This window comes from Centroberyx gerrardi, chromosome 20 (genome assembly GCF_048128805.1).
Source record: "Centroberyx gerrardi isolate f3 chromosome 20, fCenGer3.hap1.cur.20231027, whole genome shotgun sequence".
Lineage (NCBI taxonomy): Eukaryota > Metazoa > Chordata > Actinopteri > Beryciformes > Berycidae > Centroberyx > Centroberyx gerrardi.
In genome coordinates this window covers 22,419,999-22,492,087 of record NC_136016.1, presented here as the reverse complement: position 1 = coordinate 22,492,087, position 72,089 = coordinate 22,419,999, and the positions used below count along the sequence as shown (strand labels likewise).

The following is a 72,089-nucleotide window of genomic DNA, read 5'->3' as shown; positions in this document are numbered from 1 at the left end:
AGGACGGTTTAGCGCAGCGGTTTTCAATTACGTGCCGGCGTTCCCCACGAGTCCGCAGGTTTTCATTCCAACCCAACACTACAGCAGCTGATTAGCACGACTTCAACCAGAGACGAGGAATTAATCAGTGAAATCAGCTGCTGTGGTGTTCGGTTGGAATGAAAACCTGCAGACTCTGGGCTCACAGTGGCACATGATTATAAACCACTGGCCTCGTCATTAGAAAGACCATCAGACAGTCTCTGTAATGCAAAAGTCACAGGTTCCATCTCTGCAATAGCCAGCATGTGTCCGTCTGCGTTCGTGTGTCCGAGAGCAAGACAGTTTAGTTTAGTTCAGTTAAATGCCTAAGATGTAAAACATTTTGGGGGGTGACAGGATGCCTGGTGGTTACAGACTACAGGGTCATAAGTTCAATCCCCATAACGGCCCGTGTGTGTGTGTCCATCAACAGCCACCCGTCCTGTCGAAGTGTCCTTGAGCAAGACATTTTACTTCCGGCTCGCTTGTAAGGCGGCGGCCACACTGATCACTGAGTCCGTCCGTCTCTTTCAATTTCAATTCATTTTCAATGACAGCTGTCGGTTTTGACGGACAGAAACTTCAGCCTAGTTCAACCCCCGAATCCGTCCATCCAACTTTATCTGGACGGATGGATTTGTCACCATCTGTTTAGCCAATCCGAACAATTTGTTTTGGATAAATAGCGGCGAACACAGAGAGACGACGGTCCGACCGAAACAAAGATAAAACAGAGAAAACCCGGTGGAGCGTTGGGATGACTGGAGTGTTTTCCAGCTCAGTTTTCTTATTGAATTTATACAGTAGAAGCTCCGTTATGAGCAAAGCTTCCTGTTCTTCTGCCTCGCCGCCATGTTGACGCTCAGAACAAACCAACTGACACAAATCTATCCGTCAGTAAGTCTGTCTGTTTTCTGATGGATCAGTGTGGCCGCTGCTTATGTTGGATAAGAGCTCTGGATAGGTATGTCAGCTATTTGCCTTAAAATGTAATTGTGAAATAAAACCCTAATGAATAATAAGGTCTACAGTTGGTATTGGAATATTTTGTGATGTTTTCTGTGCTGTTTCAGTCCAAAAATCTTTTACTTTTGGGCTTTACCTTGCTGTGACAGTATGGATTTAAGGTCGTGTTGCTCAATGTTTAGATTGACCATCTGGTAAGAAGACTGAAATATAAAAACCTTCTTTTTCTGTCGTTTTCCAGCCGCCGCCCCTGATCACAGACAAGCAGCTGGATGAGAGAGAGCACACAGTGGAGGAGTGGAAAGGTAGGAGGGAAACTCTCCTCTTCTCTCTGTTTTCTCTTTTCTTCTTGTCTTTATTTCTCTTCTTGTATTCTTTTTCTTCTCTTCTGCTCTCTTTTCTCTTCTCTAGTTTCATTCTCCTCTTCTCTTCTCTCTTTTCTTCTCTTCATTTCTCTTCTCTTTTTCTCTTTTTTCTCTTCTTCTCTTCTCTCCTCTTCTCCTCCCACAGATATTGTTGCACTGTGATGAGCTGTCATAAGTACTTAGCTTTTTGCAGCGCGTTGCGTAACATCGGCGTATCTTCGTGCTCCACAGCCTGTGGGACATTTAATCTTCATTCTGAAAATGAAGCGCATGTTTTTCCTGTGCATAACCTGTCTGAATTCATAAATTCACAAAGGAATGATGCACAATCCTAACTTGACTCTAAAGCTGGAAAAAAAAAAAAACCTGACACGCTCCTTGCATACAGCTTCCTCCTGGTTTCCTCTTTCCACAGACTGAAAAGGGTAAATCAGGAAAACTTTGTTCTTCTTATATAAAAACAGTTTAAAGTAATACTCTGCGGCATTTTCATATAAATAAATGTCTGTTTTGCTCCTCTCTATCACCAATTGATTTAACACAGCAGTGATCCAACCTATATCCAGTTCATAAATCTTCTCCACTGTCTGTCCTGAACAGCCGGTGTCTGGTCACTCTTTCCTGGGAAAAATCTTCAGTCTCACAGGAAGTGATGCGTTTTACATTTCCGGTTTGTTTGGAATAAACAGAAGAAGAAGAACTGGGTAGTTAGCATGAGCAGTGATAGCCACCATGGCTGAACAGACAGAGAAAAGAGAAACTCAAACTGCAGCAACAGAAAATCCAAGCTCCGCCCACACTGTTTGATTGACAGGTGATCTGTGGGAAGTGCAGTGCAGAAACACCACAGTGAGGCTGAGGGACAAAGATGGAGACTGAATAAAACAAAACAAAAAAACAGGGATTACAACTTAAACAATTAGGTTTAAAGCTGTGCTAGTATCTTCTGACATTAGTAGCTCCAAATGACAGCGAGAGGTAACTTTTTGAAAACCCGGAAATCCTGTGCAGTGAGGTCAGTGAACGTCACACAGCTCACTCATGTTTACCATCCGGCCGGTCTGTGATGCTTTATATCAAAGGAAACCGAAGAGACGAGAGAGGAGAAGATCTAACGCTGGTGAGTCCAGCTTTCTCTGCTGCTGGTTAGTAGACAGATTGAATTTCACTCTTAAATTTGGATTTGTCACTTTCTCTGGGGGCAGATTTCCCATAAGACTGACACCAGGATTTCCTTTTGCGCAAATGAGGGAATCTATCGCCTCAATTAGTAATGACGGGACACTAAGGCTGAACGATTTTGAAAAAATATCTAATTGCGATTATTTTGACTGATATTGCAATTGCGATATAATTTGCGATATTAGAGGGAATGATCATTTTTACATCATTATTCTCATTTTCATCGAAAAACATATTAAAATGATTATGGTGTGATTTTTGCGGGGATCTGTACCAAACAAAGATGTTTTCTTAAGTCTGTAGAATATGATGTGTAGGCCAGGACATCTCTGCAGCACGACAATATTTAATTTAAAATGGTATTTTGACACACATTTCACCTTTTAACAAATATTGTGCCTCCTGCGATTTGAAAATTGCAGTAGGCCATATTGCGATTTTGATAAAATTTCGATTAATTGTTCAGCCCTATGGGACACTCTCCTCTGTTGCAGCCCCACTTTGTGATTTAGGTTGATAAGACATTAAAATCTTGCCTGTGCAGCTTTAACAGCCAAGCTCACAGGAAGGTCGTCTCTCAGCCTTCACCCTGGATGTGACCAAACGGCGTTGCAGCCTAATCGCTCCCGTTTGTCGCAGCCCAGCCAGCTTCTCTGCGATGCTGGCTCCATAAAACCTCCATCTAAATCTCTTCCTCTTCCTCAGTGCTGACAGAGTGATAATGACAACAGGGAATTCACACCTGGGCTGTGACCTGTTGCCATTTCCTGGTTCCACCCCATGTTGTTGTACAGAGACTGCTGAGGAACATCTCATCTCATCTCTTCTCATCTCGTCTCTTTAGAAATAAAATACACTGCAATAAAAAAAAGTGTGGACACATACTTCTCACTCTTTCACTCTCTCCCTCTCTCTTTTTTCTCACCTCTAATTGAACCAAACATGTGTTTCTTGTTCATTGCAGAGTTGATATACAAAGAGGTGTTGGACTGGGAGGAAAGGACGAAGAATGGGGTGATCAGGGGACAGCCAGCTTCTTTAGGTTAGTGGAGTTTCCTGTGTGTGTGTGTGTGTGTGTGTGTGTGTGTGTGTGTCTTGTACCTCTCAGAGTTGGGAAAATGACCATGATTGCACTATACAGCATGCTTGTGTGAACTGTTTCCCCTACGGCTGCACTGTTGAAACTGCAACACTGTGGTATCGTAGTTTCCACATTGTAAGAGATTGTACTTTAGTTTTAGACTCATTATCTCCACAGCTTCCACATCTGTTATGCAAAACTGTTTAAATGACTTTTTAAATGGCCACCACTAGCTTGGGGGGTCCAAGGACCATAAACATAAAAAATGAAGATGAGAGTTAAAAATGAACAATAGTGCAATATAGTTTGTTTTTAGTCAATTGTGTGTACTCAAGATTCACCAAATAAGTTTGAAAACGTTGAATATGCTCAGAAACAATTAATAAACAAATTACTACCTGCAGGACAAATTTTCTATTACTGCAAGGACTCATTTGACTTGTATTGTCCAATGATTATTTCAGCACTCCTTTCTGTCAAAAAGGGCACCAACACAATTCAATCTATGACATACAAGAAAATTTGGCGTGGCAACAAGGGTGGCCAATCAGATTTCAAGGGTAGCCAGTGCCACCCAGGCCGCCCCTTTGGCTCCGCCCCCTGCTGACTGACTGGAACTTGGCTCCTGATGCCCACGTCTTGTGCCATGAATGAATGAATGAATAGATACGAATGGAAACGTTTCAATTGGGCCACGCCTACAAAGTGCAGTACAAGTGTGAAGCCCTATTCAATTTCTATGAGCAAAACAATAAATTACAATTTTTTGTGGTTGATTTTTGTGTGTTTTAATAATTGATGTGAAATATATGTAAGTATATGGTGTTGTTAATTGCCCATAACCTTTTCACATCTGTCAAAAAACTGCATGATCATTATAATTTAATTATCTGGAAGTCACAAAATGTCATGTTAGCATTTTGACACTTCAAGAAAAAAACATTGTAATGATCTTGCTGTTGTTTGAGAACCGTGAAAAAGTATTTACATTTCACATCAATTATTAGAACATGAAAACATCTATTTATTGTTTTGTTCATAGAAATTGAACAGGGTTTCACACTTGTACCGCACTTGGGCGTGGCCTTTTCGCCGCCTCGTCGCCTTTCTTCTGTCTTGCAGCAGGTTCGCGTTCGATTTCTGACCACAGGCAGTCGCCTCTGTTTCTCATAGCGCAGGTGCAGCAGTGAGCAGCAGCCCCCCGCAGCAGCACCGCCACCACCACCCCTCCACCTCCTCCTCCGCCTCCGCCAACGACGTCTCCTCCATGTCGACCGACCCCACCCTGACCGACACCGACAGCAGCCTGGAGACCGCCAGCGCCGCCGCCGCCAACACCGCCGCCACGGCTACCGGCCCCCTGGGCTGCTGCAGATGACTATCATCGACGCCACTTCCTGGTCCGGGGCTAGGCCGCGCCCCCCCCCCCTGGTTGGATCCAAGACCACAAGCCCGACACTGGCTCCTGGCCCCGCCCCTGTCTTTGACTCCTCCCACTTCCCTTCTATGCTTGTCTTCAGTAGTGTAGCGTTTAAGCCAGTTTTAGCTAGCTGTTCGAAAAATGTTTTTGTTTTCTGAAAGGACGGAGATTTGATTTTTTTTAATTTAATTTAATTTTTTTCATAATTATATAGTCCTTCTTTTTTTTTTTTTTTTAGATTATCTTTTGACTTTGAGTCCTGGCTGTAATTTATTGTGGCATTTCTTAATTTTTTTGAAACCTAAGATGAGAACTTTTATGATTTCACTATGTTCCGGTTTGTATTAACCGACGGTGAGAATTTAAAGAAATATCTGTAAAATGTTTTAATGTGATCTATTTTTCTGTTTAAAAATCATTTGATTCACTTGTAAGCTACTGCTTTTACAACTTGCCATATAAATGTAGATTGAGTTTGTACAGATTTTATTGTAGATGTACTTTTTTCTTCAATACAAGTTTGCAGTGAGCCATTGAAACATAATTTAATTGACAAATGTATGGTCTTAGTACTCCCCTAGTAATACTTCCTTATCTACTTTATCTCACACAAAATGGATATTGTTTTAAACGCATATGACATATCCATTTGTTTGAACTGAGATCATCTAGATTTATTTGTATAAAAAGAACTGTTTTCTTGTGAGTCACTACTACTTCCTTTATTGTAAAATTTCAATTTAATGAAAGCTTTATAATTTGCTCTTTTTTCAATTCTTGTATAGTCATGACTTGATCTCAAACTGCTGAGATTTCCACTCACCACCATTTTCCTTGTTGATATGAGAATCTGACTTTTGTTTTGTCTGATTTTTTACCTTCTGCGTTTTTTGTTTTTTTTGAAATCGGTAAGCTATGGGATTGAAACGGCACAGTTAGGTCCAGAGAGATAACTTGGAGCTTTTTGATGACTTTCTTCATTTATTTTTAAGTGCTTAAAGTACCTCTTCCTCTTGTCTGCTATGGGCTGTGTGACATTATGGAAGTGTACTGGTGGAATTGCTTTGATAAAGGCCTGGAGACCGACCGCAGAAAAAACAGCTTTGCCGGACGCGTGTCGCTCCTCTGCTTCCTCTGTCGGTCTGAATCGCTGGGCTTGCTTTGACAGTGAGGTATTGTTAACGGAAAAAGACTGGGGAATGTGTTTTTGTTATGCGTTGAGAGCTTTTTGAAGAAGCGAAATGTAGAGTCGCGTGAGGTTGTGAAATCAGTCGAGGTGTAAGTAGAACGTGCTTCGGTCAAGTAGGGAGTCGTGATGTTGAGAACGCTCGTGAACGTGTCGATGTTTGGTGTCTTGGGACGGAAAGCGAGTCTGCAGCCCGATGGAACGGTGTGAAAGATTTCTGCTTCCTACTATGAGATCCTACTATTAGTAATGTAACTAATGTATTTTTGTGAATTTTATGCCAGTTTTCAGTATGTGAGAACGTCTGTCAGAGGAAATTTGAAAGCGATTTTTCCCCGAGAATTGGCCAAACCCTTTCGCGTACCAGACTTGCCTGCGTTTGTGAATAAAATGAAACGAAAATAGGTTAGCATGTTGAAAACGGCATCAGAACCACCCAACCCCCCCCCCCCCCCCAACTCAAAAGTCAAATTATCCTTACTGTATGCAATAATAGTGCCCTTCTTGTTTTCGATTTTTGTTTTGAAAGGAAAAGTGCCTGTTGTTAGTCAAGCATTCATTCCTGAATATGTGGGAAGAATTGTATTCATTCTGTGTAGAAGGTTTTTATGATGTCTGGGTAAAAACAACAGTAGTTTCCATATCAAAAATCAATCACATATAATGCGGTTGTAGTTCTCACAAATGTATTGTATATTTTTCTACTGTTTTTGATTTTGACCCTAAAGTTGGAGACTGTAGTGTTTTGCAGGGTATGAAGGTGATGATGTATACTTTGAGATGCTTCAGCATGTGTTTGAGTCATTTCAAAAGAAAGGGCAGTTTTATCAAGGTCTTTCATCAAAGTAAAAAAAAAAAAAAGTGTTTCTTTGCAGTGACAGCAACCGAAATATAGGTTAATAACGGTTTTGCGGCTTTACTTTGCATACTGATTAAATGTGATGATTGTAAGAGAGAAGAATGAACAGAATATCCCTCTTTAAAGTTGAACTACTCGATGAATATCAAACCAAACCGTGTAGAATGAAATCTGTGGCTGCGTTATTGTCAATATTATGCGGTGGTATTGGAAAGTTTGCCCTGTGGAAGTTGGCAGATCGGGGTTTTAGTTGTACAAATATTTCTTGGAGACAGGGCTGCTCTGGAGGTAGAAATAATCTCATTGGTTGAGTTAAACAGCAATGGGCGGAGCCAAAGAACCACAGTTTTTCTTCCTAAATAATGTTCGGTTAGCTAGTTAGCCTAGCTTCCACGTTCAAGCTAGCCGTACTAGTCTATAGCTATCTAGGTAAGCTAGTTAGCTAGCTGCTGACCTTCCAAGATCAAGAATGCCATGGTCATGAATGAATGAAAAAAATTAAGTCATTGCCATTTATATATTTTTTTATGTCAATTTAGAGTTCCTTCTTTGCCATTCAAGTTTTGACAGTTAGCTAGCTTAGCTCCGAAACACTGCTGGTTCCTTGGCTCTGTTCAGGTTTAATTCAACCAATCAGATTATTTCTGCCTCTGAGAAATGTTTGTATAACTAAAAAATCCAATCATTGCGAAGCAGAGTTAGAATGTACAACGTCATGTGGATCATTAACAGATGTGTTGTGGACAATGACAGCAGAAGCGTAACCAACACTGTGCTTGGATTGTCTAAAAAATGTGTAACACGGTGCTGTCTTTGTCCAGAACCTTTCTCGGTCTTCGTCGTGGACTTTTGCTAGAAAGCGCAAAGCAAAGTTACAAGGAAAGGTTTGCTCAGTCGCTGTTGTTCTGTTCTGTATTCTGCTTAGGCAACTTGTCTTTGTCTGCCAAACGTAAGACTAAATGTGGGTGTAACCATTGCAGGAGTCCCACTTTTTATGGCATGATTTCTGAACTGCTGCTGCACTTTGGCTCCATTGCAAAGAGGAATTCTTTGGGAAAAAATCAAGTTCTGCTTTCTTTAAGTAACTAGTTACCGATCCTTGTCAATTCCGTATTTTTTAAAATTATTTTTCCCAAAGAATTTCCCTAGAAGTAAAAGTGCAGTAATAGTTAAGCGAGCATGCAGTGAAAGTTGGGACTTCAGCAACGCCTACATCTGTAAGAAGAAGGGAAAAGCAGGGAGAAATACAATGATTTGTATCCGTTTGTCATTATTGCTAAACATAACAAAAAAATCAATTAATCAGAAAAAAACTCATTTTGTTGTTTAAAGTGCTCTTAATTTTCTTCGCCCAACATTTTAGGGCTTTAATTGGACTCATATGGTTTCTGTTGTTTTTTTCTGTTTAGGTTGTTGTTGCTTTTTTTATTATTACTGCATCTCTCAAAACAATGTAATTCTGATTTAAGTCGGCTTTGATGAACTACCTCACGCTGAATTTCTGCCAGTTCTTGCATATACTTAGTCGCCCGCAGAATTAGCTATCGAAGACGTGTGAATAACAGATTCCATTATTTATTTATTTGAAAGTGTACTATTTGTCAATTTCAGCAGACTTCTAGTTTTGTACATTATGTATACTTCACCTAGAAGTAAGAGAATTGTTATATGTATTTTTGTTCCTTTTTTTTTTGTTTTGTTTCTCTTTTTTTTACAGTTCATGTGCAATACCTTCGGCAAACTGTGCTAGTAGTAAGTGATGGGCCTAGCCTTTGTTAGCTGTCTCCTGAAGGTAGAGAAAATGTTTGGTACTGTCAATCCATGTTTTCCTTTTTTATGAATAAGATCAATTTTTATTTCTGTGACTTGTTTATAGTCATAATGTTACGTAATCAGTCTTACCCACCGATCAGATCTCTTGGCCAGAGATCGACGCAGAGACCGGGGAGTTCTTTGAGTCGAGCGTGGCCATCGGGTTTTGATTTGGGACGAGGTTAAGGCCAAATAATGTTAATAAACACAAAAAAGATAAGTAAATGCCTAAAAAAAAAAAAAAAAGTAAACTCGTTATATGTATGGTGCTGGTTTGTAATGTTTGCTAGTGAATCCAGCCATGCAAGTAGTTTTAAGAATTCCTGGCTCTGCGCGTCCCAAAAAACCGCAACCAACGAAGAAGTGCACTACTAGAATACATGCACTGGGATCTGATGATGCCAACTCTTAAAAAAAAAAAAAAAACATGTACTGCAAATAAAAGAAATACACTTTGATTCATGCTTCTATGTCTTTTTCTTTTCCTGAATAGTAATAAATTGCCAAACACTTAAATACACTGAAGTTGCGTTAGGCATCTTTGCACTTTGGCGGCCCCTAGTGGCAGCAGGAGGTAACTGAGAATTTTTTAAAGTTTGAAGGACTTCATTACCCAGAAATCATGTAATGTGACGTTGGTAGACTGCACTCCTCAGAGCTAAATTTCTTCTTCAATTCTGATGGAGATGAAAGACTCTTGATGAGAGGTGGATTTTTACATAGAAATCTTGCTTAGTGCAGCTTTAAAAGTCCCATATTATTCAGTTATCATGATTTTGTTTTCAAACATACTCTGGCTCAGGATAAGAATACTGTTCTTCGTGATGTTTTACAAATAAATGTAGTTTAGTTACTGGGAAAAATACTGCAAACTGGCCTGACTGGACGGATTTCAGTAATTCTTCAGTGAGTGGAGCCAAACTGGAGTTAAGTCTTTAGGATTTTTGAAACTTTAACAATTCAAACAAAATGAGTGTAGTACTGTCATTAAACATCTTTGATCATACATAATATATATAGAGAGAAATTTGAATTCATATAATAGGGGCCCTTTAAATAAACAACATGACAGTAAAGACATTTCTTGTTGAAACGTTTTTTAAATGTACAGAAGTGTGTGTGGGGCAACTTCTTGTTATTTGAGTTGTGTTTTTCTGTGGCCAGCACCACAGCAATCCAGCAGTGTGGTCTCTCTCCCTTTTATTTTCTTACCATCACCTCGTATTACACTGGAGCATCTGAATTAGATTATTGAAAACACAAAAAAACATTTGTCTCGAAAGGAAAGAGCAGTGACACATTTGTTTTTGAAATCACGGCAGATTTTCCGAGAACTGAAGATGACTAATGTCTCACTGATGATCTTGTCACCTTTATTCCCATAGATGTCCATTCATTACAATAGTGTAAATCCATAATAAATAAGCACCATAGATGTTCAGCAGAGACATAGGAAACATTTAGCCTTGGTTATGAGACATACTGAAGAGGAAAATAAACGTCTTGGCTGGAATCATTGATAGAGTCTAGATTTAGACCGTCACATTGTAGACGGTCTAAAAACCTTTAAAGGACAATTCCCCTCAAATGCATTACCTTGTAAACATTTGCATTCAAAAAGGGCAATCAAATAACATTTGCTATATGTTTCTGTATAAAATGTAAAAAAAAGAAAAATACAGTCACATTGTCTTATCTAACCGAAAGCACATTTTCACTTTTAACTATACTGCTTGTACGGCCCCTCGAGAGATAAGTGTTGCTCGGAGAATCTCTGCACATTCTTTTGATTTGGCGATAAGATGCTGAAAAAGGACAATTTCAACAATTTAGCCACATGCATCGCTTACAATACATATATCAGCCAGAGTGTTCATCTTGGTAACGTAAGAATCTGAGTGTTAATTGGGATCAATCAGTAAACCGGGTCTATAAAGTACATCAGCTACCTGGTCTGATGTTATTCAGTCAGTGTGACGCATCCCATGGTGCAACACGCACCCAGCATTACCCAGCATTCAAGTCGGAATAACACAGCTGAGTCAGAGATGAACTGGGAAGAACTGAATAATGTCAGTAATTATGAGGCTGACTTGCTTTAGGCAAATTGTGAAAGTTTGTTTTGTTTTTTGTTTTTTTCCTCTCTGGTAATTGGTTACATTTCTTTTTTTTTATAGGGCTGGTTTCATCAACAACACATTACATTCACTACAAGGATACATTCTTAATTCAAAACTTCCATTCAATTCACAATTCACTTTCACAAGAATTGGCACCGTCTAGGGAGATCGAGTTATTCATCTTCAGCAGTTTGTTGCAATATTAAAATCAAAAATAACATTAATGCAGCCACAGTGTGAACTATGGGGCGAATATATGCACTACACCTCCGGACAAGCAAGCAACACTACATTTTTCCTATTTAAAAACACTTCCCTGAAGGCACAACCAGGAAATTCCATTGTTTCTTTGAGGGCAGTGTTCAGCTTCATGTGCCAAAATCAACATGGCTTCCAGGCGGGCCATTCTCATCTGTAGTGAGCCAACGGCAGAGGCGGTCCGGCTTTGGTATTCACTGTGTACTGTACATGGCCTTCACCTGCTGCCACATGTCCCGTATCTTAGGCAGCGTACGCTAAATTGAAAATGCTTGTAGTACTTAATCACCGTTGACACTTTCCCTGTTGTATTATCTGTACATTAAAGGTATATTGACATCTGTGTGGATCGGAGTAAACCGAAGACTGAGGCTTTGCCATCAAACGGACATGGAATACCATCTAGACGGTGGCTAGCGAGGCACAAGAAGAGCCTGAGGACACAAACAGGAATACAGACGCAGCTACTGTAGAAGTCCCACCTTTTACCTTTTAAGCTCGCCGAATTGATGCTACACTTTCGCACCATTCCCCAAGAGGAACTATTTGGAAAGCCGAGGGTTTTGCTTTCTTTTCAGCTGTTGGAAGTTACAAGGAATGGTCTGGCAACGAGTTGATTGAGACACACTGAAGTTTTGTGTTGTAAATACACAAATTTGATTCTACTACACAACATTCAAGATATAATTCTCTGCGGTGCTAATGCAGGATAGATGAAGACCGAAGATGAAGACTTCTACAATAGCTACCACTGTACAGCTGCACATAGGTTTAGATAAATATCGGTCAGCTGTCTGCATTCAACAATTACATCTCTTTCACGGAGTCTTACAGTTTCTGCACAAAATCCATTCACTTAAGTGTCCTTTTAAAAGTAGTGGTTGAAGAAGTCAGTGCTCTCCAGTACAGAGAATATCTATCAGCGTCTCATCACGTTCCACCGATTGCATACAGGCACCCGGCCCGTTAAAATACTGGCTCCGCACGTACTTTGCGTCCCTGGAAACGTCGCAAAGAGCGGCGACTTCTCGGGGAATCGCAAGAGTGCCGAGTCTCCTTCTACTCGCGTTCCACTTCAAGCATGCTTGGGAGTATCGCTGCACTTCAAGGAAAGTCAAAATCACTCAGCGGCCAGTGGAGATTATTCTGACAAGTACCAGGTAGTCAGTCCCACTTTGATATTCATGTCCTGTCTCATCTCGATATTTCAGTTCCTCTGAAATTGACCTGAATGTACACAAATATGGCCGGTTCCGTTTTATTTTTTATTTTTTTTGAAGGAACGCCCTGATTCTCTGAGGATTCATGGAGGAGGAGCCCTTGCAAGACCCCTCCCCGGAAATATAAACCCTGACATCAGCCACCGTTTTGGCCACAGACAGACGAGTGGCCGCGTTGTCTCATATGTCGCTAGTCCTCGCTCCCAGGGCCAGATCTCCCAACGTGGAAAAGAAATCCTCCATCTCTTTCTCCAGAAGCCGGTTACGGTTCTCTGCGTCCTGCCGCGCCCGCTCGGAGTTACGCAGCTTGATCTCCAGCATGCGTTGCTTCTTCCTCTCCTGCTCCATCTCTTGTTCCAAACGCTCCATGTGGGTGCACAGAGCTGCACTGGACTCCTCCAGCCTGAGGGGGGCAGCAAAACACAGATGGAGTTAGCAAAGGTCAGTGACAAACACCTTCACTGGATGGATACAATACGAAAAGCTTTAGTGTCTCATTTTCAATTTGAGGGACGAAACTTAAAGCTCGCTATAGGCAAGATTTTTACGTAAAAATACACCTAAATCATGAAGTGGAGCTGCAGAGAAGAGCGCTCCATCCCCACTAATCGAGCCATTTTTGGCAAAATTAAATTCTAGTGTTGGCTAAGGTCACTGATGGGAAATCCTGGGGGAAAGCAAAATACAAAACTGTCCTCAAATCAGTAGCAAGTGAGAGCTCTGTCCAGAGAAAGCTGGACTCACTCAACGGTTGAACCTGCTGACAAAATATTTTTCACCCCTACCAGCCACTAAGAAGAAGAAATCTAGGTTACGTTACATTATTTCTGGGTAATGAAGTCCTTCAAACTTTCCAAAATTCAAACAGTTACCTCTCACTGCCACTTGGGGCCGCCAACGTGCCAAGTTACCTAGTGCAGCTAATGCAGGAAATAATTATGTTGTAGTAACTGAAGTAAACTCATTCAACTTTTGTTTTAAAAGACTATCAGACACTATCAGACAAGACAAACTTTGCCTGTATAACTATATTTCCTCTAATATTGGCCCAGGCCTTTATTTACCTCAACTGCAGAGGGTGCCAGGCCTTTATTGGAAGCAGGCTTATATTAGAGACAGGCCTTTATTTCTAATTCCCTCTGTTTGATAAGTATATTTGCTCATATTTTAGTACGAAGCCTCCTTGTTTTCTGATCTGCTTCTGTTGGGGTTCGTTAGGTAGACGTTTTTTTGTTACTGCAATGCATTACGATAATTACGGTAATCGACGACGGCACGCTCCAGAGACTTCCGCCGGCCGAGCCGTCTTGTGGCACTTGTACGTTACTACAAACTACAGTTACATTATATAACAGGCACCAGGAGTTTACCGGTATCCACCGTTGTTTGCATGTAAGCTGAAGCTAACTGAAGCTAACTGAACCTGGGTGCCGATGTGTTCCCGGTGATCCGGCCGAGATTTCGGCGGGGGTCCGGGGCTCGGATCGGGAGGATCAATGCGGGCTGTGGGCGCGGTGGAGAGGCAGCGGCGGAGAGAGGAGACGGACACGGTGCAGCTATATACTAGGTTTTGACCTAGTCTTGTTTCCTTTGTTTTTCCCCCGGCCTGTATTTGAGGCCGGCCTTTATTTGTTCGTGTCGACGACGGCCCTGGCCATTATCAGAGACCCGGCTTTTAATTGACTACAGGCCACTATTAGAGGAAATACGGTATAATAATAATAATCCCTCTACATACAGTAGGAATATTAATATTTGTTTGACTTCACATATCAGTCTTATGGTTACAGCTAAAGTTGTCACAGGTGGTATGCAGCAGTGGCTCCCAAACTGGGGTCCGGGGGCACCTCCAGGGATCCTTGATGGGTTTCCAGGGGGTCCCCAGCAAAATGAGGAATAGTTTAATTTCACTATTGTTTCATTCACTAGACAATGAGCACCCTGAGAATGTACAACAAGAATGTATGACTACTTTAACCAGATTCCCCCCACTGTGGTTCACCCCACCTCCTCAGATAGGGTTCCTTAGGACAAAATCTGATCAAAGGGGAGTCTGTAGTCTAAAGCATATCTATATGGAGGTCCTTCACATGAAAAACATTTGGGAACCTCTGGTATATAGACTTACTTTTTGATCCTGGTCTCGTAGGTACTCTTCTGGTTCCTCAACTCATCCTTCAGCCCCTCCACCAGACTGCCCAGCGTTGCAGTTCCTCCGTCTCCATCCTCGGACATGATGATGGACGGCACCCCGGCTGCCATCGCCACGTTCCCGTTCTCGCTGCAGGCGGCGCTGCTGCCGCACAGCTCCATGGCCTCGCAGCTGTCCTCCTGCTCAGAGCCCCGGTCCGTCGCCACCCCTCCATCCCTTCCCCTCTCGATCTCCCTCTGGCCCTCCATCCACTCCCCCTTTTCTCCACCTCCACCTCCACCTGCACCACAGTTCTGGTTCGCCGCAGGCTCGCTGCTTCCTGAGTCAGGGACGGAGATCTCGCAAGAGGAGGTGGACCAAGGCGTGCTGGCTACACTGGGCACGCTCCCCATGCTGGAGGAGGAGGTGACGTTGTCGTAGGTGGACAGTCTCTGGGAGGAGCCGGTGGAGTCCCGGTCGCGGGCGGATCGCTCGCCTGAGGACGTGCGCCGGTGGCCCCTCAACGAGGACAAACCGTTCATCAGCCAGTTACCGCCGCCTCCACCTCCACCTCCTCCACCTCCCCCGCCAGAAGATACGCTCGCAACATCTGTCGTGGAGCCGCCGCTGCCTTGCTTGGCCTGCGGCTGAGAGCGAGGTGCCGAGGAGCTTTTGAAAGAGTATTTCCAGGAAGGTATGGTCTTGGATTGTTTGCTCGGGCTGATCACCGTCTCCGTCTTCCCCGATGAAGACCCTATTCTCGGTGCAGTGTTTGGGTTAGGGGTCTGGGTGGGTGTGACGGCCGCACACAGTTTAGCATCCAGGGATGAGGCGCTGCTCTGCAGCTCGTGGTCGGGGTTGGAGACCGGGCAGCTCTGCAGGTCCTCCTCAGAGATCCAGGCTCCCAGGCTGCGATGCTGGAGCTGCTGCCCCTGGACAGGGAGCTCGGTTTGGGGTACGGTGAGTCCCTCCTGGTCCCTCCCTGAGTACAAGCGGTTGTGTTCTCTAATGAGGATTGTCATCAGGTGCTGGACCAGAGTCGTGCCTAGAGAAGACGGGACACAATCAGAGAGGACATCATTAATATACAGTCTACTGTCTGTCTATCTGTTCACCAAATTTCAGCCAAATCTGTCTTATCATCAGTGTTATCCATAAGAGTAGACTTTCATAAATGTCATAAAGAGGAGATACAACATTAACTGGTAAGTGTTCTGTACAGTGTGGGCTTTTTAACAGTGAGTATGTACAACATGATTATTCAGCTAATCTGCAGTGACCATTACCATGAATGGAGTAAATGAACATCGCTCATACCCTCCATGATAGCTACTGGGTCCTCCATCTTGGGTCGGAGGATATTTGGTCCAAATACTGTGGCAAGGTTCTGGACACTCATCTTGTTCTCATGACAGTGGGACTGGACCTCATCAAGGAACCTGAGGAAAGATAAAGCACATCAGAGCACTGGAATAAAAACAGAGTTACAAACTAGAATAAAAACAGACCATTAAAAGGACCATAAAACTGATGCCATTTGTTTCTGAACAAGAGTTTGTCATTCTTGAAAATGCCAAACAGGTTACATAAATCTCTTTCTGGAGATGTCAGTGTCATGGATAGGAAATGTGCCTGTATCCATGGAAACCAGTGTTTTTGGACCTACAGGAAACGCACTTACAGTATGTAATTGAGTTGGAGCACAACGCTGAAGCTTGATGCTCTGGTTGCAATGGAACAATCCATCAATCTGATCAAGAACCTGATTATGTTTAATTGTGAATGTTTTAATTGATAATTGGTAAATCTATTAATCTGGTATTGTACATTTCTATAAATTGGTTGATTGTTTATGCCTTTCTCATATTTATGTCTCTCTCCATGCCCCTGTCCCTTGATGTGTTCTCCAAGTATTAAATATAGTTTAAATGAATTGAATTATGAGGGGAAGAAAAAAAAAAACAATGGTGGACTTACTTGCATATGTACTTGAGGAGATTGTAATTGGGTAGAGGTAGAGTGCTCACTTGCCTTCCAAGCTCCTGGACCCCCTGAAAAAGACAGATTTTACCATTGTTAGACATACACACAGTTTCTACAAACACACACACACACACACACATACACACACACCATATACACACCTCCTCCTCATCTTTGGCCAAAAGCTGTGCACAGGTTAGGAAGTCCTCATATTTGGAGAAGGGAATGACCGGCTCAGGCAGCTCCCGCAGGTACAGCTTCAGCAAGGACGCCACCGTGTGGACGTCTGTATTACTGCAAGGGAGCACAGAGGCAGGTTTTAACTTCTAGACATACAGTATAGCTGATGCTCTTATGCAAAGCAACGTAGAATGAATGAAACAGTAGAATAAGATTAATATCAGGAGTGCAAAGGTCAGAGCCATGATGCCATGACAACAGATGGAACAAAATATTCCTGTGACCTGAGAATAATCATGGAAAACAGAAAAGGGCTGGGAGAGGAAACAAGAAATAACAGCTGAGAAGAGAGGCAGACATTTTTTTTAGTTTAATGCCAAGGATTCTCATAATATTTTCTCTCTCAAATGAATGTAAAACATGTACTGTCTCTTTCTCCATCCTGCTGGTAGCGCTGTAAAAACTATAAACAAATGTTGGCATTAAATTGAGCACCAGATCCACCGATCTACCAGGAACACATGTATGATTTTGGTGTCTATGTTCTATCATTTAACAGCTAAGTGGACTAACAAGTCTTCCTTTAACCGCTCCAGTCCGGTCTACCTGTCAAACAGAGGCTTGTCCCCGCAGTCGAAGGCCTCCTGCAGCTCTTTGACCAGGTTCGCCTGTCCCGGCATCCTGAAGAGCCCCTCCTCGTCCAAGCCCCGCTCCCTGATGAAGTCCACACACTGCTCCACCAGCAGGGGCGCCAGCCGGGGGCCGAACTTCTTCTCATACTGCACCGTGTCCTCCAGACGCTGCCCGAATATCCCTGGGGACAGACGGAGGAAGGTGTTATGAAATGTAAGTTCATTTGTTGGTTTATTCATTCATTCACTGATCCATTCATGTGTATTTGAGGTTATATAATCATATATAGGCCTAGTAAATATGGGGATGTAGATTACATTTTAGGACTTTTAGTTGAGTCTCTTTTCTAGAACAACTTACAATGAGTGCAACAGTAGAATTAGCTTTAAAGCTGCACTAGCGAAGATTTTTATGCAACAAGCAAACATGTCGTACCCCATGAATAATGTAGGGATCATTTGGGCTTGATGAAGACCATGATTAAGCAGCTATGGCCTTTCAAAGTTTGATGTTTGACCTTTAATTACAGCATCTTCATCAGGCCAATCAGTGCAGAATGACATAATATTGACTGGGTGGATTTTTGTTTGTGCATATGTCAGAGGTATGATTGAGTTTCAACACTTAAACGTCAGTGGTGGTGACTACAGGTGCCCAAAGTGGTCAATACTGGCAGGTGATTGCTCATGAACTCCTGTAAAAGTTCTGCAGGTGTGTTGAAAAGTAAAATTATAAACAATCAGAGTGAAACTTCACTTCGACCAACATTGTGGTCGAAGTGTTTGGACAGTGAAGAAGAGCGGCAACAAAATGAACGATTGTTGCGTTATCATCTCTTCCTCCTTGATTTTTTCCACCTTTTATAGTTTAATGTGAACACCCACCACTATACAGAAATCAGGTAAGCCGTTTTTTTTTTCATAGTGCTGGGATTCCCATTGTTTTTTTATGTCAAGGACCCCCAAACAGATATGTATTAGACCAAAGATCCCCATTTTGATAAGATTTTGTCCTAAAAAAAAACCATCTGAGCAGATTTTTGTAGTTTGATGTGGCACAGAATTACATAACTGTCTACAGCCTGCTGTGGGTGGGGAGATAACCAGAGTGGGAAGTGAAACCTCTGATTAAATCATAAGTCATCCTTATATATTCTCTCATAGTGCTAATTTCTTGGGATTTAAAAAAATTAATCCTAATTTTGCCTGGAAACCCCTCAAGGACCCCTGGTGGTCCCCAAACCGCACTTTGGGATCCATTGATCTGGTTAAGTGTGTGTGTGTGTGTGTGTGTGTGTGTGTGTGTGTTTCTGGGTTGCTACTTCTGCAGAGGCTACCCATGTGTAGAAAAGGGATTACATCAAAAGAAAACAGTTCCCCTCATCAATAAGTCATAAAACAGGAGTTTGAATAATTAACTCAATTGGGAGGCAACAGGAAATTAAGCGCAGCCAGATGGCAGCATCTCGCAGGAGTTGATTGATTAATTGAGTTAATTAATTAATAGGAGTTTTACCTGCTGATTGGCTGCAGCAGTCGCAGCTGGCGGTCAGCTCGCAGTAGTCGTAGTAATTCACCGAGAAAGGGTTGCAGAGCAGCAGAGCGCGTTTCTCATACACCCCAAAACCACATTTCCCCAAGTTCATCCATCCCGGTTCGGGCATTTGACACGACTGGTGGATAAATCTAACATTTACCGATTCACGTGCCACAAAACCGAGCAGCGGAGCCGCTTCGGACCCTGCAGACAGTCCGGGGGAGAAGTGGCACCGCGCTGCGCCAAAGGCCGGCTGACGGCGCCTGGAAGTGTAAATAGCAGACTTGGGTCGCCGGGTTGTGACCGCAGTGCTGCTGTTAACGACGAGGTCTATAAGTTGGCGACAGATCTATTCTGGACCCGGGAACCGAGAAGCAGACAGCCGCGACTCCAGCCCGTGAGAATCCGAGAAGGCGGATGAAAATAAAGATCGAGGCCGAGGTGTCTGTTTTGGAGCCATGAGGTAACCACGCGCGCACTGGGTCACCACTAACGGTTTATTAATGAATGATGCAGATTTTGATAGCCCCCCCCCCCCCCCCCCAAAAAAAAAAAAATCAGTATGAAATCAAATATGATCTATTACTTGCTTCCAGGGGCGTAGCTAGGATCTTTGGGCCCCCTCCACTACTCTGTCATCCCCACACCGCCATTATTCCATCTATGACAAATATCAGTGTCTACTCAACTACAGTTCAAACACCTCCACACCTTCATTTTCTGATCAATTATCAGACACATCCCTAATTGAAATAATAGGTTTTGGGCGCTACCTTTAGCTAATTGGATGTCATAACCAAACTTTCACCTGTAGTCCCTTGTTCAAAATCTGTCATTGTTTTTTAGTCTGCACTGGAAAAACAGAGCCAACATTTATTCCTGCTTCCTACTTTTTAACACAATACAATATGAGCTGTTTTTATTGTTTGGAACACACTCAAAATGTGGCTTTTGGCCCCTTTGGATGTGATTGCACAGAATTTAGTGGGACCATTCCAAATAAAGGTTGAGATGTGATAGTTTTTTAGATTTCAACCAAACCCTGTTTTAAAACCAGAGCAGTGTGAAATGAAAGTATACAGTATTTATTAATACACACTTTAGGACCACAAAGGGCACTTTAGAGGCCCTCTGTCAGCTTGGAGCCCTGGGTATTCGGTACCCCTATTCCCCCAACTACTGCACCCCAGTCTGTATCATTAAATATCATTAAATTAAAAGGATCTGCAAGGTAAAAGATCTGCGACCCCAAACCACCAATTAAGGGCCCCTAAAGCACTGGAGTCCCATGTAGATAAATCTGTAATTGTGAATTTGCACTCGCATACTGTAGCATATACTTTCTCTGCTATCTTTTAATAGATGTATATTTCAATTTTATGTATATAGCTCTTTAATTAGAGTCCAAAGTGCTTTACAGAACAGAAAAAGACATACAGCGCGATCAGAAAATGTGACAAGACAGGATTCAGCTCGGTTAAAATCCAGGCTGAACAGATGTGTCTTATAATTGTGTCGCTACTGATTTAGCTGACCTGATATGTGATATATTGAGTAATCTTTAGCATCGTTTGCCTAACCGATCGGATTGGGAGAGCATCTGATCCTGCCAACAGGGCCTGAACTTGGCCGATAAAAACCTAAATAGAAATGGGACCACTGATGTCATACACTTTATTATTGGTGTGTTGTTCTATGTCACCCCCCCCCCCCCCCCCCCCTATTAATATATGGCTCCTTTGTAACATAACACCTGGCTGTCCAGCTGCTCCTCATATCCCAGTTCACACCCAGACTGGCCTGGTTGTATTTCTGGACTCCTGTCAAGTACACTAGTTAGACACCGAGACCAGAGAGGACAGGGTGAGAATTAACCGCAGGCAGACCGCTCCCAAGAAAAAACATAAAAGAGAGACCCTGGAAGGTTCTGCTTAACCGGGTCAAAGTTCATGGGCTAATCTGCATCCAGAAAAGCAGCATGAGCAATTATCACAACCCAAAAACCTGCTGTGATGATGTGATGTCCCTGTACTCAGACAAGTCTTGGTCGTGCTTTTTACCATATCTCTCTTTTCTCAAGGCGAAAACGTGTTGGAGTTGTTTTCAATATGTCCTTTTGAACTGAAATATAAAGCCTTCTTCAAAATGTTGCTTGAAAAAGTACTTGGAAACTTGGAAGGAACTTAAAACTTGAAAGTTGGAAGGAGGCTTTGTTTTCACTCGTCTTGTGTCTGTTAGTCAAAAAGTCCTGAACAGATTTGGTTGATATTTGGATCAGTTGATGAGATTTTGGTGATGATCCAGATCTCGGGATTTCCCACCATTGGATGATTTTCACTTTTTAGCCATAATTATTATTATTATGCTGTGTTCATCTGCTGGTGGGAAAGTCCGACATCCAGGACTTTCCAAGTTGCATTCATGTGCTATTTTGTCAGAAAATCAAAACCCAAAAGACATAAACCGTTATGGAGGCTGCAGCTTCGCACTCAACAAAATGCCTCCACAGACAGAAAACAAACACAAGCACTCTCTATCCTCTCTTTTTTTGAATTTCTCTTTCCATCAGCTTTAAAAGAACAGTGTTAATGTATATAGCACATCGACAGCGAACTCTGATCGTATTTCTGGACTCCTGTCAAGTACAGTAGTTAGACCCCAAGAATAGAGAGAGCAGGGTGAGAATTAACTGCTGGAGAAATGAGACTCGGTGTAGGAGTAGACGATACGGCATGACCAGGTTCAAGTTCGTGATTCTGGTCGCATAATCTGAACTGGCCAGAGAGGTACGGTCTCTCTTTTCCTATTTCAGCAGCGATATCTTGTTTCAAGTTTCAGTTGCTGGATCTGTGGGGCCTGCGGGGCCGAGAGGAGCTCTGCCAAGAGGAAATGAAGACTTCCTGCGTTAGGTTAGAGTCCCTGGAAGGAGCCGCCTCGGTCCAAGTCCGGGTCCAACCCTCCTCTTTTGTTTTTAAATGATAATTGGCAGTGAAAATCGAATGAAATGGCACCGTCAGCACTCCTGATAGTGCTTTTGAGCCACACTGATAAGCAGAAAGCACACAATCTTCTACTCTTTCCATAGTTCGCCTTAATGTGTCTTGTATGTTTCTGTGTATTGTTAATTATGTATTGTACGCCTTGCTGCAAGCCAAATTTCCAATTTGAAACAAGCAGACAAGAAGTTTATTTGCTATAAATAGTGCTAACACATATAAGTACTTCAAATCAATAAATGAACACAAATATTGGCTTGTTTTAGCAGCTACTCAGATTTGTGCATCATATGGTTTGCCACCTTTTCTATTTGAGGTTCTCTGACCCTTTGGGAACCGATTTCTCTACTGTCTTTTCATGTGGTTTCTGTTTGAGGAATCCCTCGAGGAAACTTGAATAGTTTGGATCGAAATTGACCATTTCTATGAGGTGCTGGCTGCGTGCTCTTTGCGTGTTTAGACGTGACCTTTAGACCTTTTTTGTGCTTTTGAAATTGAACTTCTGTATATTTCGGGCTAGTGGTTTTTAAAGTTCGGGTTTACCTCCTCCGAACGGCGCCCAGATGACGCGGCGTATGGCCTTGACCCAGTCGTCCATGTCGGTCTGGGAGTTCGCCATGAGCAGGAAGGCTTCATGGCTGATCGCTGCCCGGTCCTTCTCTCCTGTCCCACCTGAGGGGAGAGGAGGGGTGGAGGGGGTGGGGTAGGGGGGGAGACAGAATATGGCGGGAAAAAATGAGTGATGGAGGACAGTTGGAAGAGCGGCGGGTTGTAAATTAAAAGTTGATGAAACCAATCAGCCGCTTTAATGTCCCGTCATTTCTCTCTGCAGGACGGATCGGTGGCGTTTACCAGCTTTACCGTTGTGTCCTGGCAAGGTAGGCAGACTGGGCTCCACAACAACAAATACTATTTTTTTCACTTTGTATATGAACTGTGTCACTGGAAATTATTTTAACACCCCAAAAAATTCAGCTATGATGGGACTATACCCCCGTCTCTCTCTCTCACACACACACACACACACACACACACACACACACACACCTTCTGCCTTGTGTATGTGGCGTTCTACACTACATCATTTTTTGGTCTGTGTCCCTCAGATTGAGCTGTATTTGCGCCCCACTGCTGCAGACATAAACATGCAAATTAGTGAACTTTTGACTTCAAATGATGTTTTTTTATTTTCCCTTTCCAAGCTATTATAGTAGACTAATCATTGAGAGCAAACCAGAGGCTGCAAATGTTCATTATATCACAAAAACACAGGCATTTATAACAGATTGAAAACCTAATAATGTTGTTTGATAGAAATATAGTTTTTCACATGCCTTAAATCATCTCTCAACCCCCAAAACCATTTCCCAAATGCCTTCAGAGTCGCCACTAGATGGCAGTATTGTTCTCTTCACTCCACTTTATTTCCACTTTACATTTCAGGCATTTAGCTCTTATATCATGCAGTGAAAACATGGACTTAAGACATCAGTGACTTTTGTTCACGTTTACATCGTTAGCTGAGACTCTGAAACAAAACAACTTATAATGAGTGCAGAGGTAGAATAAGCCTAATTTTCTAGGTTTATTCTACCTCACCAACATCACATCTGACCACTAGTAAGGAGTGCAAAGGAAACAAAATATTCCTGTGACCCTAGAATGATCACGCATAATGAGACATGGTAGGTCGAGATACTATAACATTTTTTAATTTTTTTTCCCAAGACAAGAGCAAGATAAGGTGCAAAATATTCCTGTAACCTTGAACAATCTTCTAGATAAAGAGCATTAACATCATGGATGGAGTACAGCGCAGAAAATATGACAGCTTTTGCATTTTTATTGTCGTTTTTATGACCGCAAGCCTTTGTGTATCTATTGTTTTGCTCAACCAAGACACAACCTGTAAGTTAAACCATCTGCTGCAGGTTTAGATGATATAGAGAATATATCAAGTGTTTTTCCTTCGGCCGAGCCGTCTAGTGTCGGATGGTGTTGCTCACAGTCATTTAGCTGCGAGAAGGGAATCCAAATATAAACAGTGGTGCCATAAAGCTAAGTGCCATTGTCACCCAGCTCTGCAAACTCACACTGCAATGATGAACAACACACACACACACACACACACACACACACACACACACACACACACACACACACACGCTGCTCTGTCTTCTTAGATGTGGTCCTCTCAGTCTTGAAATGGTAAACTGGGTATTTACCATTACTGTGACTAACACATAATGTTTTTTTGGTCTTTGCTACTGTATGTAAGTTAAACTGTTCTGTAGTATTCTCATGCTTTGTGACCATTTGATTCACTATCATTCAGCCATAAAACCATAAAAAAAGAAACAAGAGAAAACCAGCGTGGGGAATTACCAGAAACCATAATCCAATCTGATTACCATGATCTAGTTTTGCCGTCACTCTGAAAGTCGGCTTTCTCAACAAAGTGTCTGTCAGTCCTACTTTCTTTCCTTTAAATCTCACTTTTCTCAAACCCAGTTTGATCTTGAGCGGCTTTTTTGTGTACTTTTGAGTATTTTTGAAGTCAGTAATTTTCCTTTTACTTTTACGCTATATTATGCTATCACTACATTTTAAATTGCATTCTTTACAAAGTGTAAATGTTGAAGGCTCTCCCTAAGAGTTGCATCAGTAATAGGCTAATACTACATTAAATAGCATAACATTATATGCTGAAATGTATCTATGACAGTAGCTTAGCTAACATCTAACCAGCTGCAGTAGGCCTATTATTGGTATGTTTTTGCCTGGTTGTTGGCTAGCTAGTTTGCTAGCCTTCTATAGCTAGTTTGCTATATACAGAGTAGCAAAAGAAACAACCCTAGTACCTTTTGAATGACATGTTTGATATTTCGTAATTTAAATGAGGATGTTAGTAACATCTATAGGTAACATCTGTAAAATAATAAATGTTAGCAATCTCTTTCCCTACTTTTAACAGTCTTCTTAACGAGTTGAAATTGTTGACTACTGTTTATACAACCACACAATTCTATTTTATTGCTTTATTTTATTGCTTATATTATTTTCTTTTTGCTTATTTTTATATTCGACTTGTGTGTCTATATTGTATTTTTTTTCCTTGCTGAGTCCTATACTTTTGCCGCTGCAACAACCTATTTTCAAATAAGTTTCATCTTATTTTACTTGAATGCATTTTTATGTTAGTACTTTTAACTTATCTTCAATAAATTTTCCGCATCACTAGTATATGTTGAGTAGGATATTTTACTACTCTTTCCACGCCTGGATCTTTAATAGATTGACAGACTGATGAGGCCACAGATGCCGCAGCAAGGCGTCATTAGATTAAAGGTCCAGACTGTGTGGCAGGTAGACGGAGACATGTTGCATCATTAGATACACAAGACACCGCCCATCCATGGAGGAGAGGTGGGAACCTTCCAGATTGACTGTAGACGCTCATTATCTCCTGCACAGGATGACGAATTTCTATTATTGATGTGTTCACCGGATCGTTCTTCATAGTAACCGGTTTTCTAAAATTGTGAATTTCAAAGCATTTTCAAGGACAAAAGCATAAGAAGTCCCTCCAAAAACTGTTCTTTTCTGTATATTCTGGCTATATATTAGTGCATATACAGTAAACTCGATATATTGCGGAAACTAAGTGGAGCTTTCAATTCGTCCTCAGGAAGAGAAGCAAATTAAAAGGCTGATAAAGAGTGGAGAGGAGACTCAGACATAAAGGAGCCGAGCCACAACCAATACTTCCTCTTCAAGGCATCGTGGCCTGATAAGACACACACACACACACACACACTTTTAAAATCAATCCCAACGTAGCCGACAGACACCAAAATAATCAAAACACCAAAGCCTGGATTGGACGGAGTACAAAGATCCCATTTGGAGACAATTAAGATAACACTGACTGGAGTTTAAAGAGACACACTTTAAAGTCAACTTTCCTCTCAGTGCAAAGTCTGAAGAACTCAGACATGATGGATTTGATTTTACTCCTGCTGAGTCCAGAGGGAGGGAGACATTTAGCCTGTGAGGAGGCTGGATGTTTCCTTTTATGGAGGATATTTCATTTTTCAGTGGTAAAATACAGCATGTGTGTGTTTATTGAAGATATATATTCTTTTTATGATAATAGCTTCTGTTCTCAAAATGTCAGACTGCCCACGGACAGCGTTAATCATCTGAATGAGAGAGGAGGAGGGATAGATGGATGGTTGGATGGAGGGAGGACGAGGATAGTTTTCACTCTGCAGAATAAGAGTCACACTGTGAACTTATTAAACTGTCAAACTGGTGTGGAGACACCTGCGGTCAGTATACAGGGCTGGTGATTTAATGCATTTCCGGTGATTTAACGCACAGCCTCTGGCAGCCATATTGGAGGTCTTCGGCAACTATAGCTGTGAACAGGTTTGGCCACCTGAACAGAATTCAATAGACATGGTACATTTTCGTGCTGTTGTAGTGATCATTTCACCACTGATACATCTATGAAACTATATTCTTGTGTTACCGTATGCAGGTAATACTCCTCTAGCTTCCTACTCGCTCTTTTCTGTTGTGCAGCTGGACAGAAAACCATGGGAGAAAGGAATAAGCTTTTAGGGAACTCTTATCAACTTATTTATTCATACAGGTACAGTAACGTAATCTCTTATTTTTCCTTCACCAAGTGGTCATTGTTTTAACTAGCTAGCTATATAGTATCTGGTCAGCTAACATCTGATTTGCGCGCTAGCTAACGTATCTTGTAGAAACTACAGTAGTGTTAGTGGCTAGTAGAACATGTTAACATATTGGTTCTCTGCCCAATTAGCATGCTGGCTAGCTAGCTAGCTAACAGTTTGTTCAGGTTAACTGAGCTGATTCTTCTCAAGCAACTCAGAGTGTTTTGGAGTAGAGACTAGGGCTAAAGACAAGACAGTTTACTGTGTCACAGGAATATAAAACAAACCTACCTGTCTCTTTACGTTTCTCTTTTTCTAGCCTGGTTGTTACAGTATGTATTTAGCCATTATTTGAGCACAGCCAATTTTCCAATAGACCTCCATGGCACCAGCCATAGTTGCTAGGATGAAACTGAAAAGTCGCCATTGGCCATCCCTTTATGAAGTCCAGTCACCGGCTAATGCTACCAGAACCACTGACCCGTTATCACAATCTGACCCAAAAACCTAACCCAATTTAGAAGTTATCAGTGTTGCAACAAGGAAATGTCTTCAGGCTGGTGCCACATGATGCATAAAGCCTGGATCTGCTCTCCAGGCATGTAGCTGAGTGCAGGCAGGTTCAGGTAACTCTGACAGGACACATGGCTGTTGTGGAGATCGACCCTGTGACCTTTCAGGTACCAGACGGTCTCTCTAACAACTCAGCCACCCTGCCTGCCCATAGACGTATATTCAACCTACCCCCTGTTTCTGTAGTGTGACAGATTCATGCAAATGTACTGCGGTACACTTTGTGGCACAACAAGCACCGTAAACTCACTCCTGTCTGCACCGATACAGTTTGTACTGTACACCTTTAAACCTGCTGGCATGCCTCGTCCCCCAGGCCAAGTTCTCTATTAATAATGTGGCTGATGATTGGGGTCTGTGGATCGGTTGGGGATTAACTTTATACGACCTCTGTGCTGCTCGTTATTAGTGTTATATGAGAGAGAGAGAGAGACAGACAGGAAGAACCAGAGCACATTTATATAGCTAGGTAACCAAATAAGCATCAGTCTTTGCAGACAATAGTGTTATAAATACAACAGAAGTATAATCTGCTTTTTATCAACATGTTCTACTGTTCTACTACGAGTTTGTCCACTTATAACTGTGATAATAAATCTATTTGAAGGGCAACTTTAAGCTGAGCCAGGTTTCTTTCCTTTTGTCAGAGAGCATTTTAATATCGACAACTTTGTGTTAGCAATTAATAGATTATCAGAAGTTACAAGTTGCTCAAGTTAGGTTGCTTAAGTTGCAGAAGCTGCTTAGTACGTTGCATGTCGGTGATTTTAATGAGCAATCTGGATGGCATATATGTGTTACTTTATTATTTTGGGGTCCAAGAGAAGGCAACAAGCCGTGAACTCAAGGGAATAAATATATATAAGTAAAACTACTATTGCCTTTCATAACTAATAATATAACAAGCCTGGTTCGTACAGAAAGTGGACAACCTAAATAAAAACATGATGGATGTGACAGTTAAGTGTTTTTGAGGGATAATTTCCTAGAAGAGAGTTTGGCTTCATGTTTCCTGTGATGGATTCTCTCGCTCTGTGGAAGTTTGTTTTTCATAACGGACGAGAATGAACGGCAGCAAATGGATTAATCTGGAGGAAAAACGAGCGCTGATATCTCCAACTATGCTGACTGTGTGCAGAAACGGAGAGGAACCTGGACAATTGGCACAAACTTCAATAAACATTGATATTTTCCTTTTTAAGGGGGAACTTCCACAGCGTCTCCTGCTGCAGGACGCCAATACGCAGCAATATATTGATCCGCTCACAGATAAACCGACTAGAAGTGGTCTTGTCAATACACCGGCTCTGCAAAAGAACTGCTGTCTGCCATATGTGTGTGTTGTGCTTCATAACACATCGGTGCAGGAATACCGAACCACAACCAAAGAAGCATTAACACTTCAGCTCTTCTAGCCCTGCAGCCACCCTCGGGATCCAGGCTCATGTTTTTGGACCAGCATGCACCGCTGTAGACACAACAAGCTCCCACTGCAATATTACTACTGCAAGTCACAACACACAGTGAACAACTGTGATACTGTGTGACCGCATGTAATCCACCCGTCAGTGATTTTTCTGCACATACTTTTCAATCATGCTCTTTTTGCGAATTTCGAAATGCTTCCTTGATTACAGAATGCGTTCAGAGCAACAGCGTAGCCTTAGCAACTTAAACCAAAAGTAAACACATGAAGAGTACTGTGTCCAATGTTGCCAACTGTCCAAGGAAAATAGCTGTTGGCTGATCAAAAAGTCGCAAGAGGTCGCCAGATGATGTCATACGATAATTTGCATATCAATATATGTGCTACATCCCGCCTCTCTCAGCGGAGGGAGGGGCTCCGCTGTGTATGGGAAGCGCTGTGACCATCAGGCATCTTCGGGTTAGACAAGCAAGTAGCACAAATATTACACAACAGCCGTACTGATCGTCAGATCCTTTGGGTGTCAACACATTATCATTGTTCCCCACGGTTCGAAAAGTAGCCGGATTTGTTGCTAGTTGCTTTGGAGAAATAAAGTTGCCAGGGAGTCTGAAAAGTCGCTACATTTTGCGACAAAGTTGCCAAGTTGCAACAGTGATTATACATCAGTTTTGTGAAACCTAATCATCTAATGTAAACTAACTATCCTTTACAAAGTGCCACAGTTTATTCGCTCATTCATTCAAACATTTTGTAAAATTAAGTGACGCTTTTTTAAAATGCTGGATAACTCATTTTTGAGTGAAACTGTACGTACATGTATTGTACTGTGTAGCTCAGTCTATTGTAGTTCCATAGAGAATTTGAAAGTAAATTCAGTTCAAATCTTGACTCATAACAACTGGCTACATCATGTACCAACAACAGGCCAGCTAGTAGCTTGATACAGTGCAAAAAAGTCACTAATTCATGCAAAAAACAAAGATTTTACACAATAGCTGGCATCACTGCATATGAAAATTGAGTAGAAACATGAGACACTGCTCTTTTGCATGAGCTGCCTCACTGTATCTGAGCCCATCAGAGCCACAGTGACAGCAGCAGCTCTACTCAAAGCTCTGCTCAAAATGAAACAAGGAAGCTCTGCAACATCCCATTACGTTTCCCGTTACCTTGAAGGTGTTGCTTCCTCAGTCTGTCCGGCTTGCAGCAGGCCAGCCCCATGTCTGGCTGAGCGGAGCGGGCTGGGACCGGGACTGGGACTGGATCTGGGCTAAAGCTGGATCATGAACCGGCTTCCCTGCCTCCGGAAAGTCCGTTCTGCAGTAGATCCGTATGCAGGTAGCACTGATGGGCAGAACCTGCCAGTGAGGCATGCTCGATGCCAGCGGACACAAAACCCGTCAAACGAGTCCCACTTCTTGTTCTTCACTCGTTTATTCTGTCCATTCATTCACTCTTTTTTTTTTTCTCTCTCCCTCTCATTCAGCAGTATGGGCAGCAGGTCCTTTCCCTCAACCCCCTGGGGAGCAGCAAATCCCTGAGGAGGAGTGAGAGCGCTCTCTCTCTCTCTCTCTCTCTCTCTCTCTCTCTCTCTCTCTCTCTCTCTCTCTCTCTCTCTCTCTCTCTCTCTCTCTCTCTCAGTGTGTGTGCAGTAACTGGGAGATGGGCAGTCTTCCCATCTTTGTCAAACAAACTTGTATACACACACAGAGGGAAAACAGACAGACAATGCTAATCAATCTGTGCGATTCAGGCCAACCAGACTTTGGATTCTTCCTCAAGTCAGATCTGTTCCAGCCTTATAATAAGTAATAATCTGTGACATTTTCATATGAATAAATGTAAATTATGCTACTTTCTACCGCCAATTGCTCTAGCACAACAATGATCCAGCCTATATCCAGTTCATAAATCTTCTCCACTGTCTGTTCTAACCAGCCGGTGTCTGGTGGCTCTTTCCCGGGAAAAATCCTCTGCCGCACAGGAAGTGATGCGTTTTACGTTTCCGGTTTGTTTGGAATCAATAGAAGAAGAAGAACTGGGTAGTTAGCATGAGCAGCGATAGCCACCATGGCTGAACAGACAAAGAAAAGAGAAACTCAAACTGCAGCAACAAGAAAATCCAAGCTCCGCCCACACAAGATAAACAAAAACTAAGGATTTTGCAAATTACCACTTAAAATATGACCATTGAACATACATTTTGTGACATATTTAGCCTCTTGTATACAACATTGTTCTTTGTAAATCTCAAATATTGCTCATTTATACTGTGTCTACATTACAGCATTGTTTTTAGGGCGGGTCAGACGTGATTTTCTCGTTCATATTCGGGTTCATAATGTTTTAATCGGTCCAAAAGAAGTTTGAAGAGGGAGGATTTAACTTTAACCTTTTGGCTTTAACACCTTCACCAGGGTCTTTACAGCAGTGTCTATACATGAGACTGTGTTCATAACATGTGCTTGGAATATGCCGTGCTTAGTGGATGTTTATTATCCCACTAACCCACATTTAGCGTGTAATGTTGTTACGCACGGGTGGTTAAAGGGTGACTGTGTGTGTGTGTATGTGTGTGTGTGTGTGTGTGCAAGCAGTTCAAATTTACATTGTTTTCCTCCCTGAAGGCGGAACTGTTTTCTAGTATGTTGCCACAAAACAGATTCTGTAGTTGTATCTTAAAAACAATTTCAGTCAATTCCTAGTTTTCTTCTTCATGGATAACTGGCCAATCGTAGACGAGGTGACGTCACCTCCAGATGTTTCCAGCAGCTGCAGTGGAGTTTGATATGAGAAAATGTTTCAGGATGTAAAACATCAGCGGTAAACGTCAGGTTTTGGTGTCAGTCCCTCAGAATCAAAGAGCGAGGGCTTCTTTCTAGAGCCGCCATTTTGCACCAAGAGACGTTCAACAATCATACAGGGAGAAATCCATCGTAGAAGAGGAGAGAGACCAATTTCTCCACCCACAGGAGCAGGAGAGAGACCAGAATGCAATGCAGCAGAGAGACAGGGTGGGCTTTGAGTTAGGGGGCGAATCTCACTTTTTCTCAACTGGGGGTTGTCAAAAGGCATTGTGGGAAACGTAGGAAAACACTAACCGAAGTAGCCGTAGACGAGTCAGGTTGAGGGAAAGTGGGTTCACCAAAAAACAGTAAATTCCAACGCTTCATCACAAAATAACTCCTGGAATGCATCGAACATCACAGACTGATGAGGTCCAACAGTGTAAGAGGATCTGAGGAGGGATTTTCCTGTAAATAAAGCTCCCCGCTTGTTTTCCCGTCTCTGACAGCGCCGTCTGAAGGCCATGAATCAAGCTATTGTTGTATGCTACTGATGTTTTATGCATGTCAAAGTAAGCGGAGAGCCTTGTATCGCTCCAATTGGTAGAGCAAGGCAGTGACACAGCCGGAGGTTTGGGGTAAACATTCTCTTTCTTCGTACCTGTGACTTTTCCGTTACGTTACGTTAACACACTGCCAGTCAACAGTTTGGACCCACCTGACTGAATGATCTCTGTTTTTCATTCTCTTAAAGCCATTTTGATCTAAAGGCTTCTGCTTAAATGCTTGAAATTAGTTTCTTATTCAAATAGTGAAGTTGATCCTATGTATGAATTTCTTTCCAAAGCCTTTGCCTTTCCATCAAGGCAAAGAATCTAAAATATAAGATAGTTTTGATTTAACACTTTTTTTTGGTCGCTGCATAATTCCATTTGTGTTATTTCATAGTTTTGATGTCTTTACTGTTATTCTAAAATGTGGAAAATAGTAAAAATAGAGAAAAATGTGTGTTTTGATGCTGATTTTGGGGCAGAAAACGCAGCTCTAAACTCTGACGTGTGTGTTGATGCTTCTGGAGAAAGAGAAGTACTGAGACACAGAAGAAGTCTGTGTGTGTGTTTTAAGGATGGGGTGCAAGTGTGTGGGCTGCCTAAACAACTAGTCCACAATAATGAATTAGCTGAAGTGGCTGCGTTTGCACAGGCGTGTGTGTGTGTGTGTGTGTGTGTTGTTTCCCAGATGGCTTAATGGCTTCACGCTGCCACAAAAGCGGGCTTAGCCTCCAGTCAGCCCTTAAATACAAAGAATATTTAAAAATAACTGATTATTTCCCCATTTTCTTCATGCCAAGAGGCTTTTTTTTTATTTATTTATTTTTTTAAGCTTTGGCTCAGTTGAAACTCAAGCACATGACTGTTGAATCAGCTTTGTTTGGGTGCATTGCTCATTTTGTATTAAATATGGTTGTAGCCTTAGTAGAAGTTCCACTTTTAACTACATGCTTGCTGAATTAATTAATAAAGTTTTGCTCTCTTTTAAGGCCTCGGAAATTGGGTGTTACTTAGTTGAGAGATACACATTTTGTGTTACAATACACTAATTTGGTTCCATTGTTTAATTATTAATTCAGAATAAATGGAGGATACTTTTTACAGTGGTTCTGTCTGTAGGCCCATTAGAGAGGCTGATTATGAGAATGTGCTCCCATAAGCTATTTGTATTTACTGTTGATTTCAACAAAGCCTTAAAATTTGGATTAATTTGCTTACTTTTTGACAGAATGGATGAGATGTGTTTTTTTTCCCACTATTTAGAAGATATCAGATATGAGAGTCGATGAGGAAATGTCTTCAGGCTGCTTTTCTAAACCTGGATAAAGTCTAGACCTTCGTTTTACATTTTAGACATTTAACACTTTCATTCAGAGCGTCTGACAGTGAGTGAGCAGGCAGGGACTCAGAGAACTGCAGTTATTAAGTAAGTGCCTTGCAAGAGAGCTGGGAACTCCATATGTCCACAATAAACATGACCAGTAGATTTACCCTGGAGCTGGACACACACACACACACACACACTTACACAAGCCAAGTCTGTCAGTCAATGACATGACCCAGATGAGCAGGCGAGGTCCCAGTCCTCCTTTGAAGGACAAGGCTACTATTACAGAGAACAAAGCGCTGCTGAAAGAGAGAGAAAGGGAGAGCAAGCAGCTGATTTATCATCACAGACCCAGCACCCCCCCCGCCCCCCGACCTGGCCTCATTCATGTTGAAGGTTTATGTTGAAGTCTGGGAGTGCTGATCCACAATCAGTCTTGTGGTTTTCAACCTTTTAGTCTCGTTATCGCCCACGAACACAAAGCTGCTCCCGCTCACGACCCTCTGCTGCAGTCGTACACACAGAATGATGAGCTTGCTGAACGATTTTTTTTTTTATTTCCAGGCTATTTGACTCGGTAAATTACTTTAAGAAGCCTAGAGGCTGCAAATATTTATATCACAAGATTTAAAACGTAAGGACTGGAGAACGAATGTCTCGAACGAATCTAATATCTTATAAACATTAGATAGTAGGAGGCATCAGCTTTTTCAGAGAGGGAGGAATGTAAATCATACAGATTGAAATCCAGTCAGACTCCTGTTGTTCATCTCAACCAACCCAGTTCAACCCAGTTCAGAAGAGGTGATGGTTCCTGTATGTGCCTGAATCCTGTCTCTCTGTCCTGTTGTCATGCCTGTCTGTCCATCTGTCCCGCCTGTCTCTCTGCATCTTTCCCCACCTGTACGGTGGCCGTTTTAGGACATTCTCAGCCGCCTTTGTCATTCGTAGATGTACTTTGTCAGATTTAGCTGGACTTGCGTCAGGTTTAGCTGTACTTTGTCAAACCTGGATAGAGTTTGTCATCTAAGAACCTGATGCAACAAAAAACAGCTAAACCTGATACAAGTCCAGCAGCTGAGGATGTCCTAAAGTGGCCACCGTACACCTGACTGCTTCCCTCCCTGTCCGTCTGCCCTCTTTTCCTCCCTCATTCCTCCTTTCTTCCCACCTCCACTCCCAGTTTTCTGGCCTGCAGGCTTGTCCACACGTTAGAGGCTGACTGGGGGTTCACACCCCTCTGCGATGTTGACCCGCCATAAATAAAACACACAGAGGCTCACAAGCCTGCTGGCCACTCTAAACACCAGCAGAGACCGCCGAGCAAACACTCGAATGACAGACTGATATAGAGAGTCAGCAGGATGAACGTATGCTAAAGCTCAGCTGCGATCCTGTGGCTCAGTGTGTAATTTATAGTATTCAGGTTAGAGACTTGTAGTCATGTAGATGTTGTAGGCTTGGATGATTTTTTGGGATGTGTCCCTTCATTAGATATTTAAAAAGTAGAGAGAAACGGGAAGGATTGGGAGAGAGAGGGAGATGACATGCGAGATTCAAAGGTCCTGGGCCGGATTTGGACCCAGGTTGTTGTGGTTACATGGTACGCTCCTTAGGCCTTTGAGCCACCGGGACGCCCCCTCATGTTGGATTTACTACAGAAGTAACCATGGTAGAAGTCCCTCTCATGCATGGATGGAGCATCCTGGACAGTTTGTTGTCTAAGGCACATACCATGCACCCAGGACGTCCTGGGTTTGAATCTAGTCTGGGAGCTTTGTCACATGTCATCCCTCATCACTCTTTCTCAATCTTTTCTGTCTCTCTCCACTGTGTCCAGTAAAATGCCAAATAAAAGAGAAACCCTACATCCACGCAGCATTTCTTGCTTTCTTCTGACAGCTGTGTAGGAAGCCGCCGCTCACTCAGATGCTGACGGCGACGGACTGAGCGTGAATTCTGAAAACTGTTGTATTGATTGAGTGAAACCTTGCTTGCTGTGTCAGGTTGATGTAAGCAGCCTGTTCAGCCCCAGGCCAGGCTTCTGCATGTCGGGCGGGACGGCTCCTAACAGCCAGGAGAGCTACAGGGACAAGGCAGCGCTGGATAATGAGAGGCCATTTGTCTTTTTTTTTCTTCTTCTAGGAATTGACTTTCACACTCCACAAGCTAGAAACACGATGTAGGTGCAGTTAGGACTCTACATGTCACCAGTTCTGAGGTCAGGAGATGTCTGATTAGGAGATTTCCATCAGCTGATCCTTGGCTAACAGCGCCCCCTGCTGGCTAAATACAGAATGGCACCCAGAGAACAAATGAAAGTATCCCAATTCTGATTTTTTTCTTCCTGTGTAATACAGATTTTATGTTTTTTAGAGCAGTGTGTGAACAGAAAAAACCTCATGGAATCTGGTCTTTTAATTTTTGATTTGTACCACATTCATATCTGATCCTAAATTTAGTTCATATCTGATCGATGGCCATGCGACTGCAGTCTGAACTGTCAGATCAGATTCATGAGGTTTTTACGTCTCTCTCGTATCCACTTGACTGGCAAAACCTGGAGCACGACGACTCAAACAGCCAGCAGAGAGGCAGCGAGGTCACAAATTAATTTCGTATTTTGGGGCGATTCCTCCATTCAAACAAAACTAGACGGGACAGATCGTAGTCGACCAGTGTTGGAAACAACAGCAAGAGAAATGGCCGAGTTTGCTGTAGCGTCAATGAAAAATCAAGAGCCTTAAAGCCAACCCACTCAGCACTAGATGTGATTTCAACGTCTCATCTCTGATTTACATTATTACATATTTAAACAATGTATAAACAGCTGTAACTATCAAAATATATGCACCAGAGAAGTCAGTCCATATGTGTGAGATAATGCTTTAATTTTGTCATTTACTCCAGAGGACACAAGTCTAAGATGCAGATGTTACTAATCTTTCAATTTTAAACCCTGTGGAGCTTCATTTTAGCCTCGACGTTTAGCCATTTAGATTTCTATTAAATGGCTAATCAATGTAAAAGTGCTCAGTGTGAAGTTCAAGGAGGAGAAAGACAAAGTGGCCATGGCTGCATAATGTTTTTTACAATGAATGTGACTGTATTTTTGGCTGATAAATGTCTTTTGTTATTTCAGGATGGAGGTCCGTTCAAACTGATATCAGATACGGATCACTTTCAAAAATAAATGAGAACAGTCAGACAAAAAAAAAGAAATAAAAGCAAAAACTCTGATTTGAGCACAAAGGCCTGCAGTGTGAACAGAGCCAAAGATATGAACTGAACCGGAGGAGGAGGAGGAGGAGGAGGAGGAGGAGGAGGAGGAAGGGGCGGGGCTAAGATCTCACCTGGTACGATTTCAAACAGGTGTCTTCCTGGTTCGTCTGGATTGGCTGTGAGCTCGTTGACCTGGCAACCCTGCAGAGGGATACAGCCCTGAAACACACAGAGGGAGGGGCTTAAAGACTGAGCTGCAGATGTCCTTCCTTCCTTGCTTCCTCTCTTCCTTCCAACCTTCTTTCCTATGTTCCTTCTGACTTTCTTTCCTTCCTTCTCTCCTTCCTCCTTCCCTTTTTCCCTTCTCTCCTTCCTTGCCTTTCCTTGCTTCCATTTATCCTTTATTTCATCCCTCCTTCCTCATTCTATTCCTTCTGACCTTCTTTCCTACCTTCCTTCTGTCCTTCTCTCCTTTTTCTGCCTTCTTTCCTGCCTGCCTTTCATCCTTGCTTTCTCCTTTCCTTCCCTCCTTCTGTCCTTTTGTTTCTCTCTTCCTGCCTTCCTTTCATCCCTCCTTTCTCCCATTCTTCTTTACTCCCTCCTATCCTTCCTTCCTGCTTTCCTTCCTTTGCTTGCTCTCTAACAATTGAAGCAGCTAAACTGAATAGGAACCCACACAGATTTTCAGACTAAACCTTTACCTTCCTTCTTTCCTTTCTTCCCACCTTCTTTTCACCCTTCCTGTCATGTTTCCTGTCTTCTTTTCATCTTTTCTTCCTTGCTCCTTTTTCATTCCTGAGTCCAGACAGATTATACAAATACATTTATTTCCTCTTTGCCTTTCATCCCTCATCCCTCCTTTCTCCCTTTCTTCCTTGTTCCTTCCCATCCTTCCTTCCTGCCTTCCTTCCTTTGCTTCACCCCTCTTTAACAATTTAAACAGCTCCTCCTCTGATTGAGCAGGAACCCACACAGATTTTCAGACTAAATCTTTACCTCCCTGCCTTCCATCCTTCCTTGCTCCCTCCCTTCCTTCCTTCCTATCATCCTTTGGCTTCTCTCTTAACCCCCCTGTAACAATTTAAGCAGCTCCTCCTGTGATTGAACAGGAACCCACACAGATTATCAGAATACATTATCCAGATCAATACCCATTTAGCCCTGAGAACCGGAGCGCGCCGCCTGTGAAGCGCCGCCAGCGCCGCCAGCGCCGGCCGGCCCGCTAAGCTGCCACTGGCATCCTCCATCACACAGGGGGGAAGGAGTCTGCCAAACCGCCCCGACCGGAGGGCCGGGCCGTCGCCAACATTAGTCTCCATGGCAACAAATGGATGCGGGGCGCGGAGGGGGGGGGGGGGGGTTGCGGATAGATGGAGCGCGGGGTGCGGGGCGGGGAGAAAAGCATCCCAAGGGTGCTATGTGCTCGGAATAACACGGGTAGCCGGCCGGGGGTGAGTGAGGGAGAACAGGCGACACGTGACCCCAGAAGACAAATCACACCGTCGAGGCACTTAGGAAATGTAGGAGAGGAAGGAGAGATCGTGCTTTAGGCTTTAGCTTGGTGATGCAGTGACTTTAAAGTAATAATGTGTGAAGTTTTTAAATAAATGTCTGTTTTGCTGCTCTCTATCATTGATTAATAAAAAAAACCAACCTGTACTCAGTTCATGAGCGCTTTTACCTTTGCTGTTCTACACTGCAAAAAAACAAAAAAACATCTTAACAAGTCATCTAGTCTCATATTCAGCTTCTTATTTTTCTTAAACCAAGAGAAACATTCTGCAGTGAGGAGAGATAACTCCACTTGTTTCCAATGCAGCTTCACTTGTTTCAGGAGTTTTCTAGAAATGAGTGTCAGTGTGTTGAAACCAGTCAGAATAAGGCAGATCACTGCACTGCTGTCAAGAAAATGACTCTTGATTCTACTAAATTCTTCAAACAAGTTGATTTGCATTGGAAACAAGTGAAATTATCGAGCCTCATTGGCAGATTTTTTCATTTACTTTAAGAAAATTACGATTTTAAGACTCAATAATAGACTAAATGACTTGTTAAGATGGAGATTTTTTTGCAGTGTGAACACCAGGGTCAAGATGCATAAAAAATCTGAATATGCACAAAATTAGAAACATGCATACACAGGCTTTTTGTCAGATGTATAAAACCTTGCTGACGTACTGTTCTGCTTTATAAATCTCACGAGCCTGATGTTCCCACAAGGAGACAGTAATGGATGTGGACTCCTCCCCTCTGTTTAACCTGGTTTGCACATAAACGCCAGTCACCATCCTGGGCCGGAAAATCAGACTTATTCTCTCCTTCATCTTTGGCAGCTTTTTTTTTTGGCAGCCGTTACACAGCGCTATATATTACAAGCCATAAGAGCCTGTTGATTGATAACACGTGTAGGTCTATTTTCACATTACTGTACGATTTGGTGACAATATGTAACCCTATTTAGTCTTGCTAGAATAACAATTTGGGTTATAGAAAAAAGGATTTTAATCACACGCTTATTTCAAGCAGAGAAGTGATGCATTTTACGTTTCCGGTTTGTTTAGAAGAAACAGAAGAAGAAGAACTGGGTAGTTAGCATGAGCAGTGATAGCCACCATGGCTGAACAGACAAAGAAAAGAGAAACTCCAAGAAAAATCAGAAAATCCAAGCTCCGCCCACACTGTTTGATTGACAGGTGATCTGTGGGAAGTGCAGTGCAGAAACACCACAGTGATGAGGCTGAGGGACAAAGATGGAGACAAAAACCCCCCCCCAAAAAAACACGAATCCTGCAGATTACTGCTTGTTATTGTCTTATGTTTTTTTTGTTTTATTGTGTAATAGAGGTTCATTATGTATTCTGAGCACTAAGCCCCCCCCCCATTCCCCCCCATGTGTTTGTCAAAATAAATCCATTGTCCCAAATCTAAGTCCACCCGCTCCTTAATGGATTTATCCACACGATGAAAAGAAAACCTGTATGGATTGCCCTCCTTTCAATATCGCCTTTCCTTCCACCAATTATCACATCCTTTCATCTTGGGGGTGGTGGGTGTGTGTGTGTGTGTGGGGGGGTTGGCTTGTCCTATTGCGTTGATTTGCCTTCGCAGCCCCCCTCCCCTCCCCTCCACCCCCCTCCCCTCCACCCCCGAATTTCCTATCGATTAGAAGATGAGAAGGAGGAAAAAAGAAAAAAAGGCCAGATTGACACTTTCTCACACATCCTGGCCACAGAGGGGGGAGGGTGGGCGGAGGGTGTGTGTGTGTGTGTGTGTGTGTGTGTGTGTGCGTGCATTCATGTGTGTGTGCGTGCTTGTGTGTGTGAATAGGCTCCATGGTGGGCTGAAAATCAATACAGGCTGGATGGGTATTGGCAAGCTCTGATTAAGGACAGTCTGTCAAAACCCTCAGTCATTTGTTCCCCTTTCAACGGAGACTGTGCTGGAGGCGAACACGTCATTGTGTGTGTATATAATGTGTGTGTGTGTGTGTGTGTGTATGTGTGTGTGTGTGTGCTGACAGGGACTAGAAGGCACTGATGGCAGAAGGCTGCTGCCTGCATTAAATAGACAGCAGTCACGCAGAGTGGAGACTGAGGAAATCAATAAGAGTGTCGAGATTTCAGCCAGGAATGTAAGGAGATGATTATTACACTCTGGAGGCCGTGTGTGTGTGTTTGTTTGTGTGTGTGTGTGTGTGTGTGTGTTTAATGGAGCCGCCCCTGCTGTCTTTTGTTGTTGGATGACATCATCGCCTCTTGTCACGGCTGTGTAACCTGTGAATGACGCTGAATGACCCAAAATCATAGCTGCTTTTATGGAAGAGGTACAACCGCAGTGTGTGTGTGTGTGTGTGTGTGTGTGTGTGTGTGTGTGTGTGTGTGTGTGTATAAGGTCAGGCAAGGCCACCTACTTGTATTGCTTATGAACTCTTCAATGGGGGAATCAATGGGGAAATGTGAGTCAGCATCCAAGCCAAATGAAGGCCTTAATTAGAGCAGAAGCAGAGGATTCACGGGGGATTTGACCTATAAATATTGTTATAAAGCAGAGTGAGGAGTGTCAGAGGAAACCAGGCGTCACTCTGCTGTTTCCTCCGATGCACTCAAACCGAATCTGTCCTGCGAGTGCGCTAAATCATCATTATCACCGTGAGATATTCTCATGTTGTCATTTTAGAAATTAGAAATGATTTATTTGCACGCTGAGGCAGAAAAGAAGAAACAGTACAGCAAATGAAAGCCAGTTGTGCAGGTGAGATAAAAAAGAACCTAAGGGTCTTATAGTGTGTCCCACCTAAATAAAGAATATACAACATTAGTAACAAAACAAAGAAATTATAAAAATAAATGCCAATGAATAAAAAATAATGGATAAAATAAAAATACAAATTAAAAAGAGCAAACAAAAGATTTTAGTGTGTTGTAGTGTGTGTAATCAGTTGTAAATGAGATGAGTATATGTGTGTGTGTGTGTGTGTGTGTGAATATGAGTGTGTGCATTATTGTGACTGGTGGCCATTCAGCAAAAGGATCATAAGTAAATATTGACCTGTGGCTTCTTTTATAGGAAGGATCATATTTGATCTTGAGTGATGGCAAATAATTTAGAATTGTTTTTTTGGTTTTTTTGTGTGGAAATGGTCGTAGCTCTTCTTCAGGTTTACATCTGATGTACACACATCTAGGGCTGCAACTAACGATTATTTTCATTGTCGATTAATCTGTCGATTATTTTCTCAATTAATCGATTAGTTGTTTGTCTATAAAATGTCAGAAAATGGTGAAAAATGTCGATCAGTGTTTCCCAAAGCCCAAGATGACGTCCTCAAATGTCTTGTTTTGTCCACAACCCAAAGATATTCAGTTTACTGTCATAGAGGAGTAAAGAAACCAGAAAATATTCACATTTAAGAAGCTGGAATCAGAGAATTTTGACTTATTTTTCTTAAAAAATTACTCAAACCGATTAATCGATTATCAAAATAGTTGGCGATTAATTTAATAGTTGGCAACTAATCGATTAATCGTTGCAGCTCTACACACATCACCTGCTGGTTATGCCGAGGTAAGGTAGTGCGAATCCTCATACGAAGTGGCCTAAAAGTGTTAATGGTGTTTGTCAATTAGTTTAATATTAAAACAAAATTGATAGACTTATCATTGGGTTTTCAGGCCACATGCTGGTTGTGTGCAGAACCTTGTACACTGAGGCATTAGGGATGCAAGACTCATGATCAAACCCAAGGTGTTTTGCATAAAGACAGTATTAGATATCCTGTAGACAGTCTGCTGCAGGAGGTAAACAGCTGTCATGTAGCAAAGAGTGACTGGGCTGCGTTCACAAGGCCAACTAATTGAAAAGCACATGAATGCGTGTTCAGATTCAAGCTCATTTGCGATTATACAGTATATCACAGGTGCACTACTTTAAATGAGCAAGCAGTTTAATTCAGTCTCATATTTTTTTTATAAATCAGGTGTAAATGCAACTTGAAAAATGATCAGATCACATTAAAGATTAAATCCAAGCACATTTTGATAAATGAGTCTGAGCTTGACAAACCACACAGGCTCCCATGGTTCAGTTTGATTTGTTTAATGAAGCAGGGTTGTTTTCCCCTGCAGTGTATTGAATGTATAAATCATCAGTTCGACGGCTTGGCCACTCAACATGAAAAATGTTTGCCTGCTGGCCACAAAATGAGACTGTTGTGAGCAAAGCAGCTTGGTTTGTGTTTCTTCAGCCTGTTTTCTACTGTACGACATCAAAGTACCTGCGGTTTAGTCTCCTCCTCGTCTTTGTAGAAGTAGAGCTGATCTGAGCGCAGCACAAACCAGCGCAGCTGCCAGTTCTTCATGATGCTGCGCTGCTTCTTCAGCCAGCCGGCCTTCAGCGCCCCCTCCTGCAGGCTGGGGGAGGCCGGCCGGCACGGGCCCCGCGACACCTCGCCCATCACCATGCTCTTGGACCGGGCTGCACACACACACACACACACACACAGAGGAGGGAGAGGGAGAGAATAAGCAGGCTGTAATGTGAATCACAATCAGCTGGTGAGTGGAGTCGTTCTTTATGTTTTTTGATGATTGCAAAGGGAACAAACTTAGGATTTTCCCAAACAATCCCCTTTAAAGAGTAATTCTGCACCCAGTCTGAGCTTCTCTGTCTGCTGCGCGATTTTGAGAAATGCAAGACACTGGGGCGACGAGCGGGGGGAAGGAGGGGGTTTGGGGTTTGGCTGGGTTGGTGAGAAGAGGAACGGGGTGCAGTGTCTCAAATCTGCCTTTACACTGGGGGTGTGAATATTTTTTTTATCAGATGATGTATCAGCTGCATCTCTTACTGAACACCGACTGCTCAGTTTAACCACTGGAGGGCGAACTGAGCCAGGTTTACTGAGATGAATACAGCATCGGCACATTAGAGCTCAGATGTTGACAGTATGACGGCATTGTTGTATTTCATAACTAAATGGTACAAAATACCAGTTTACAACTCCAAAAAAGCAGTAATTGACGACCTTTTGAAGGACAAGCCCGCAAAAAGTGGTACTTGGTGCTACAGTGGCTACATCAGTACAGGGTTTTCACTGTTTTCTGCTTGAGACTGATTTACAAAAAAGGAGAAATTATGTCTATATACACACAGAAAGTAAGGGGTGGGGTGGGGGTCAAGGGTGATTAAATATTGGTCGCTCTGCTTGACTTCCTTTGTTTCCTCTCTTGTCCCTCATTTCTTTTACCACGTCTTCCCATTTCTGCCTCTAATAGACACATTTGACTTGCATCGTCACTCATTATGCATGCCGTATGCGCACACACACACTCCACCAGCCTCTGCTCCTCCACACACACACACACACACACACACACACACACACACACACGGTTCTGCCCCCAGGCTACACCCTTCCTCTTCCCCAGATAAAGAGAGAAGGGGATTACAGAGAGGCAGCAGGCACAAATAATAACGTGAAGCAGAGAAAATAAGTGAAAGGGAAAGAGAGAGACTGTGAAGGGGAGAGTCACACACACACACACACACACACACACACACACACACACACACACACACACACACACACACACACACACACAGGGCCTCAGGTGATAGGACTCCCCCTCCTTTATTGCGGGCCTTGGAAGAGACTTATTGTCAGTTGCCACAAACAGAAGAGCAGAGGCCTTTGAGCTGAGATAATGGGACCACATGGGACTGACTGACTGGCTAAATGACTGAATGACTGGCTGGCTGACTGAAAGACTCGCAAAAAAACCAGTGTAACCTGAGCTCAGTCAAGGACAGGTTAAAAGGGAGAGGTGGCAGCTTTATAGCCGTGTCTGGATGTGTCTGTTCAGAGCAGCAGCAGGTTTTCAGATCGTCCCTGTGCAGCAACGGCTTTAGAAACGATAGATTTAAAGGTGCCACATGTATCACTTTAACATCAATAAATCACTACCACATTAAGAGATGCTGAGATGTTAGTATGATTACTGTAAACAAACCAGACCGCCTCTACTCTGCATCCTCCATAGTTTCTCCACCTGGTGGATCTGGAGGGAAATCTGCTGGATCGCTTTACGGCACAAAACAGGAAGAGGTTCTGTTCTTCCAGAGCAAACGGAGCTAAAGCTGAAAGAGTTTCTGGCAGCAGATGGTGGAAGGAGGGAAAGGAAGATGGAGAAATCACTTCCAACATGTTTGATCCTCTTCAGGGAAAGACCAAAGACACGTAGAAACATCCTTTTTATGGCAGGGCGCAACAGGGTTTATGGGAAATGTAGTCTTTAATTTAGAGAAACACTAGTACTAACAATTGGTCTGGACCATGGTCTCATTTGTTTACAGTAATTATACGAAGGTATCACAATTAATTTGACATGGATATGTTGATGTTTAAAATGAAACAGGTAGCACCTTTTAAATATGGCTTCAAAAACGTAGTTGTAGGTTTACGCTTGGTTTCTTTTGTCAAACATCTGTACAAATGAAAAAAGTTGACATGTCTCAAATCTTCCTCAAGTTACAAAAAATTCTACTATTGCTTGCCCAGGTCATTTGATGCTGTTGGAAAACCCGGCCTTATTTCATTCCATTACATTTTCCATTTTTAGCCATTTTAAGAGGCTGACACTCCTCCTGTTCAATTCAAGGTGAGTAGAAGAGTAGAAGAAGCTTCAGTTCCTAGATCACCAACATTACAAGAAACCAACAGTACACAGGTCAGAGTCACAGCACCCTAACACAATAGTGCTGTTAACCAAAAGTGATGTGATGTGAGCGATAATTTAATTTAAACAGGAGGAGGGGGGAAATATGGGAGAGGGGAATGTGATTCAGGTTGGAGAGGGGGAATATCTTACATGTTTTTTTTTAAATGTTTTTAAAATGCTAAATAATAAATGGTATCCCAGATGAATTAACAATACATTTTGTCACACTGATATGCTGCTGATTTCAAGCACAAAACAACAAAGATTTCTTGTTTCTACAGATGGAGAAAAAAGGCCACAGCTAAATCTTTCTGAGCGCTGTGTTCAGGGCAGGCAAACAAGACAAAGCTATTTGATGATCATGTATAATTTATAGAAATCAATTGCGCAGACATCCTCTCTGCTGGTGTGCATTGTGCGCCACACACACACACACACACACACACACACAGAATCAATGCTCAGATGGCTCAGAGGGAGGCACAGCACGGATGAATGTGGAGGGGGATGAAAATCAATGTTTATCCTTTTTTTATTCCCTCATCTCTCTCTTTCCTGGATACATAGAAGGGAAAGGTTATGGCCCACATCTTTTTCCTAACCAGCTGGAATGTGTCCACAGCCTTTTCTTATTGGTCTGAAAAGCCTGTTGGTCTTCAAAGAGGTGTTGAATGAAGGCTGGATTGGTCATAGAATAGGGACAGAATAAGGCGTAGACCTTTCTCGCCTATTGACCTTGTTTCTGAGGCGGCCATTTTGAAATTGCATCACACTCAGGGTGGGAAACCCGACCCAGAAGATTGATGGAGAACATTCTCTGACCCTTGGGCTAATCAAACCCTTTCAAAACCCATAGAATAAACCCAAAAAATTTCATGGTGGTCACAAAAGTCACATGTGCAAACCCACATGCAAAGCTTGTGTTTTTTGAACACATTGGTTTTCATCTGTGAATGTGAAATTTCCCATTTCCCATGTGGACATGACAGTCTCTTTGCATGTGAAATTAGGTTTTTCACCTGTGAAACAAATATATTCATATGTAATGACAGATGAAAACATAAAAAATTTCACATATGAAAACCAACATAGGCTTGTGTCCAAAAAACACATGAGCTTTGAATGCAAATGTTTTACCTGACAGTGACAATATATATAAAACTACAAAATGTGCTCAGTACAGCACAGACCTCCATGTCTGACAACACCCTGCAAGGAATATGCACCTTTTGGTGATATGGCACGCCCAAGACCACGCCCCCTTTTGGCCAATTTTTTGAGATATCCTGCTAACAGACAGACGGACGGACGAACACACAGACGCAGGTGCAAACATTACCTCCTTGGCGGAGGTAACTAGTGTTAATTCAACACGTACGTGAGGACTTGAGACAGACTTCAGATAGACCCAACAGCTATCAAGTCAGCTAGCAATTTTGGGACAACTACAACTGCTTGAATTTAGCAGGGAGGTTAACTAGCTTACTATAGTAGTTAGTTAGCTAGTAGCTAGCTACTAGGGATGGGATGATCTGCTTCTCTAACGATATGATTCCATGCGCAATATGGGGTTCACGATTCGATACAACCACAATATGATGTAATAAATAAAAGTTCAATGACAACAAAGTCTGACTGCAGAATTATGTTTATTTTTGAGACAAATCTTTCTAGCAATGGCTCACTAGAATGTAAACAACAATTTAAAAATGTCATTGCAAAGTGACAATAATAGCCTATAATTTGGATGGAGAGCTTGTGAAATTGTGATGGGCAAGCTAATTCATTTGTGATTACTACAGCAGAATAAAATGGAGCTAATATCGCGATTCATTTTTCGGCCCTGCAATACATACTACAACGTACATATTTTTGTATAGCGATATATTGAATTTCGATATATTGTCCCATCCCTACTAGCTACCTAGGCTAGATTCATGTAGCTAGCTATAGTTGGCCAAATATATTACCTTAAAATGTGAACCTATATTGTCCTGGATTCTTGAGATCCATTAGTTTCTAATACATTTTTCATTTGGGAATCTGTGAAGTGATAAATGTTTGTCCGATTCCCAGTTGTGTGATTTCCATCTTGGTGACTTCAGCAGGGCTGTAGTCTACTTGCTCTTCTGGGTAGTTTTCACTGCGGTTGGGTTGGAAGCTTTTTTTGCTTTTTCCATTTCACATTTCTCTACAAATCAAATGTCTTGTGGAAGTGTTTGGCCGGCAGGTAGAAGATTCATTTCAAGTTCCCTGGTTTCCTGATAAATTAGACTACTAAATTGTGTCATTTTATAACATTTGATTGTTTGAATGTCGTAAAATGACACAGAGCTAAGCTAGTTTTCACTTGTTGATGGTCTCTCCTCTCCTCTCCTGCATTCCTTCCTACCTATCCATAATGGCTCCTGCCCTAATGGCCCAGTCTCAACAGAGGACCAAGAGCTGTATGTCATATAAATCATATTAAATGTGTATGTCACATTAACCATCCCTCTGTTTCCACCATCTCTCTCTCTCTCTCTCTCTCTCTCTCTCTCTCTCTCTCCTTCTCTCTCTGCTCTACTTTGGTGTTCCTCATTCCTCATCATGTTATTTCTAGTCTTTTCCAGCTCTGTATTTTCATCTCCCTGCCTTGTTTCCCTCCATTTCTCTTGCTCTCCCTCGCTCTAATTCTTCTTCTTCCCCTCCTTATGTTCAGCACCGCTGGCCCTCCTGAATCACAGCTCTTTTATTAGCGTGAGTGCACGTTAGGCACATGCACGCACGTGCACACACACACACACTCATACACACACACATACACACACACTCTCAGCAAGATCTTAATTATGACCACTGGAGCCTCATTTAAGCTCTTGTTGTTCATAATAAATTGGTTCTTGGATTAGGAGCAAATTTTTCTTGGCTAATAAATTAGTTTTAAATCCAAATTATTTTCATTGTTTTTGAGGACAATGTTAATTTTCAGCACTGCTAAGCAATCCGCAAGCAAGACGATATTTATTTTGGTGTATTTCTTCAGTAGTACTTTACTATGGCCTTATTCCTGTCTATTCACCTGTTTATTAACCTATGGAAAAGCATTGAAAGTTCACAATAAAACCGTATATAAAATACTTAATAGGGGCGTAACAACACACTCTTGCTGGTGGGTGTTGCCAACTGGTGATTGACAGCTTTGTGGTCACAACATCCGCCTGCTGAAGTCATCTGGTCCCTCCAAAGTTAAAGCTATATTCACTAAAATTGGACTGTGGACCATGTAGAGTCAACCATGATGCAATTATGTCGAATGCGGACGTAATTTCCCAGTCAGGCAGACTTGTGAAGTGAGAACCATGTAGACTCAACTCTAAATCACATCCATATTCAACATAATTGTGTCGTGGTTGATTCTACATGGTCCACATTCCAATCTTAGTGAATGCAGCTTTAACTTTACCAGGGGCGAATTTCCGAGATCTGCATCGCTGAGTCCCGTCATCCTACTACTACTACTACTACTACTACTACTACTACTACTACTACTACTACTACTACTACAAGATGGACACTATCATCATACACCAATGACATCACAGCACAGCAGGCAGAGGTTTTGAAGAGAGGTTTTCAGTGATGCCGGGGACACACCAGAGGATTATCGGGTATTATCAGGCCAAGTTACACCAGGTTTTTCCATCTCGACATGTCGGAGGAGAAACCCGACCGGAGGCTGCCGGTCTGCAGTATCTATAGCAGTGTGACAGTTTTATAGAATCAATCATAACAAGACTGATCTGAGCCTCCCCAATAATACTGAACATGTTTGACGTTTACGAGCCACGATCCGCAGGGTCCCGAACAAGTCCCGCAGTGTGTGAGGATCACAGACCGCCAACGGCAAATGAGAGACGAGTTTACGGCGGAGTGAGGCAGAGCGAGCCGAGTCTGGCTGTTTTGATTGGAGTCACATCGGATCACCAGTTCCTGTGAGACTGAGTCCTGGCATCAGTGAAGTTTAAGGAGTCTGCTATTTAGTGTACAAGTATTTTATCTTATTGCACCTTTAAGGTTTTAGCTGCCCCATAGCACAAGATGACCATGATATATCTGCAGGGGGGTTGAAAGGGTTGGTGATCAATACCAGTGACTCACCGATCACTTGGCTGAGATTTCTGGCTTTCAAATCTCACTTTACAGCCCTTGTTTAAAGACACATAACGTTTGATGCTTGTCCAATGTTCCTCTGACTGATTTTTATGAGTTTTATTGAATCTTTTAATCTTTAATCGGACACAAGGGACAACAAGTCACCCGTGCAGCTCTCTGTTTTCCTGCTTCACTTAAACGTCTCTCTTCTTTAACTTGTACAAAATGCAGAAGCTAGGGTTCTTACTGGAGCAAAAAGAGATCAAACCACCCCAAACCTCAGCGTCTTTAAATTGGTTTCAGAATGAATTTTAAGATTTTACTGGATGAGTTTGGCACCAAGCTCTTGTATCCCTAAATGTCGGACTCTTTGCTGCCCTTTCTAATCCTCCTCAATGTGAGCAAACTAGCCAGTCAGAGGACCAGAGGGATTATGTGAAAGTGTAAACACAACGCATCCGAAGCGTCTTGTTTGCTCAGCAGTGCCGTCTCCGACTGGGAATCGAACCTTTAACCCTGACAGGTACGCGATTAAAACTCCACACGGGACTGAAAATGCCACTCACCTCCCCTCTCCTCCTTCCCTCCGCCGTTTTTCCTCGCCACATCACATCCTTCACGTCTTTCCATCCTTCTTCCTAGCCCTCCTGGTGTTCGTATAAAAGAGTGCCACTGTTTAACACATGAGCCGTCTGGATCGGGGACGGAGTGGAACATAAGCGGGCCAATGATCCACGCCTGAGTCACACCGGCCTATTCTCGTGTGTGTGTGTGTGTGTGTGTGTGCCAAGCGCTACTACCCACTGCGCCAATTTGGACATTTGTGCTGCGGGTGATTCAGACCTTCCTTGGCTCGTCCTTGGGCGTAGCTGCGCTGTGGTCACTTCTTCTTCTTCTGCAGCCGGCTTTCAACTGCAGCGCTGAAAGGAGGCTGTTTTTTACTGTAAAAGCTCTCCTTTTTTTTTTTTTTGCATAATGCCTGCAATTCACTTAAATAGAGAGCGCATTTGTGGCTCATTCATTTACAGTAGATAGTAGTTAGGGAAGGGCTGAGTCAATCAGTGACTCATCTAATGGCTCACGGGACTCAAGATAATGCCTGCATATCATGTGCTGTGTGTGTGTGTATGTGGTCATGTAGTGTATTTCTGTGCTTATCATGGTTGTTTATGTAAATTGGCGTCGGTCTGTGTGTCATGTTATTTCAGTGAATAATTCTGAGCATAGAGCTGGATATCCAGGAATACCACATGATCTGGCAACGCATTCAATATGAGCTCATTTAACATGATATCATGAACATTTTGGGGCGGGGGGGGCAGGCTGGACATATAGACCACCCCATTACACTATGAGCTCAACCTGTGATCAAAAACAGGCTTTAGGCATTACAGTGACAGAGAAAAAAATCACAATTCTCTTATTAAAGCTGCAATAAGGAAGATTTTTGATGTAAAAATCCACCCGTCTTATCAGCCGAAATCATAAGAGATTCACAACTGTCTCCTAACCAGCAGCAGAGAAAGCTGGACTCACCAGCGTTAGATCTCTTCCTCTCTCGTCTCTTTGGTTTCCTTTGATATAAAACATCACAGACCGGCCGCTTGGTTAACATGAGCGAGCTGTGAGACGTTCACTGACCTCATGTTAAGGGATTTTTGGGGTTTTGATGTCCAAACAGTTGCCTCTCGCTGCCATTTGGAGCCTAGTGCAGCTTTAATCTTCCCTGACTTTATAGGAATGTGTTTTAGATGTATGAATTGTTATCTTATTGTATCGTCTCTTGACAGCTTGTGTCCCGGGTGTTTCACTGGTCAAGGTTGGTTTCTCGTGTGATCATATCTTCTGTAGCTTAAAACAACAATAATATGCTTCATATCTGCTGTAAAATCCATACCTCACCTTTTATTCCTCTTATTTCCTTTCCTGACACTTTTCTATCCTGCATGATTAAGGGTCTATTGCCCTACTTGCTAATTTTTGCTTGTGATGTTGGTGATCTAGGAATTTAATGAATTTCATTTTAAGTCGCCCAGGATGAGAGCGTCAGCTGAAAGCCTAAAATGTAAAAAATGTCAAACTTATGTTACAAAGTGAACAAATGGGAGTCTGCAGACCGAAATGAAAACACAAGTGGTATGACAGAAGGGGGACACTTGATATTACACTCACATCCACACACACACACACACACACACACACACACACACACACACACACACACACACACACACACACACAACATACTCTAGGCCCCTATATTATCACTTAATGCAGTTAGGAGCCATATATTTATCATGAGCAGGGAATGTTTCCCATGCACATCATATAGAGCGGCCCTTCCATTAAGATGCCGTATTCACAATGGCTAGCTACCCCGATGGATAAATCACACACACACACACACACACACACACACACACACACACACACACACACACAGAGGCAGGCAAGCATGCACACACAAGCACGTTTGAGGAATTCAATTTCATTAATCTGGTTGTTTAGTGATTTATGGCGCAGGGGAAACGGCAGAGGAGAGTTACAGGTGCATCAGTGCGTTATTTCCAGTTAGCCTATCACTGCTGATGAATGTGTTAACCATTTCACTGTGTGTGTGTGTGTGTGTGTGTGTGTGTGTGTGTGTGGCAGCCGTAACTGCCGGGCTGGAGGTGTGGCTGATAAACGTGCAGTCTGTATGTGAAAGCTGCAGTGGAGTGGAACTGCTCTGCAATAGTGTGTGTGTGTGTGTGTGTAGGTGTGTATGCAAGAGTGTGTGTGTGTATATCTGTGTATTTTTTGTGTCCGATGAATATTCTTGTGAGCAGTGTGTTCAAGCCTGTGTGTGTGTGTGTGTGTGTGCATGCATCATCTCCACATAGTGTGCATGTACATTATTTATGTGTGTGTGTTTGTGCACTAATCCATCGTACATTCTTGCCCGCAGTATCTACACGCGTGTGCTTGCGTGCGTGTGCAGTATGTTTGTGCATATGCGCTCGGTGATGGCGATGTCATCAGAAAACCATGGTAACGCAGATCAAAAAGACAGCAGAAAAAGCGAGGGAACAGAGCAGCTGATATGTGGGCAATTAACGCTGCCACAAGGTTTCTGATGCCAGCCGAGGAAACGCAGCGAGCGTCACATGACGGCGGCGGCGGGTTTAATCTTGGTGGCGGCGGCGGCGAGGCGTTCCTGCAGCAGCGCGGTAACGAAGCACAGCAGGCAGATTGTGTGTGGAGGGTATTTCTTCAGCGGGGCAGGTGTCACTGATGAACTGATTCCTAGTCAGGGTGGTGTGTGCTGTTTCAGTATATTTAAAAAAAAAAAAAAACGGTGGTTCTTTGGCTCCGCCCATTGAGGTTTAACTCAACCAATGAGATTATTTCTTCCTAAGAGAAATGTTTGTAGAACGAAAACTTGAATCTCCACAGTAGTAGCTGTTGTAGAAGTCTCCCTTTCTTGAATTTATCCTGCATTAACGCTACAGGCAATTCTTTCTTGAATGCTATACAGAATTAAATTTTGTTACGCAAACTGTTTCTAAACTAACTCATTACCGGAGTATTCCTTGTACCTTCCAATGACTGAAAATAGAGCTAAATTTGCTTTTCATCAGCTAAAGTGCAGCAACGCATGTGCTACATCTGTCACATACCCGCTTCATTATGGGCTTCATGCAGCGAATGCGACGTCCTCAGCAGCGAGGCACCGATTTACAGAAGGTATGCAGAGAATGCAGAATGAGAGTTTCATCTGTTCAGTTTTCACTGTCTGAACAGAAATAATTTGCATTCCCGCTTCGTTAAATTCACGGGATGAAAGCGATATTGTAAACCGGCGAAGAACCAAATTACCAAAGCTACACAGAGAATGCTGAGAATGCTTTTATATTTCATGTATTTAGGCCGTTAGATTTCTGTAAATCTCTATGCAATAAACCTGTTTGTTAATACTCGCTTTATAAATAATCTCGTCCGGACTTCACATGAATGCTTCAAATCGTAAAACCAACAAATGAGTTGAATCTGTTTGAGATGGGCTGACGGTGATCAATCAATTAATTGCCAATTTACAAAAGGTGCTTAGAGAATGAGACTTTTAATCACCAAACCAGTTGAATCCACTTGATTTTCACAGCCTTAAAATATGCAAATATGCATATTTAATCCGTTTTTCTACCGATTTCATCCAGTTTCAGAGGAGGATTTACAAATCACTCTCCAATCACTTCATCCTAATCAGAACCAGCTGTATAATTGTAGTCATGGAGATTAGTGCCAAGGAAGGAAGTGACACACACACTCATGGGCATATTAATACACACACACGCACCCTAGAGACACACTAATACACACGCACAGATACATTAAAACATAGATGTGCGAGCCTGAACACACACACACACACACACTCAAGCAGCACCAGCAGCTGACGGCAGCCTGATAATGCTGAGCGCTGCAGTGATGAAACCGGAGCTGCTGCCTAATAGAATTCACAGCAGCTTCGGTGGTGGCGGCGGCGGCGGCGGCGGCCAGCTGTAGTAGCATGCTAATGCGCTGTGGAGCGGCGGAGGGAGGCAGAGCCGGCCGCTCCATTCAGAAAATACGTGACAGCGCCGGAGGAGAGACGGATGGAGGGGAGAGAAAGTGCTAACGCCGGCTTGTTTTCCTGTGTGCAACCAGCATCAAAAGAAGAGAGTGCGTTGAAGCCCCTCCGTATATTTGCAGCGCTGCAGAATTCACCGATGGCTAGATAGAGCCAAGCATCAGTCATGTTATCCCCCCTGCTAATATATTCCCTCTCATCACAGTCCCAGTCAGATAAGGCATGCAACAGAGGGATGATGTATGACTGGAGGATCATTAGTTAAGGATGAACGAGCAGCTGTAATGCAGATGCCGAGGTTTAACTGTGATGCGTTTTAGAAAGCAGAACAAACAACAAACAAAAAAAGAAAATAAAAAAAGAAAAAGTGTCCTACCTCTCCTGGTCTGTCTGATCTTTGGGCTCAGCATGGCTGTCATCGCTCGGCCGCACTCTCTCCTCTCGGCATGTTCGTGTACGTCCGGCACCCCACCCCTCTCTCTCTCTCTCTCTCTCTCGCTCTCTCTCTCGTACACTCTCTCTCTCTCTCTCTCTGTCCTCCTCTCTCCTCTTCTTCTTCTTCTTCTCTCTGACCTTCTGCAGTGCAGCCGGCAGCTAGGGGGTTGGGTGAAGAGCGGAGGGAGGGAGGAGAATGGAAAGAGAAGAGAGGGGGAGGGGGGAGGTGGGGTGGTGATGGTGGAGGAGGAGGAACTCCCATTTTTTTTTTTCTCTCTCTCTCTCTCTTCGCACACGCCCAGTGGCCTCCCCCACCTCCCCCCGTTGCATTATTCATAGCGGTACGTCCGGGTGGGGGGGGGAGAGGCGGGGGGGGGGGGGGGGTGGGGGGGGTTCTCCCACCGGCGGCGCACCGGCCCGACCGGCTAACAGATGCCTGATTACGCCTGTCGTTCGTCACCGCGGCGACCGCTTCCTCGCTGGGGGTCAGGTGGTTTAGGGACCAGAGTGTGTGAAGGAGAGAGAGAGAGAAAGAGAGAGAGAGAGGTACAGAGCCAGAGAGAGAGAGAGAGAGAGAGAGAGGCATTAATCTGGCAGGTGTCTCCTCCTTCTGTTCTTAATTAAGCTGTTGAGGTCCTCAGTTTCTCTTCCCTTAATCATTTTTTACCCCCGTCCCTCCCTCTTCTGCTCTCTCTCTCTCATTCTCTTCCCCTCTCTCTCTCTCTCTCTCTCTCTCTCATTTTCTTCCTCTCTCTCTCTCTCTCTCTCATTCTTTCTCTCTCTCATTCTCTTCCCCTCTCTCTCTCTCTCTCTCACTCTCATTCTCTTCCTCTCTCACTCTCATTCCTCTCATTCTCTTCCCCTCTCTCTCTCTCTCTCTCTCTCACTCTCATTCTCTTCCTCTCTCACTCTCTCTCGCTATCCCAATCTTTGATCTCCCTTGCTTTAATCCCTGACTTTCCTCCTCCCGCTACCTCTTTCCTGCCATTCCTCTCCCCTCTTCACCATCTCTTCTATTTACATCTGTCACTCCCTCCTCTCTTTTCTTCCTCGTTCCTCACTTCCCTTAGGCGTTTTCCTCGTTGCCCCTCGGCTGTCTAAGAACGATGCTGCGTTCAATTCGAGGTCAGAAGTCGGAAATTCCCAACTCGTAAGGTCGTAATTACAACCTGTGTTTGCTGCAGTGGTCCAGCTCAGAAAAAAACGGGTTGTTATGTTACAGCTGTTATGTCAATGATATTTGGCGGCGTTGGTGAGATGGTTAGCATAAAATGTAAGCAACTGTATGTGTAACTTTACATTGCATTTATATGTTTAAAGGGGCATTAAGTAATTTATCTCCTCCCCACCACTCCCATCCCCTTGATCTACGGTGGCCTGTAATTGACACAAACAAGAGACACTAGAGAGGAGTAAGCTAGCTAATCAGAGCAGAGATCCAACAGAAATGTCTAGTGAAGAGGAAATATATCATCAGGCTAAATACTGGAATAATAACCTTGCTTTGCCATTTGCTTTTTTGGCTTGAGAACGAGGTTTTTAGCCTTCAGAGCTGAAATGTCTTGAGACACCGGACACTTGTAGCGTCGTCCTCCATCGTTGAGCAGTTTAAAATACCAGGAGGGGTTTTGTTCCAAAATAGAGTATAGGGGAAGAAAGTGAGACTTGAAAGCATTGAGTCTTTGGTATTGATCACCAACCCTATAGAACCCTGTGCAGCCACGCAGGTGTTTTTGTTAACTTTAAGGTCATGCGGTGCTGAAAATCAAACATGTAGTGTATTTTTCATAAGCATGTGAAGGTGATGCTGTGTAGTGTTTACAGTGTGTGCAGCCATGTTGTCCTGACACCAGATAACCGCATGTCAGAAACCTCGGGGGTTGAGAGATCTCGCCCTACTTGGAACTCCGACTCGAAGGGGCCGCTCCGTTGCATTTTTCCCAGTAGGAAGTCCGGATTTCCTACTCTGTGACGTGTCTGGAAGGCAGCACGTCGCTGTCGGAGCTGCGGCCGCGGCAGCCGGGCTTCCCTCCTCCTCCAGTGTGCGGAGGATAATAGCCTTCAGTCCTGCTCTGCAATTGAATCAGAGCCGGGCCGGTCGACCACAGCTGCTCTTATTACAGAGGGAAGAGGGAGAGAGAGACACAGGAGGGGGCGCACACACACACACACACACCCATGCATGCGTTTACACACATGCAGACCAACACGAGTGTAAAATGAAGTAGAGAGAGAGAGGGAAGGACACACACATACACAGATGCACATAACACACACACAGAGACCAACAAAATGAGGCAGAGAGAGAGAGAGAGAGAGGGAGGAGGGACACACACACAAACACACACACACACACACACACACACACACACAAACACAAACACACAGCAATAAGAAGCCAAAATGAAACAGAGAGAGAGTGGGAGGAGGGACACACACACCAACAGGAAGCTAAAATTAGGTAGAAAGAGAGGGACGAGGGTCACACACACACACACACACACACACACACACACACACACACACACACACACACACACACACCAACAAGAAGCCAAAATGAGACAGCAATAAAGCGGCTTCGGTGCCACAGTTTGGGTAGAGACTGAGGTTGGGTGACGTTTGTTGTTGTTTCCCTCTGAATTGATCAAAATCACCTCCATTTTGTTCAATTATCATGCAGCGGGGTGTCGTATAATAAAAGTGAGACGAGAGGCGGAGTCTCAAACCACCGGACCGGCCCTCGACCTCAACCTTCCTGTTTTTGTTGCCATAATAACCGCCGGGCTGCAGTCAGTTCACTGCCACACCAAAACAGTGGGATATACGAGCGTCCGGATCTATTTCAGAGCTCGCTTGAATGTCACGCCGTTCCCATCCAGCCTGTTGTGACGGAGGCGTTTTGTATTCAAGGAAAAATCCACCCTGAGATACTCTTGTCAAATATCATCAATCTGTCACGTTCAATGCTTCCCACACTGCAAAAAAATTACTGTCCAGTGATTTTATCTTGTTTCCAGCCCTGTCAAGCTTATTTTGTGATGTTTTTAGTCAAATTCTCTCACTGCTCTGGCAGATAATCTGCTGGTTTCATGCCAAAATGACTTCCTTCAAGAAATCATCATAAAACAATGAGGAAAATCTGGAAACAAGAAACTTTCTCCAAGACAGTTTCACTTAAAATAAGCTTGATGAGTCTGGATACAAGATAAAATACGTTTTTGCAGTGCAGCAGTTATTTTGTGATGAAGTGTATTATTTCGTTGTACCCACTTTCCCCTCAATCTGCCTCATCTACTTCAGTTACTGGTTTCCTACGTTTCCCAGAATGCCTTTCGACAACCCCCAGAGAACAGGTGTAAAGTCGGCAGTGGGTGGTACGTGAGATGAGTAAAGTTAGCTTGATTTTGGATATTATTACTTTCTCAGATATTGAAACCAGTGGTTGTAAATTGTTCTTCCTCTTCCAGTAATCACAAATATATTCGTAAATGTGGTAGTGGAAGTTACCGAAGAAAAAACTAACATTGAATAGCCAATATCAAGCTGACTTTACTCTGGTTACTGCTGGTTTTGACATGCAGGTGGAGATGTCTCTCTGCTGCAGTGCATTCTGGTCTCTCTCCTGCTCCTGTGGGTGGAGAAACTGGTCTCTCTCCTCTTCTACGATGGATTTCTCCCTGTATGATTGTTGAACGTCTCTCGGTGCAAAATGGCGGCTCTAGAAAGAAGCCCTCGCTCTTTGATTTTGAGGGACTGACACCAAAACCTGATGATGGCTGTTTTCTTTTGTGTTTTTGTGTTTTGGTGTGGATTTTTCCTTTAGGTGGAAATAGCTCTGGATGTTTGTCATGTTGAAGATGCAAGCAATGCTGTTTCTCTCATAAATAATTATCTTTGTCGCCTCCCAACATCTCCTCTCAGGTCAAAAAAATGTCACAGAGGATGAACTATACGCTCAACATCAAGTTCTCCAGAAATGGGGAATCCACAGTGTTTGGAAAACCTTTTAAAATATTGATACGGGGGATGATTAATATTTCATATTGGCTAGGATGGGCCGTGCTAAAACAGACCCACGGGTGGCTGCTGAAGGTGTGACTGTTGACTTAGCATTACTTATTGATTGTGACCGACTGACCGACTGTGATGAGGAGTGGGACTCATCAGTTTGTCATCGTCCCAGTGGGAGGAAGGAAGCCTGGCTGGGACAAAAGGGCTGTGTTGACATTAAACTACATTAAACTCTTAATAATTAGATTCGAATCAGATTTTATTTCTGATTTCATACGATAATGTAACTCAAAGTGCTTTACAAACATGGTTAAAAACTGTCCAGGGTCATAAATAAGACTAAAGCCAATAACAGAAACAAGAAAACCAGCATCATAAAGGGACAGAAGTAACTTTTAAAAAGTGTAAAATGTATGAAAACAAACCCATGAAGGGATTTTCATCCAAGCTTGGTGCTGCTATGAGGAGTTTCTTTTTTCCAATTTGTAATAGGACAAAAGTGATTTGTGTTTATGCTTCATCATGCATAATGATGATTTACTAAACCTCACAAAGCTAAATGAAAGACTTCATGATGAGAAATGTCTAAAATGTTTTTGAAAATCCCATCTAACAGCTCATCCATCCTAAGCCAGACAGACAATCATTCTTTTTCTATCCCAATAAATATTTTATTTGTGGCACGATAACACTGTGTATAGGTATGAGAGTGTAAGTACAAAGTCTATGAATGTAATTTTTTTTGTACTTACAGTGTGTTGTTGAACCCTGTGGGAGATCTGAATCACATGTTGGCTCACACACAGTTTGAAACACGGTAATAAGGCCATTGTAGAGGAAAGTGTTACCTTTTTGTTTTACATGGTCAAAGCCATAAAGACATTTTTGCTCATTAAATTAGAGCCCATCCCTCTAATAGGTAATAGTCCAGTGACTGAAGCCCATCTCACATCCTTTAATTAGTGGAGAGAGAATTAAATTGGTGCTCGTTAAGAGAGTAGAGTGACGGGACCAGAGAGACCCGGAGCAGACTGGTGTTTTCCCATGAGTCCTCTCTCTCTCTCTCTCTCTCTCTCTCTCTCTCTCTCTCTCTCTCTCTCTCTCTCTCTCGGACCCCCCTCTCCTTACCCTCACCACTCTGTCAGTGACAATTAGCGCAGGGCCATGACTTCATCCGCTAATGGATATGAAGGGAGCTGACAGGACGGCAGACTGTGGCGTATGCAATATGGATGGAATCCCGTCTGTCTGTCTGGCTGGATTTCTGTCTCTCAGTGCATCTTAACTTTATTAGTTAGCGGGTCTTTATGTCGCAGATTGGAGTTTTAGTTGTACAGATATTTCTCTGAAGCAGAGCTGAAATAAGAAATAATTGGAAATGATAAGAAAGTTAAACCTCAGTGGGCGGAGCCATAGTTTTTCTGGCTAAGTAACGTTAGACTGAAAGTCGAGATGAAACAGCATTTCGAGAGTATCTAACTTCCGTATCGTGACGTATTTCTGAGTGAAACAGGAAAGACAGGCGGGACATAACGTTGGGAGGAATTTGATTTGAACGTTGAAAAGTGGGCGTGTCATAACACCCGAAGACACACCGAATACCATGCTGTTGCTAGCTAGCTAACTAATGAATCTTAGCTCTGTGCGCTAAAAGTTGAAGATTGATTGATGGGTGAATGTCATGATATTATTGGTTGAAATTGGTTGAGGCGTGCTTACGTAAGCACACGGCATATTTTGTTTTACAGGAAGAAAACATGATTGAATTTTGATATAAGAATACAAAGAAATTGATTTTTTTTTTTTTTTTTTGGCATATATTGTTAAATAGGTGCACAATATGACCGGGGATGTGATCTAAAAGGGTTAAAAAGGCATTTTTAATTTCATCTCGACTTGAAGCTCAGTGAAAAAGACAAGAGGTAAGAGAGGAGGAAGCTAATATTATGAAGCCTAGCACTCTGCTGCTAACTGAAAAAATACAATCTATCATACTAAGTTATCTAGGTTAGCTAGTTAGCTAGCTGACCTTCAGGTTCAAACTAGCCATACTAGCCTATAGCTATCTAGGTAAGCTAGTTAGCTAGCTGCTGACCTTCAACATCATGATGCCATGGTCATGAATGAAAGAAAAAAATATTCCTTTGTCATCATTTGTTAGCCAGATAGCTAAAAAACTGTGGTTGTTTGACTCCGCCCACTGAGGTTTAACTCAAACAATGAGATTATTTCTGTCTCCAGAGCAGCTCTGTGTCTGAGAAATGTTTGTAGAATTAAAACTCCAATCTGCCACGGAGATGGAGGTATGGAAGAAAGAGAATAAGCTATATGAGGAACGGATCTGAATAGGAACTGTATTGAAAACATACATTCCAGGATGTTTTCTCTTTCACTTCCCTGAAGAGGATCAACATGTTGGAAGTGATTTCTCCATCTTCCTTTCCCTCCTTCCACCATCTGCTGCCAGAAACTCTTTCAGCTTTAGCTCCGTTTGCTCTGGAAGAACAGAAGAAGAACCTCTTCCTGTTTTGTGCCGTAAAGCGATCCAGCAGATTTCCCTCCAGATCCACCAGGTGGAGAAACTATGGAGGATGCAGAGTAGAGGCTGATAGAGGCTGACAGGCTGACCGCTGATGCTCTGGTTTGTTTACAGTAATTATACTAATGTCTCAAAATGAATGTGGTAAAGATTTATTGATGTTAAAATGCTACTTGTAGCACCTTTTAAGACCTAAAAAATAAACTTTTATGGAAAGCCCAAACACGCTTTTTGGGGGGATTCCCAGTTTCATTTCTTTTAATTCAACAATGTCCGAACGACCTTTCTCTCAGCCAATAAAAGAGCCACGTCCGTGCAATCTAAATTAATTGGATTCTATTTCTGGCGACATTGCCTCTACAGCAATTCTACTTCATTCTGCCTGTCTGTATGTGTTTGGGTGATTGACAGAGAGAGAGAGAGAGGGTGGGGTGGGGTGGGGGTCGGAGAGTGAAACAGAAGGAGAGCTAGAAAGAGAGAGAGTGAGCAAGAAATACCTGCGTCTGTATGTGTGTGTGTGTGTGTGTGTGTGTGTGGATTGATTTTCAATAGCACTGACAGTGTCCGTGTGTAAAGAGCATTAGACTGTTCAGCTGTGACCGGCCAGCCTTCTGCCTGCAGGACCCATTTAAATAAAATTCACACTGCTAAGCCAAGCGTTGATCAGCCACAGAGACATAACACGGAAATAAAAACATAATTTCTTGACTTTTATGTCTGTACCTGGCACTTTTTCAGGCTGCTTGATTTGTTGATGAACGATGAATATACCAAGTGACACAGGAGTGTTTTTCTGTCGTTCCTTCAACCTCAAATTAAGGAATCAGGAAAAATTCATGAATACTTATGAAAACTGCTATCCTGGGACTTATCTAGTCTGAGTTTATTATTGCATATTTTTTGCACTGTCACTTATAGTTTTTATATTTATGTACAGTACCTTTCCCATATTATTTTATTTTATTACCTCTTTTTCATTACCTTTCCTGTTCTGCCAGTTGCTGCTGTGGCACCTGAATATCTTTAATCTTTAATATCTTATCTTATCTTATCTTATCTTATCTTATCTTATCTTATGTATTCATGACGTTTAAAAGGTTCAAAGCGCTGATCTTGGATTATTGTCAGATTGTCAAATTACAATAATATGGTGTAAAAATCTCTTTAACTGTGACAGACAAACCGTGGAAATCCCATAAAAGTGACACAATACAAATACAATAATGGGTACTACTACTACTAATAAGTATAATATCATATTTTCAGAAGAGAGAGGCACAGTGAAATTAACTCTAGTTCATATTTTGTCTTTAAAGACAGAGTGTGTGTATTCGCAGCTCACCTCTGTTCCTTCTGGTGCAGCGCTGCATGGTCAGATCTCACTATATCTCACTATATCTCACTATATCTCACTATACGGCCAAATCAATACCAGGCCGCTCGCCTCTTAATGAATCTATCGGCTGAGATCTTAATCCAGTCCACTCAGCACTCCTCGGCCTGGCGATATGGTAAAAACTGAATGACATTGGATGTTTTTTTTCTAAGGTTATTCCCCAGTTTCAGATTGTATTGACTGCTTGTGCAGACAGAGGGAGGTGAGAATCGGGTGTGAAGGACATACTGTAGATAAATGGGTTGTACTTGTTGTGTTTGGGGGTAACGCGTTACAAAGTAATGCGTTATTGTAATCACATTACTTGTTCCTGTAACAGGGTAAAGTAAGGCATTACTGTTCCAGTTTCAGTTTCACATTCCAGTTCCTGATCTAACAGATCGCTCGTTGCTTGTGTTTCATTCTTCAGCCTCTTTCACTCTTTATTGGTGTAATATCTATGACAGATTCCCCTCGTCTTCTGCTGCCTTCAGGTCCCGTCAGAAATATCAGAATCACAGCAGAGCGACATGAACGAGCCACAAAGAGGAAACACGACTCAGAAAGTGTGAATTTAAAGCTGCAGCTCTGTCTTTATTAAAAACCGTACAGACAGATTTAGTGTCTGTCTTTATTTAGACTCTTCTTCGCTCCACAAGATTTATCGGCCCAATGACTGGCACAATCGTAATGTAACTAGTAGTGTAACTATTACTTTTCTTGGGGAGTAATAAGTAAAATAATTCATTAGTTTTAAGACAAGTAATGAGTAATGTGTGATTTATTACTTTTTTCCAGTAACGGGCCACAGCCTTCGTCCTCTTGAATAAAGCCTCTTTTCCCAAACAGTGGTAGTCTGTATGAGAAGTGCAGCTTGTGACTGGAGGGTTGCTGGTTTGAATCCCAGCTGAGAAAGTTATAGCTCCTGTGCAGCTGCTCAGTGGCCAACAGTATAGAAGACTGTGGTTGTACTGGGCAGCTCCCTTCCAGGTGTGTGTGTGTGTGTGTGTGTGTGTAACTGAATGTAGGACATTCAGTTTAAAAACAGAATACATGCTCAGCAGATCTTCCCTGTTAAAATAAGGGCTAAAAAAAACCACATCATCACTGTTAGGGCGAAAACCTCGTATCTCCCAAATGTCAACTTTTCAGGGACTGAGAAAAACAGCCTTGTTTTCAGCGTGACCACCATGTGTTTTTGAGTTTATCCACTGGGGTTTCAAAGGGTTTCAAAAGCCCAAGGGTGGGAGAATTTTCTCAACCCTTCGAGAACCAGGTAATCCTTCAATTTAATCAGGAAATCAGGAGTTTAAACATCAAAATCACCAAAATTGGTGATTTTTATGACGTTTTCACGACAGCAGTGAAATGGTGTGATATTTTAACATTTAGATATGATGATAATGCATGAATCACGCTTACTGTATATGTTAGCATCACACTGCCATGATTAACTTAGTAAATCACTTCTCTTATAGCCTTGCAAATAAACATACATGACAGCGATGGTGCCCAGATCAGTGGGTGTTAACTAGTGTCAAGTGTGCCTTGAAATTTAAACATAATGTCACACAAATTAATGGCAATTAAAAGGTTTAGAGACACAAACAGACAGGTGCCTTTTCCCAAAAGCATCTTAACACTGTGACCGTCTGTGGCCGATAGCTCTGTCTCGTCTAGAGTGGTGGTTCTCAACGTGGGGTCCGGGGACCACCAGGGGTCCTTGAGGGGGTTCCAGGGGGGTCCCCAGCAAATTGATGAATTGTTAAACTTCAGCATGATTTCATTTACAAGAAGTTAACACAGTTAGAGAATGTAGAAGAATGACTGTTCTGATCATAGTTTCTCTGTTATCTCTCCACCTACAGTACAGATAGTCATGGGATTCTGGACAAAATCATATCTGACAATAAAAAACAATTCCCAGATTTGGGTCCGAGAGACAAAATCTCATCAAATGGGGGTCTGTGGCTCTGATGTGGACGAAATTAGGGATCCATGATATGAAAAAAGGTTGAGAATCACTGGAGTAGAGTGAGGAGTGGCCTCTGGCAGCAGATTCACCTCCAGTCTCTGCTGCCCTCTGGGCTGAAGAGACTGTCATGACATACAACACATAATATTTACTTTTTCCTTCCTTCCTTCCTTCCTTCCTTCATTCATTCGTTTCATGCAGTGAAAACCTGCATACTCTTGGGTCATGAGTGGTACATGGATTCACTGCTGTAGGGTGAAATTTGCTAAAATGCTGCATGAACATCAGCTTTTTCATATTGTTTCCTCCCACCAACAAATCAGTAAGAAAAAAATAATAAAATTGACCCCATATCAGCCTTTAAGAGCAACTGTTCCATCTTCAAAACAGACATTGCTCCATTTATTTTAACAACTTGAAACTTTATTTGAATAACATGTGAATGCAGGTGGCCTATTGGGTAGAAAGACTTTTCTTCTACTAGAGAATGTGGGTTCAATCCCCCTGCTGAAGTGTCCTTGAGCAAAACACTGACTCCCTACCGGCTCCACAGAAACAGACAGTGTATAATTATACTGTACATCACAGCACTTTCATTTCATGGATGTTTGATGAAGCAACTTAAGTGTTAAAACAGTAGATGGAGCTGTAGTTCAGGTTAAATGCCACTTTACAGCTGAGGGCTGTAATAGATCTCTTATGTCTGTGATTTAAGACGAAATATCAGGACTAATTAATAATCTAATCATTCACAATCTGATATATGCCTTGTATGAATATTGTATTTTCAACTATTTAAAATAACTCAAAATAGAGCAGGAAATCTTGAAAATAAAAGCGCTCTCCTCATCAAACGTCCCATCAGGAGGACCTGTGCGATCTTCCACGGTTTCCTCCAGCCCCCTTTTCACCTCCACGTCTCCTGGTCTTCCTGGGCCACCGAGTTGGGCGTGATCAACCCGGCAAACATCGCTTTGGACTTGACCGCTTCCCTTTTCCCGGCGTCCTCCAGCTTCTTCCTCTCCGTCCGGCACTTCCTCAGGCAGTCCCCGCAGAGCGAGCTCTCCTGCACCAGGTACAGGCTCTCCGCCCTCTTGATGGGGTCCAGGCCGGCCGGCCGCTCGGGACGGATGGGGTTCCCGTCCAGGTTGACCGTCTCCAGGTGGCCCAGCCTCCGGAGGCAGTCGGGGGAGCGGGTGAGGCGGTTGTTGAAGAGGCCGATGTGGCGGAGCTCCTTGAGGGCGCCGACGGAGGAGGGCAGGGTCTCCAGCTGGTTCAGGCCCAGGTTCAGCTTGTGGAGTTTGCTGAGCAGGCCGAGCTCGCTGGGCAGGGAGGCGGCGGTGAGGCGGTTGTTACACAGGTTCAAGACCAGCAGGTTCTGGAGGCGGCCCAGGGTCTCAGGGAGCTGCTCCAACTATATTAAAAACAGAAACACATTGTTTAATACACACTGTGATGGATATGGACTTAAAGTATTTCTTGGAGTTTTTCTGAGATACTAGCTATAAGATTGTAAGATTGAGAAAAAAGTAAATTCTTAAGTTGTATACAAGAGACCAAAGGTTTGAATTTTAAAAAGCCCTTGTTGCCAATGCATTTCCATTCCATTTCCATAAGGTTTTCATCAGGGTAAGAAAATTCCTTGCCCTGATGAAGATCTTATGGTCGAAATGCGTTGCCTCTAAGCCGTGACAATAGAAGCTTTTTAACTTTGCAACTTTTCTCGGCCGACAAGCTTGTTGACCGTCCACATCGGCCGAGTTTTCTCTATTGGAAACGAATGGACGTTCGATGACTTGTTGATCGTGTTGCTCGCAGTCTGAATGCAGGATTAGTGGTACAAATTGAGTGTTATATATGTAATGTGCAATGCACATGTATTGTTTCATAGTTCACCAAAATTGCCCCCGATTCAGATCAACGGAGCAAAAAATACTCTCCGAAAAAAGGTTAATTTCTTACCCTGGCAGAAACAAATCAATATAACACACAACTCGAGTGTCTCTCAACCAACAAACAATTTTAACTTATGACAGCTGAGAAAAAAGCACAACTTTAGGAACAAGTAGGAAAAACTACAATAACTACATCTGTAAAGTCCCAAAGTTCCCACATTTCAGAGAAGCTACACCACATCATGTCGTCTTTTCCCAGCACACTCACATGGTTGCTGTGCAGATCCAGAAAGCGGAGGTTGACGAACTTGTCGATGAAGTCCGGCAGCTTTCTGATCAGGTTCCTGCTCAGGTCCAGTTCGTCCACATCGCACAGCTTCAGGATGCACTTGGGCACGGCGGTGATCTCCTTGTTGCTGAGGTCCAGACGCCGCTTCCCGTCCAGCGTCAGCCGCAAGCAGCTCTGAGCCGCCTTCAGGGTCAGCTTCTTACCTTTAGGCTCGCCCGCTTTCTTCTTGCCCTTGGCCATGTTGCTGTGTGTGTGTGTGTGAGGGGGGAGGAGTGAGATACAGGTGTGTGAAGTGTTTGTGACAGTCTGTAGTTACCGGTGCTCGGTAATCCGCTGTGACAAAAGGAGTTGACAGTGAGAACAGGTGTGCAAGATTATGTTACCCATAACAGTCCACATCAGGTGTAACAGTAGACAAGAGCGAGTTTTACCCTTTATACTTCCTTAGATAAAATATGTGTCACATTATCACCCATCGTTCCACTGCAGAGGAAATTAACTGACACTTTGCACTGGCATTATTCCTGTGCATTTCCATGTGTATTCACCTCTGGAAACATATTGTAAGTACATATTGTGGTAGTACAAGTCTAGATGCTGCACTTCACTGTGCTTCACCACAGTTTGTTCTCAACATTGGCTCTTAAAGATAAGATAAGATGAGATGAGATGAGTTAAGATGAGTTAAGATAAGATGAGATAAGATAAGATCAGATAAGATGAGTTAAGATGAGTTAAGATCAGATAAGATGAGTTAAGATGAGTTAAGATAAGATGAGATAAGATAAGATAAGGTGAGTTAAGATTAGTTAAGATCAGATCAGATAAGATGAGTTAAGATGAGTTAAGATAAGATCAGATCGGATCAGATCAGATAAGATGAGTTAAGATGAGTTAAGATAAGATCAGATCAGATAAGATGAGTTAAGATGAGTTAAGATAAGATCAGATCAGATCAGATAAGATGAGTTAAGATGAGTTAAGATGAGATAAGATAATATTGCACTTTACTGATCCCTTGGGGGAAATTCAGGTGCCACAGCAGCAATTGGCAGAACAATGCAAAGCAAGTACAGGAAAGGTAATAAGATAAAATAATACGGGAAGGTAATGTACATAAATATAAAACTATAAGTGACAGTTCAAATAAATGCAGATAATAAATGCAGGGGCAATAAGAAAGTTTTTTACTGCTCCATAGCACACAGTGACCATCATGTATCTGCAGGGGTTGACAGGGTTGTTGATCATTACCCATGATGACTTAATGATTACTTGGTCAGCTGCTGAGATTTCTGGCTTTCAAAGCTCACTTTCCGGATCGTACTCTGTGGTGGAACAAAAACTCACCTCTTGCTTTCTATTATTATGCCTAAAAACAGTCAAATCTGTTACCCAGCCATAGAGTTTTTGTTGACTCAACACTTCCTGATGACAGTAGCAAACATAACCATGTGCAATTTTACCATTTGAACTCCATTTCTACAGTCAAAATCTCTAAAGCCTTCTTCTCATCAGCTATAGATATTTGGGCTTCACTGAATGTAGACAAACTTGTGAATATTTTCTTGTAAATAAAAGCTCTGTAGCTCTGTTGTGATCATAAGCACGTTATAAATAAAGGTTATTATTATTATTATTTGGAGGATTGTTATCGATGCATAGTGTACTCACACAGGTGTAACAGCACAATGTAGGTGCAAACAAATACACTTTGTACTTGCATTGTGTTTTTACACTCTTGTAAATACATTGTTTTTTTCATTCAGATTTCCATTAAATATTAATAGTGTTAATGTGAATTTACAATGCTTTTCCACAGGTTAATACACAGGTTAATACACTGGAATAATGTCATTATAAAGTTAAGTGCTACTGGAAAGGACAGTGGCTGACATTTTATTTGTTAATAAAGATTGTCAGAATAAAAACTGTCATCATAGAATAAAAGTTGAAGTAAATGGTTTGGGTGTGCAGCCAAACCATGCAGTAGCTTGTCAGTTTTGTCCAGAGGGAGATTTAACAAAAAAATAAGTTATTAAGAAACTACAATCGAGAAACTTGGTGTTTGATCTCTTACCAGCATCAGTCTGTCCGCTGCCTCAGATCCAGCACACTGAAAACCAGACAAAAGAGAGAAAGGAAAAAGACTCTCAATCAGTCTCCTCAGCTTAGACACAGCAAGACAGTTTCTGCAACTCGTGTGTCAGTCGCCTCTCTGTCGTATCTCTGCAGCCTGTGAATTATACATCAAGACGCCACCGAAGAGCTTTGTAAGTAAAAACCAGGAAGCGGTGGGAGATTGCTGTAGTTTGAAGTGGAAAGACTAGACTTCCAGCTCGGGCCTGAACCCACAGGACCTGACACTGGATTTGTTTTCTTTTGTTTCCAGGCAACTGCTGTTTGGTCCCAGTAGTTTATGGCTGAGGCTTGAGGCCTGAGTGGGGAATAGCTTGTTTCTGCTGCTGTATTTACCAGAAATTATAATAATGGTAACACTTACTAGGGTTATTGTCCTTTTAATGAAAATCAGATATCGGCCAGTTAATATTGTTCATATGATATGATATGATGGAGATGATTTTACTCAGCAGTTTCAGGGTTGCCAGGTCTGTAAAACCTGCAATGAAACCTGCCTCACTCTGCCTTAAAGAGCTGCTGACACTAAAAGAATTTCATCAGTCTGGGTTTCAGTGGAGAGTTTTAGTGTCCCATGATGGTCTAATCCTGTTTCAGAGGCTTTTCCACCCTGACAAGAATAAAAGTTCTGGGGAAACACCATATCATTGTACTTTTTTGGAATGCTTTGCAATGAAAATGGTCAAATTTAAAGGTAGTGATTATCAACACAAAATATCAGCTATTGGCAGCTTAAATCCATAAATATCAGGATTGTATCGGCCTTCAAAACCTCATATCAGTTGAACCCTACATTACTTTACACTGGTCTTTTTCCAGTGAATTAACCTGCGATCACTCAATGGAAATGTAAAATACATAATATTCATACAAGGGAGTAACAACACAATGTAAGTACAGTCAGGATTGTAAACTTTGTTCTTGCATTGTGTTGTTACATTAGTATATTACGCATTGGGAAGATTTTCATTTAGTATAAAACAGTTTTATTATGCACTGACAATACAGTACAATAAGATATACCATGAGGACAAGCATGTGTTGAGACCAGACAGGGAGTCAGAAGTTCGATACAGTGGCAGACAGATGACCTTTGGCTTTTACCTCCCACTGCTGTGTTTGTAAATAGCTGCCAGTCTGACCCATTTCCCAAGCTTTGGCATGGTATAGCTGTCACATGGCTGTATTGATATCACACACACATACACACCTTACATGAACCTACACACACACACACTCAAATGCACAGACGCACATCTGTCAGTGCTTGTATTATATATCAGTCACACCTCAGACATTAGTCAGCTGTGATTTTTCTATATTTAGCCTGATGCATTTCATATGACGCACGCTCTCTTGATGTTAATGCCAGACAGTGACTCACACCTGCCAGTAGGTGGTGCTGTGTTTGTATGTATTGGGGTAAAAGTCATCTTACTGTACCTTGAGATCTGCCCAGTTCCCACCCAGACATTGGAGAGTGAAACATCTCTGCAATTAGATTTCTTACGGTTGTTTAGAAAATTATTTGAATTCAGAAGTCAATTTTGCCAGTAACAATGGAACAAACAGATGATTCCTGATGATTGTGATGCAATAAAGTGTTGAAAGTCTTGCTCACAGTAACCCAGCTATTGGTCATACTCTTATTTGGGTTAAACTGTTTATATGAGCCTTTTATACCTTGTGAATGAGTCTCTCTGTTGCCATGAATAAACCAGTTAACAGAATATTCCCCTTCCCTCTTTGACTGAGCAATAGCAGGTTATTTCTAATATATGGGAAAGAAATTAGGATCCCGTTAGCGATCTATGAGGATTTCTTGGCGCTTCTGACAAATAACCCACTGCTACAGAATTGTACTTTTCACAAATCACGGACGTGAAGAACGCCAGGCTGTAGCTGCTGCTTCATGAACTCAACCTCTAGACATTTACAGATGATGCCAGCAGGGAATACCATCATCCCATTTCATCCAGACCACAAGAATGGGTGAAAAGTCAGGAGTCAGGACTGGTGGGAGGAGGTTGGTTAGGCTTGGGTTTACAGATGCAGCATGGAAAGAAAACTTTGGCATGTCATGAGTCACTTTTGTCAGGTTGTGCAGCTTTATGGAGTGTGGTGCTCCTACTGTATACCACTGGCTCTGGCAGTCCTGAAAGTGAAAAGGAGTACGATGTTTCTGTGCTACAGTAAACTGTTTAATATGGGAGTAAACCTGGCATCTTAACAAGGTTTCTCATAATCAGAGTTTGAGTTTAACCAGGTTATTCTGAACCAGTTATGACATTTACATGCATCAACCCAAAACCTGTTTACTTGAGGAACCAGATTAATCTGATAGACTAAACTGATAAATTAACATTCCTGAGTCAGTATATGCTAATGTTGTTTTATATATTCCTACTCAATCAATGCTTTTATCTCTTCTAATTGTATACTTAACCTAGTTCAGCAATGTACTTTTTAACCCTTATGTAGATGCAAAGTATTTCAGATTTCAGTTTACTCCTTCTGCACTAAACAGACAAGATTAAGAAGAGAACTCTCCATGCATGTAAGCATAGCGACTGATGGATGATTTATAACGACTTGACAATATCCGCACTTGAATCACTGCAGTAAATATAATCATACAAGAGAAAGTGAACACATTTTTTGTTGGTCTTATATAGTTCAAGGGCTGCTTGGGTTAGTGGTTTGATTCCCACAAGGATCACCCATGCTAAAAGCGAGTACAGTCATGTTACTTAAGTTGCTTTGGAAAAAAGTGTCCACCAAATGGCATATGTACTTGAATCACTGCAGTAAATATAATCATATAATCATAGAGAAAGTGAACATGTTTTTGGTGGCAGTAGTGGTATTCAATCATGGTGCTGTAAAAGATGCTGTGGAAAAAAAGTGTCCACCAAATGGCATATGCACAAACCTTCCCTTTAGTGTTTCCCTTGTTTTAACTACGCCTTGCACTTTGACCCGCCAATCTAATACTCTAGTTTTTGTTGTGTTTTTTTTTTTTTTTTCTTAAACGCCAGGCAACCCATTAGCCAGAGTCAGTTCCCTCAGCAGTGTGAAGTACAGGTCAGACGATATGCAGGTCACACTGCAGGAAATGGACCTTGCTGACCTAATTGAGTGAGGCAGCGAACGCAGCAGTTCAGATTACATCTAATGATTTGCAATGTGAGTACAGTACGAGTGTCTACGTGTGTGTGTGTGTGTGTGTGTGTGTGTACGCCTACATCTGAGCATGTGTGAGAGCGACAAAGTGGGAGAGAGAGGGAAACAAAGAAAGAAAGAAAGAAAGAGAGAAAGAAGGTACACAGGCTTTGTTGCAGTGGCGTCACAAATCTCCCAGTAAACAAGGCTGGCGCCATCATGGAGGTCGACTGGGGAATTGACTTCCAACAATGTCTAGATATGTAATAACCAGGCAAGATAAAGAGCAAGCTGATGCAGCTTGTTGTGGTGTGGCTGTAGATCCATTCAGTAACGTTCTCAGTAAAAGTGAATAGTGTGATAAGGTGGATTTGGTTACTGTGACACAGCAAACTGTCTTGTCTTTAGCCCTAGTCTCTACTCCAAAACACTCTGAGTTGTAGCTTGAGAAGAGTCAGCTCAGTTAACCTGAACAAACTGTTAGCTAGCTAACTAGCCAGCAAACACACTGATGTTAATGTGAACGTGCTAACGCTAGCTACTACTAGATACGTTAGCTAGTGTGCTAATCGGATGTGTTAACAACAAGACAGTGATGTTAGCTGACCAGATACTATGGTTAGCTAGCTAACAAGCAGACATTATCTAAACACTAAATCAGTCCAACAATCAGATGTTGAGGAACTAATTAACTATAACTAACTATTCAGTAACTAATAAACTAACCTGATGAGTGACTAGTTAACTAAAAGGAGGCAACCTATATTTACTTGATTCATAAACAA

General features: G+C 42.5%; 3 protein-coding genes across 5 annotated transcripts in view; 1 reads left to right on the top strand and 2 right to left on the bottom strand.

Moving 5' to 3' along the window:
* mapk8b (mitogen-activated protein kinase 8b) overlaps positions 1–5,460 on the top strand; it is a 31,556-nt gene extending 26,096 nt beyond the window's left edge. For 2 of the 3 annotated variants that reach the window (XM_071899379.2, XM_078290790.1), the window contains 3 exons: positions 1,229–1,292; positions 3,499–3,576; positions 4,789–4,917. In XM_071899379.2, the coding sequence (XP_071755480.1) occupies positions 1,229–1,292; positions 3,499–3,576; positions 4,789–4,805 (159 nt within the window). In that variant the 3' untranslated portion in view covers positions 4,806–4,917. Of the gene's footprint in view, positions 1–1,228; positions 1,293–3,498; positions 3,577–4,788 lie in introns of all 3 variants that reach the window. The other variant, XM_071899378.2, reaches the window with a different exon arrangement.
* Positions 5,461–12,670: 7,210 nt separating this feature from the next.
* arhgap22b (Rho GTPase activating protein 22b) lies at positions 12,671–53,900 on the bottom strand. The gene is made up of 10 exons (XM_078290947.1): positions 53,858–53,900; positions 42,299–42,498; positions 36,657–36,744; positions 22,493–22,621; positions 17,391–17,598; positions 16,766–16,898; positions 16,599–16,672; positions 15,939–16,060; positions 14,619–15,666; positions 12,671–12,893 (listed from the first exon to the last, which is right to left on the bottom strand). The coding sequence occupies exons 1-10, from the start codon at positions 53,898–53,900 to the stop codon at positions 12,671–12,673; spliced, it is 2,268 nt and encodes a 755-aa protein (XP_078147073.1).
* Positions 53,901–64,726: 10,826 nt separating this feature from the next.
* On the bottom strand, positions 64,727–66,243 carry lrrc18b (leucine rich repeat containing 18b). Its single transcript, XM_071907485.2, has 2 exons — positions 65,983–66,243; positions 64,727–65,233 (listed from the first exon to the last, which is right to left on the bottom strand). The coding sequence occupies exons 1-2, from the start codon at positions 66,241–66,243 to the stop codon at positions 64,727–64,729; spliced, it is 768 nt and encodes a 255-aa protein (XP_071763586.2).
* Between the last annotated feature and the right edge of the window lie 5,846 nt (positions 66,244–72,089).

What these genes read in the sequence shown, in the direction of transcription:
- lrrc18b (XM_071907485.2), bottom strand. Translation starts at nt 66,243, where the DNA reads ATGGCCAAGGGCAAGAAGAAAGCGGGCGAGCCTAAAGGTAAGAAGCTG. An exon ending in TGGATCTGCACAGCAACCAT is followed by an intron (nt 65,234 to 65,982) that starts GTGAGTGTGCTG and finishes TTTTTAATATAG; the next exon opens with TTGGAGCAGCTCCCTGAGAC.
- arhgap22b (XM_078290947.1), bottom strand. Translation starts at nt 53,900, where the DNA reads ATGACAGCCATGCTGAGCCCAAAGATCAGACAGACCAGGAGAG. An exon ending in CCTGTTTGAAATCGTACCAG is followed by an intron (nt 22,622 to 36,656) that starts GTGAGATCTTAG and finishes CTCTCCCCTCAG; the next exon opens with GTGGGACAGGAGAGAAGGAC. An exon ending in TACGAGACCAGGATCAAAAA is followed by an intron (nt 12,894 to 14,618) that starts GTAAGTCTATAT and finishes TGCCCCCCTCAG; the next exon opens with GCTGGAGGAGTCCAGTGCAG.